The 70,392-nt window shown below is 41.8% G+C and overlaps 6 protein-coding genes and 1 pseudogene across 6 annotated transcripts; 1 reads left to right on the forward strand and 6 right to left on the reverse strand.

Moving 5' to 3' along the window:
- Nucleotides 1–6,494: 6,494 nt before the first annotated feature.
- On the reverse strand, nt 6,495–9,915 carry LOC127776491 (eukaryotic initiation factor 4A-1). Its single transcript, XM_052302881.1, has 5 exons — nt 9,778–9,915; nt 8,569–8,641; nt 8,353–8,459; nt 7,838–8,268; nt 6,495–7,425 (listed from the first exon to the last, which is right to left on the reverse strand). The coding sequence occupies exons 2-5, from the start codon at nt 8,637–8,639 to the stop codon at nt 6,790–6,792; spliced, it is 1,245 nt and encodes a 414-aa protein (XP_052158841.1). The 5' UTR covers nt 8,640–8,641; nt 9,778–9,915; the 3' UTR covers nt 6,495–6,789.
- Nucleotides 9,916–11,466: 1,551 nt separating this feature from the next.
- LOC127777429 (UDP-sugar pyrophosphorylase) lies at nt 11,467–17,979 on the reverse strand. Its single transcript, XM_052304021.1, has 17 exons — nt 17,541–17,979; nt 17,010–17,114; nt 16,619–16,735; nt 16,260–16,400; nt 15,540–15,639; nt 15,118–15,245; nt 14,935–15,006; nt 14,760–14,824; nt 14,550–14,610; nt 14,312–14,429; nt 13,978–14,102; nt 13,673–13,749; nt 13,026–13,131; nt 12,873–12,932; nt 12,384–12,464; nt 12,062–12,301; nt 11,467–11,945 (listed from the first exon to the last, which is right to left on the reverse strand). The coding sequence occupies exons 1-17, from the start codon at nt 17,655–17,657 to the stop codon at nt 11,808–11,810; spliced, it is 1,851 nt and encodes a 616-aa protein (XP_052159981.1). The 5' UTR covers nt 17,658–17,979; the 3' UTR covers nt 11,467–11,807.
- A 696-nt stretch (nt 17,980–18,675) lies between these two features.
- LOC127776724 (uncharacterized) lies at nt 18,676–26,331 on the reverse strand. The gene is made up of 19 exons (XM_052303251.1): nt 26,118–26,331; nt 25,249–25,414; nt 24,923–25,150; nt 24,736–24,822; nt 24,503–24,592; nt 24,302–24,428; nt 24,049–24,149; nt 23,787–23,955; nt 23,553–23,674; nt 22,899–23,027; nt 22,711–22,809; nt 22,569–22,626; nt 22,419–22,494; nt 22,206–22,332; nt 21,968–22,125; nt 20,860–20,932; nt 20,582–20,776; nt 20,205–20,298; nt 18,676–19,747 (listed from the first exon to the last, which is right to left on the reverse strand). Exons 2-19 carry the CDS (start codon nt 25,321–25,323, stop codon nt 18,906–18,908), a joined length of 2,850 nt encoding a protein of 949 aa, XP_052159211.1. The 5' UTR covers nt 25,324–25,414; nt 26,118–26,331; the 3' UTR covers nt 18,676–18,905.
- A 3,973-nt stretch (nt 26,332–30,304) lies between these two features.
- On the reverse strand, nt 30,305–31,746 carry LOC127775616 (60S acidic ribosomal protein P3). The gene is made up of 2 exons (XM_052301882.1): nt 31,483–31,746; nt 30,305–30,601 (listed from the first exon to the last, which is right to left on the reverse strand). The coding sequence occupies exons 1-2, from the start codon at nt 31,678–31,680 to the stop codon at nt 30,440–30,442; spliced, it is 360 nt and encodes a 119-aa protein (XP_052157842.1). The 5' UTR covers nt 31,681–31,746; the 3' UTR covers nt 30,305–30,439.
- A 3,615-nt stretch (nt 31,747–35,361) lies between these two features.
- On the forward strand, nt 35,362–36,831 carry LOC127777642 (uncharacterized; annotated as a pseudogene).
- Nucleotides 36,832–44,559: 7,728 nt separating this feature from the next.
- Nucleotides 44,560–47,496, reverse strand: LOC127776022 (cation transporter HKT2;4). Its single transcript, XM_052302343.1, has 3 exons — nt 46,329–47,496; nt 46,015–46,245; nt 44,560–45,642 (listed from the first exon to the last, which is right to left on the reverse strand). Exons 1-3 carry the CDS (start codon nt 47,429–47,431, stop codon nt 45,447–45,449), a joined length of 1,530 nt encoding a protein of 509 aa, XP_052158303.1. The 5' UTR covers nt 47,432–47,496; the 3' UTR covers nt 44,560–45,446.
- Nucleotides 47,497–48,821: 1,325 nt separating this feature from the next.
- LOC127775794 (cation transporter HKT2;1) lies at nt 48,822–51,387 on the reverse strand. Its single transcript, XM_052302088.1, has 3 exons — nt 50,168–51,387; nt 49,835–50,056; nt 48,822–49,529 (listed from the first exon to the last, which is right to left on the reverse strand). Exons 1-3 carry the CDS (start codon nt 51,331–51,333, stop codon nt 49,325–49,327), a joined length of 1,593 nt encoding a protein of 530 aa, XP_052158048.1. The 5' UTR covers nt 51,334–51,387; the 3' UTR covers nt 48,822–49,324.
- Between the last annotated feature and the right edge of the window lie 19,005 nt (nt 51,388–70,392).

A 70,392-nucleotide genomic window follows, 5' to 3' on the forward strand; every position in this document is an offset into this window, starting at 1 on the left:
CACGCGTTGTACTTGCCTATTCGGCCTTTGCATGCATGCATGACATGTATTCCGTCCCTCCCTCCCATAAAAAACCAAACTAACCATAATACTGGATATAATATATTCTTATATTCGTTTTTTTCGAAGGGAGTAATTCCTCTGTCCCAAATAAACTTAACAAAGGATCGAATTTCTTTTTAGTATAATAAATTTGAACTGTCTATTATTCAGATTTATTATTTTAGAAGAAAATATAGAATTAATGGGTCACGTCTCTTCGTAGGTTGAACTTTTTAGGATGTAGGGAGTAAGACTAGGAGTATATTCTACATAGTATATATAAAAGTATCAGTTTAATCACCCAGATAATTTGACTAATAAAGTATTCTTCTCTCGATAGTGTCCACACCGTATTCATGCATCTGGAGGAGTCGATCGATCGGACCTGACGTGATATTGTGCCACAAGGATGGATGGAAGCATGCATCACCCAAGCCAGGCCACATAGTTCTTAGAAAAAAAAAAAGCTAGGCCACCTAGCAACAAAAATATTAAGAAGAGCTACCCCACTTCTTTAAAAACAAAATCGCAGTTAAAATGTACGCACACACGCGTGCAGACGAATATGCTCCCTAGCATATATTTAAAGAAATAAAAATTAACGGCAGACATATATTACTGACATCACTATTTTTTTATCGAAAGTTATTTACGTATACATTAATATATTCATAAGCACTAAAATTTAAACCCTAATGGATGAAGTTATGGATACTGCAATATCGGTTCTTCACTCCCTTAAGTTAGTTCCTTGCATTTCTTGCTTTATTGAATTTAATTTTTCTTGAGACCATTGAGAGTATATTACTACTTTTATGTTTCAATACTTGACATTCAACATTTCATGAATGAGAGCAAAATGTTTCATGCACGAGAATAAAATATTTCAAGTGTTTCCTATTAAGCAGTTTTTGATTTTTAAGAAAAAATTATTTTTTAAGAAAATTTTTTAAGAAAAATTATTTGATGTTCCAACTGTTAAAATTCAATGTTTCATATGTGGGTTAAAGTGTTTTATTTTATATTCGACCATATTTCACCTTTTTATTTATTTTTTATGTTGTACTTCACTTCTCAAAGATGTTTCACCATATATTTATTTTTCCAGCGTTTCAGTAACCGATTTCCTTTTTCATGCATATAACCAATTGAAACATTTGACTTAATTTATTTAATTATAACAAATAACTTATGTTATAAGGTGAGAGTAGTTAAATTAGTTAGATTTTTGTTGTGAATTCAGCTCATCTGAATTCAAGTTCTAAACTTGACATGAATGCTTATATTTATGACTAATTATTCTTTCAGTGGTAGATGACATACTCATGGGAGTAAGGCGTCCGTAATGATTTCATCAATTTCAAGATATATCAATCCGGTCTTCCGGAGATGTTCATAGTTATAAGGTGTACATGTGTGTATTTGTAATGGTGAGTGTGCGCGCAGTGTAAGCGTCCGCGTATATATTTTTTTAAAAAATCCTTATGCATTCGGTCTCCGTATTTAATTAATTAAGATACACACCAACAATGCGTGTATATATCGACCAGTGGGAAATTAAGTATTTTTCATGCATCCCTTGTCCCTTGATCTGTCCTAGGAATAAAGCGTCGAGCTGTAGATGATTCTGCCAGGACCAGCAACAACTAATCAAAGCGACTTGATCGTACATCACCTAGAGTAGTATATATACTGTGCTAATTAATTAATTAATTAAACTGCGGGCTGGACAATAATTAATTAATCTCCAAAGCTCTAGGTAGCTCCAATAATAATCAACTATAAAAGTGCATCATAAATAATCGTGTGCACGTGGACAATCATCTGCAAGCTAAGACACTATAGTTTGTGACTTTGTTCTAGGCAAGCATGTTCAGAGAGTAGTTGGAAGATATATACTCTCCATGATCTGTGCATATACGCATCACATTTTTAATTCATATAACTTTTTCCTAAATAAGACCAAATTAAGGAAATCCAAGTCCAGCAGGAAATAGGCAAATGAATGCACTCCTGACTAATTACTCCTCTATTTCAGAATGTAAGAGGTTGGTTTTGTAAGTCAAACGTATTAGAGTTTAATCAAGTTTAAAGAAACACAGCAACACAGCATTTTCACCAAACAAATATATTATAAAAATAATTTGATGTTATATATATGTTGTTATATCTTTATGTATGCTTATTAAACTTTAAAAAGTTTAACTTCAGACAAAAACCAAAACATACATAGTTATATTCCGAAATGGAAGGAGTATGTCGTATATATATAGATTAATTGACATTATTTTTCGTTCAAGGTTCGTTGATCAGAGATCCACCGGCCCAATTATTAATTGATTAGGTTAACTATCAATTAACTTGATCAACCATTCCACTACACTTAGTTGGCCTCGATATAAACAGAAAGAAAAACGAGTTAGTGCAGGATGATTTGAGCTGCATTCGATCATGCAGACATGGACTCGATCGATCAAAACGCCTTTCGGTCAATTAAAAATATAACAATTAATCATAGCCAGATGAGATATAATGAAGTAAAGGGGATGATGATCAAAGGTTACCATATAGCAGAATTAATGGCCAATCAGTGTTACAGCTTGAGCTGTAAAAAGGGACTCCAATATTCAGACATGGGTATCATGCATGGTGGAAGTCTGACAGAGTGACAAGAATATCTAAATGACAAGGATAATCGATCTGCACGTACAAATTAAGTGGAGTGTGTGTTGGACTAGTACTAGCTAGCTTTTTATTAAGCTGGATTTAATTTGATTGGAGCACCATCTCCATCTAATATATTCGTGTATGCAGTTAATTTGCAACCGACCGGCCGGCCGGCAAATCCACTGTCAGGTAGCCTGAAGGGACCCAAACCATGCACATGGTTGGGGCCTAATTATCATCTGTAAATGTGTTAGAAATTAAAGCTGCCAATAATACAACTTGTGTTGTTGCTAAAAGCATGGAACGAGATTAATTTGCACTATGTTTAACCAGACATGACAATGTGCATGCACGAATATATACAGTACATGTTTCAATTCCAAGGAAATATTTTGTTTTCAGAGAAATTCCATTGTCCACCCCTGCAAGCTTCAGAAAGAATGGTTTTTGACTAGGGGATCACTGTGATTTTGGTGTCAATGATGTAAAGCTAACGGCATTGAAGTTTTGAGGGTTAATTGATTCTTGCCCAGAATCGATGCTTGGTTGAAATGATCAAACTTTTGGAAGAGTTAAGTGGATCCTATGAACTTTTTTCCTTTTATCTTACTATATGTTATGTGACATGATGGGAGCCTAATATCCTATATATGTTCAGGTAATGGACTAATTAGGTCTAAGCATTGAAGGCATGAATCATGCATAATGCATTTTGGGAAATATTGCATTGACCGATTAATCCCTATGATGTGACATCAGAGATGAGTTGATCTCATTGAAATCAACTTAAAGATGATATCATTGGATTGGTGCTAGTACATTACTAGTACTAACTATATGCCTATATATATATGATATATCTACTCTAATGAGCTAATGCTAACAAGCCAAAAAGATTATCAGCTAAGGGTAAGCACTTTCAGAGTAGTGCTAGCTGCAAGATCAAAAGTGATCTGATAATTAGCCCACTAGCAACAATATGCAATATATTACTAAAATGAATCTTTCTATCAACTGCCTTAAAAGTTCATGCTTCCACCACCATATTTCTTCCTCATTTTTCCCATCTTCCCAAAAGGAGGATACACATTGGTTCAAGTTGCTTTCATATGCTCGGTAGCCTGCTACTTTGTGAGATCAGGCAAACCAAAAAAAAGCTAATATATATAGTAATTAATTCAGATTGTTGACTGTGATGTGAAAGGTATATTGTCTTATCGAAATATATAACATAGTTGAGAATCAATTAGGTGTACATATATATATAAGAAAGTAAAATAAAAGCTAGGAAAAGAGGACGATGAATCATGCAGCATATCAAAATCAAATAACACATCGCACTAGCTAATTGCCTTGCGTATACGTAGGTGCCTACAAGCATGTAATTTCAAAAGTTCTGAAAAAAGAATAACGTTTAAAACGGGTAGCAAAAAATGAACTGGTAGCAAAACATTGGGTTTCCTAGCTTCTCTAGCTGGATACTCACCAGCAGCTTCTCAATCTCCAGCTTCCCTAAACAGAGCCAACTCACATAGAAGGACAATTAGATTAATCACAGGAAAACTATGGTAAATCAATTATTACCATTTTCCAGCTGATGAATTGAACAATCAAATTTATGAAGATATATATAGAAAGATGATCCACTCCATGCATCAATCCAACCAACCAAGAGATGTTGGGATTAAAGTTCTTTTTTTCCTTTTCAAAAGAGATAATGAAACTAAAGTTGAGACTTTGATCATCAATTTGTAGTAGAGGGACAAGAATGAAACAGCTCTACTGTTGGGACTGTTCATTATGAAAGCAGTGTTGAGATTTGGATGTGATTTAGGGTGGGTCATCTCTAAGCTATAGCCTCCTTGATCCCCATCTGCAGTGGGGCTAACTCTGCAACTAATTCTGGTACTAATAAATTCAGCTTTTCTCTCCTTCTGAAGAGCATACATGTGATTGGTCATTTTCATCTATTGATGCTCACATTTTTCATTAACTTTCAGCAGAAAATCTTAGAAGATGATATTATTTGCCTTTTTGCAGCTTGTGGTCGGTTGGGAATCTGACCTATTCGATGTGAAGAGCATATATATAAAAAGTTTTGAGTGTTTGACAAATTTCCAGCATTGCCGGGTTTTTGTTGTCATGGAAGTTACACATCAACATTGATGCATACATTATTACTACATTCTTCAGCAAAAAATAAAAGAAAATGGGTGACATGTTATTTGTCTACACATCCAAGGCAGCTATCGGCTAGTGATCTAGTCTGTTCATCAAGAGAATATATAACAAGTTAAAAAGTTAATCACACGCAAAATATAGCAAGAGAATGGTCAAATGGTTTGTACCAGACGTTTGCACAAGATTACGTGTGATGGTGACTGCATATGTGGATTAATTGGTGGAGTAGAGAGAGCTTTATGCATCCCAAAGAAAAAGAGGAAAGAAAAAAAGAGAGCTCTATATCTACTGTACAAAGAACGTGGATGGATGAATGAATTAAAGAAAGCTAGTTGGGCAAAGGAGAAAATCAAAAGATGAACTAGGATAAAGAAGTTAAAAAAGCGAAAACGACGAGGATGCTGAGGAGGAAGAGGAGGTTACGGATCATCGTCGGCATTGACAAGGAAGGTAATAGTCAACATATGGATCAATCTGCCATGATCTAGAGCATGAAACATCTGGAAATCAATCAATCAGTTCAGTCAGTCAGATCATGCAGACACACTACACATGCACTTGTGGATCATGTGTACATATAGTGGTGCATTAGCATTATGAACCAGCCCACATGTTTGCATGGTTTTGAGGAATGAGACATTGTAGTAGCATCAACTGCTGCAAAGCAGTGGCTCACTGACTCACAGGCTCTCATATGTGATCAGAACCCAACATTAGGATAATACATTAGAAATTCTGGTGGTGTTTTTTTGTCGGGATGACCGAAGGAGGTCATCCAAATGTTGTTAAGTTGGAAGGGAAAAATTCTGGTGGTGTAGAAAAGCTAAGATGAATCCAAACTAGCTAAGATTCAGAAATTCAGGGAGAAAAACTGCTGAAATTCTGGATGCCTTTCATGGTTAGCTTGCTCCATTTGGCAGGGTATGCTGAATGAATGTTCTACGAGTGCAGAAAAGTTAAGGTGAATTTTCCAACAAGCTAAATGTTTGGATGTTTTCATGGTTAGCATCTCTCCATTTAGCAGTGATGATAGGTAGGTGCAGAAAAACTAAAGGTCAATTTTCCCATCTAGCTAAGATTGAGAAATGTTCAGAAAACTAACTAAAATTCCGGATACTTTCGTCAGTTCATTTGGCAGCGATGATGAGTAAAAAAGAGTCAGTTACTATTATTTCCGTTTCTCAGCTATTACTGGGACCTCAACTCATGCAACCATTTATTTACAGAGTAGAATGTAGAGATGGCGCTGATCTAACAGGATACAGATTACCTGTACCTTGACATCTATGCTTCCAATAATTTACAATGCTTCAGATTACAGCAAGCGATTGACGGTGTACCATTTGAGTCGAAATATGGACAGAAATCCTGTTTCCAAGAGAACTGGCCAATGTTTTCACTCACCAAAAAGAAGCCAACATCTCAAAAAATTATTACAATCGTCCAGGCAAGTATCCAACCAAACATGCATATCAACAGATAAAACATCACTAGACATCAACGGCATTCCGGTAGGTGACATGTTATCTGGCTTATTGCACCGAGGAGCAAACAGTTTTCACTCGAGATACCAGTGGCAGTAGCAGGACCGGTGGAAGAATACATATGGCAAATAGTCAACCATGACACAAATAAATAACATCATTCGGTCATACATAGTTTTAACAATAGATATAATAAAAGTAAAAGACTCCTCCCTCCTCACCAGCACATAGCACAGCCTAGCAACTACAAAAATTCCCATAACATGGCATAAAAATTTGGAAATTGTCTACGACCACAGTGACTTTTAAAACAGAACCCCCACCTTTTATCACTCCTCCCCCCCAGATAAGACAGTGATACTTCAGACAAAAACAATCCTTATCAGGCCCCTTAACATAACTCTTCTGAACTTGATCACAGAAGGTCAGCGACGTTGGCCGGCAGCTCCTCAATCACCACATTGTAGAACCTCTGGATGTCAAACAGCATCCTCTCATCGTCACGGGTCACAAAGTTAATGGCAACACCTTTCCTACCAAAACGACCACTACGACCAATGCGATGCAGGTAGTTCTCAGGTTGGGTCGGCAGATCATAGTTGATGACAAGGGACACCTGCTGGACATCAATACCACGGGCAAGAAGGTCCGTGGTAATGAGCACACGGGAAGAACCAGATCGGAACTCCCTCATGATGATGTCCCTAGTGTTCTGGTCCATGTCACCATGGGTAGCAGAAACTGTGTGATCCCTGCCCCTCATCTTATCAGTGAGCCAGTCCACCTTGCGGCGGGTGTTCACAAAGATGACACTCTGCGTGATGGCCAGTGTCTCATACAGGTCACAGAGTGTGTCAAGCTTCCATTCTTCCTTCTCCACATTGACATAAAACTGTTTGATACCCTCAAGAGTGAGCTCATCCCTCTTCACAAGGATCCGCACAGGCTTGTTCATGAATTTACGGGTGATCTCAAGGGCCTCAGGGGGCATTGTAGCAGAGAACACACCAACTTGGATCTTTGACGGGAGGAGCTGGAAGATATCATAAATCTGCAAATAACAAAAGGGAAATCAATATTACTATAGATATGAAGCACGTAATAGAAGGAATAACAGAAACATGTCAAACAGATTTTCAGAATAGTCCAATAACATAACATAAAGAGATGAAACGTATACAGCTGGCTTAACTACTTTCAATTTCCTGCTGCTTAGTATTCTAAGAGAATTAGTTACTTAAATAACACAAAAAGGATAGCTAAGTTGAGATCAAATTGAGATCTTTGGTGACACATCAACCTTAGTAGACTTTGTATAACATCAATGAAACATGCTCCCAGGAAATCTAACTCTAATCATATTAAGAATTGTACAATCATTAATGAATCATGCTCTCAGAAAGTCTAAATAGTGTTAAACCGCAAACCAAATGCAAAATACAAACAACTAAGATAATGCTAACCTGATCCTTGAAACCACGAGAAAGCATTTCATCAGCTTCATCAAGGACAAACATCTTGATGTAATCAGGACGGAGGGACTGCCTACGCAGCATGTCAAACACACGACCAGGTGTTCCAACAACAACATGCACTCCACTTGCAAGAATCCTTTGGTCCTCACGAACAGAAGTACCTCCAACACAAGCATGAACCTTCACACCCAGATAGTCACCAAGTGCGCGCATGACTTTCTCAATTTGCTGTGCAAGCTCACGAGTAGGAGCAAGGACCAAGGCCTGGCACTCAACCACAGCATAGTCAAGTTGCTGCAAAATTCCAGAACAGAAGGTGGCAGTCTTTCCTGTTCCTGACTGAGCTTGCTGAATCACATCAAGACCCTTGCAGAAAGGGACAATACCCCTTTGCTGAATGGCTGAAGGCTTCTCGAAACCTATAAAACAAAAAAAAAGGTCTGATGAATAACAGTTCAAATGGCAAACACACAAAAAAAAAGCACGAAAGATTATAAACCTACCATAGGCATAGATGCCTCTGAGAAGGTTCTCTTGGAGACCCATGTCATCAAAACTCTCATGAACTTCATCATAAGATGTGAAGAACTCCTCGGTTTCACCTTGGTTCCTGCATTAAAAGACTACCCAGTAAGCGGTAGATCCTGTACAGGAAATAGACAGACATTGCCGTACACAATGATGGCTGAGATAAAACGTATCAGTATAAGATTCCTTACAGAAGCTCCTGCATTTTAGAATCATAGTGCTTAGCATCAAACTGGGATCCCTCTGGTGCCATTCCCGCCATGACTGTGGTAATAAGATAATATGTTAGCCAAAAGAACAGAAAGTAGGACAGGAGAACATGCGTGATGGAGATATCTGCTAGTTCCAGTTAGCAACAAGATAAGCGCATAACAGAAAAGTAAATTAACTAGGCACATGAACTGGGAAAACAAAGCAATATATGAAGAAGATACATCACAAACGGTATGGGTGATGTTTCACAGAGCTACATATTACACATTTGTTCTACATATTAAATAACATCACTTGCTTGAAAAATACATTACAGCTGAACATCGACTATAACCATGCACATTCTAAAGACTTAGATTATGCCACTACATGAAACTAGGAGCATAACATCAGTTCCCTAGCCATACAACCGACTATATTAACAATAATTACTATTTGACACTTAACGTAAAAACAGAAGCAAGAGGTTATCCGCAGGCAACAACACATTCAATTAAAGCATTCAATCCCATGCTTTTAGATTGCTACCTAGAACAAATACGTCTACTCAAGCATTCATTGCAAGTAGCATAACATCATTAATAAGCTGGACATGGCGTCCTAAGATTCTGCCACGTAACAAATGTATAATCGCAGCAAGGTGACAATATACAATACACCTCACACTAACCCTTATAGCTTCAACACCAAAAACCGGCACGAGCCACAGCACCAATAGATAGAACTCGACTCTGCGAGCTTGCTACCTTCACAATAATATTTTAATAAACATAAACAGTGACAAAAAAAAACATCTAGGATAGCATCACTAAGCACAGAACTGAGCATGACGAATCCCCCACAATCATCTCAGACAAAAATACAAACACTGAGCATCCTACAAACCCAAGAATCTACCAAACTAAGACCACTACAGCATCAAACATAATAGTAATAGAAAAAAAATCCACCCAACTTTTCCTCCAGGAAACAAAAACCTAAACCTAAACCTAGAGTTCGCCTCCACCGCGCACAAGCTACGGCTAGACCTGTTTATCACTACCACAGATCCAGCCCAAGCGCGAGAGCCAGATCCACGCGACATCTCACGAGCAACCCAAAAAAAAAAAAGCGCACAGATCGGGACGAGCCGGAGCGGAAAAGAGCAACAGAATCATCGGGGGGTGGGGGGGGTGGGGGATCTCGACCTGACGCGCGTGGGGAGACGGTGACGGAGGCCGGAGGCGGGAGAGGTGAATCCGAGATGGGGGTCTCGGATTCGGCGGCGGCGGCGGCGGTGGCGGCGGCGTTGGGGGGGAGCAGGAGAGAGAAACAAGAGGGTTTCGGCGACGGCGGCGAGAGGCGCCTTTTAAGGGAGGGAGAGGACGCGGTAGGGTTTCTCCGACTGTGGGCCTCGATGGGCCGTGGGCCGTCTCAAACAAGGATTCCTCCTAGCCTGCCTCTTGTTATTTTATTTTTCTTTTTTGGGTGTCTCTCCACTCTATATGGTTCTCTATATGAGAATTATATATTGCTATTACTTTTTCTTAAGAGAAAATACAATAGCAGAGTATAAGAGCAGGTATAATAATATAGTGTAGTATATGTTTATAGATAACTATTGTATGAATTGGCTATTAAATCAATTATAGATGATTTGGAGCTAGTAGTTAGCTATACTATTAAACTTACTCTAAGTCAGCTATAAACACGTGGAGGAGATAGGAGAGGAGAGGGAATAAAAGTGGGCTACATATTTATAGCCAGCTAACTCCAAGATGTTATGTGTTTATGAGAGGTGGGACTAGATATTAATGGTGTAGTAGTATCTATTTATATGTAACTATTGTATAAATAGGCTATAAATGATTTGGAGCTAATAGTTGACTATACTATTAAACTTGTTCTAAGCTGTGTTATTTTTAGAGAGTTTGAAACCCTTTCTTCTCAGCATTTAAAATGGAGCAGATTGGAAACCCTTTCTCTTCGGCACGTAAAATGGAGTGGCAGATTGGCACATAATTAGTTAATTATTAGCAACAGTTTTAAAAATGGATTATTTTAAAAGCATTTTTTCTATATAACTTTTTTGAAAAAAATATACCATTTAGTAGTTCCGAAAATTCACATGCGGAAAATGAGGGATAGAAGTTGTGAAAGGGAAGAAAAGAACACACCCTTAAGATGCATTGTTTCCTTTACACCAAAACAAATACTCAAAGAAAAGTCATAGCTAAAATTATTTGTTGAAAAATATACGCTTATTATATGTTTGGTTTATCATGTGGGCAACTATTTTGGTATATATAGAATAGTTTTGCAATTAATATAGGTAAATTTGAGTTGTAATCCAACTGGTAAGGGCATATTTTTGTTTGTGCTTCTGCCACATTTTCAATTCCACTATTCCATAGCTGTGTAAATACAAATTCTTGAATAAAAAAGTTGTAGCTGTACAGCTTTCTTCGTGTTTGCTGCTTTTATGTTCCACTCTTTGGGTTTCGGATATTTTACAACAATTTGTGTATGATACGGGAGCAAATCCGAGTTAAAATCCAACTTTTCAACAAGGAGAAATCTGATTCGCTTATAGAAAGCTGTGTTGCAATCTAGATAGTACTACAATTTAATGGTATTATATGAGAGTAAGCATGATTCTATAATTTACAATTTTTGCACTTTTTTAAATGAACAGTTTTAGAACTTTTTGTGTAGACAAGGTGGGTCTAAGATTTGGAGACAAGTTTATTGGTATTATATGAGAGTGAGTATAATTCCAGCTTGCAACTTGTAGCCTTCTCTTTTTCTTGAATAAACAGTTTTAGAACTTTGTGTAGACAGGATGGGTCTAGATTTGGAGATAATATAAAGTCCATAGCTTTATAGAAAAGAAAAGGTTCAGTTTTGTTCTTGTCATCTGACGTCAAGTGACAAGGACATTTCAAGGCATCTTGGTTGCTTCAATACTAAGTGTTCAGTACAAGCATCCTACATAACTTCAGTTATTTTACATTAAAATGACTTGGCTGTAAATAACGGCTACTGTAAAAATTTACACTTAGGATTGATAATTGCTTAATTGGTGAAGCAGTTAGCTCCTTATTTATCACTTGGGAGACCAACGAATAGTATCAGCTTATCACATATATGGCCACCTAATGTGGATTATTTTCAACTGAACATTTTGGTTGCAGATGATGTAAACCAGGGATGATTTGTTCATGCAATGCTTCCCTGGCTAGTAGTTCAACTCTAGCTGTTCAACCTTGTTGAACTTGAACCCGCGGATTCTGATCTCTTCCTTCTCCGAGGTGTCCTTGTGATCGACGTGCTGGATAGTCCAGCCTTTATTCTCTATATGACCTGTAACATTGAACTGAAAACGGGTGTCGTATGAATAATCCATCAGTCAAATATGACTAAATTGTTTGCGTTTTCGGTATTCATGTCATTTACGAGTTGGTAATTCGAATGCGTTTGTATTTTTATTACCTTGGCTTCATCTTTGGCGTTTACGATAAGAGTGCCATCCAAGGAGAGGCCTTGAATGGTGATGTTCTTGCCATTGATGACCAAGGCTGACCTCTGAGAAACTGAAGAGTTGCTATGGACTTTGGCTTTGACATCCTTGAATATAAGACCCCACCTTGGGATCCAGGTTATGCGTGGCCAAACCTCTACCTCTTGGCAATTGAAAGTATCAATTACAGGGTCAGCTACCTGTGCACCAGCCTGGAAAAGGTGTAAGAGAGCTTGCGTTAAGCTGGAGCACAAACAATTTCCTATCCAAAAAGAATATTTCTAAAGTGATCACCTTTCTTAAAATAAGGCTGTTTGCCCTGTAAATTGCCATCTCTCCTGAAGTAGCACTATGGTAAGGATTACCTTTTGGAACCTGCAGAAGGCATATTAGAAGATAGAAGACCACATGCGCAGTACAGTATTAGACTGGAAACGAAAAGGGAAGCTGATGTAAAGCAACTGAACCAAAGCAGTTGGTATAAAACTACAAACTGATGCATAACCTCTTAACGTCATCAAAACACAGATCAGGTATGTAGCTAGTATCTTCAGAAGTATGGATGAAATGTAGTTTTCAATGAATCACAAAGAAGGGCAAGTTGAATCTGACAACAGGCCTATTGATTTATAGGAACAACTTTTAACCTGAATCATAATTCATTGACACCGGCATAAAATTCAGAGCAAGGCCAGTTCTCACGATGCATAACTTCATATGCGAGCATAAATATTTAATGATTATAATATAAATTTTCAGTCTCGAAAGGCAGTGAAATCATACTTTAGCAGCATCTTCAGGATTATTCTTTACAGGAGCATAAGCAAGCCACGCATCCATCACCTAGCATTCAAGGAAAAAAGAAGAGCAAAGTGAGAACAGATAGATTAATTATCGGAAAAATTCTCGCTCAATATGAACTTTGCATTCCCATACCGTAAATCCAACTTTTGCAGAGGGAGGTAGTGTTTTTGGATAGTCCTGCATCATGCACTCAAGACGAGTGGACGATTTAAATGCTGTCTTGGTAGAATCAGTATACCTAAATTGAAAAAATGATAACAGATTGGGGTTAAACATTTGAAAACAAAAGTATTTTAGGAACTTATTCACAAAATCTTGAAGTGCCCTGACTTGTATCTAACAAAATTCAAAACAAGACTTATCTACTCCGTTGACTATACGAAATATTTGCAGGTTTGCTGCAAACTTGTTCTGAAGTTTACTTTGTCAGTGCACTAGCTCAGAGTACCTTAATGGTACTATAGGAATACCTTGTCGCATAGTAACTAAGAACAACTTCCATGATCAATAGTACAAGAATTGGTGATACCACTGGGAAGATAAGATGATTATCAGCACATCGATTGGAACTGACTAGCTGACATTAGTGAGGGGAAATATTTTCACAACAAATGTAGCAGTAGTATGAAGTGAAAATGGAAAAGAAGTGTGCACAAAGAAATCAGAGGCATACAAACAAGAGAGAAGTTTTGCTTCCTTAAAAACCCACTATTGGAATAAAATGGGAGTCAGAAGCAGTGTGCAATAGTTTCACTGGAGTAAGTAGGCAGAAAAATTACTTAGGGTTTACAAATTCCGAAATGGCACCGTGTGTTTTCTGGAGCTCCTCCATATATGGTCCAATCTCCAGTATCAACTGCAGAAGTGTAACGCACAGAGTCAGTAGAACAAAAATCAGTGGTCCCAACAAAACATGCATGGCTAACAGAAGAGTGTTGTTTATTTCTAATCAATATGCACATCGACAAGTAAATAGATTTATCAGAAAATCATATTTGATCAACATCTCATGTTAAGCACCATGTTTTTAAAATGTCTTGAAACTTTCAAGTCGGGGTTTGGATGGTCAGTTGGCAGAAAGTACCTGGTTTATATTTCCAGGGTATGGAGAGTACCCTGTTTCACAATTTGCATCTCCATCAGGATGTCCGGTTGCACGAAGGAGTGGATCAAGCTGATTGTACTCGACATTGATGACCATTGTTCTACCTATGCATAAGAATGGTTCTATATCAATTTTTGACAAATGCAAAACAGCAATATAAGTGGAAAAAGAAAGTGAAAAAAAAAACATTGTTAAATTTGATGTGATTAGATGCCACTATGGATCGATCAATTATATTTTTTCTATTTACAATGTTGATCCCAGAACGATGAATCCACTGCTTAATCCATGAGTAGGTGGTAGTAAAATTTACCATCGACATGAGTAAGTTTTGTTATTCCTCCAATGGCTTCTTTTGCCTTCCGTGGAACTGCAAGAGAATTAACATTATAACCTTTGGTGGCGCTGACACCTAATGCTGATGGTATTGCCTGTAAATACAGTGGGAAGATCTATATCAATTTAACAGATACCATATGTCAACTCATTCCAGCATTTGTCTAAAAAACAAGCTCTCAATTGTAAGACAGTAGGGAAGCAAGAGTACAAACATTGAAGAGCAATCCATTTGTGTCCTGGAAAAAGAGAACCCATTTCCGCCCTGTGCTCTTCCTACAAAAAAGTAGTATAAAACACACAAGATCGACATGCATTGATTTGAACTTAGCATAATTATTTTAGCAATTTAATTCATGTACATTACTTCTAATCTTCTTCAAAGTGGCAAAAAGCGACTAACTACGAATGTTGAATTAATTTACCATTGCTCAAGCAAGCCGCTTGAATAAAGAAGAGCGTGGACATCTCCATGCCCATGTGGCTTTGTCTGTCAAATCACAAAAATGAAATTAAGAAACCTCCAGGAAAAGAAAAGGTAACAATAGGTGACATATATTTAAATCTTAATTATAGAGATCTCGTATCAAAATTAGCAACCTGGATTTTGTACTTGTCATTTGGGTCTAATGCAAGCCTTGCATCATTATCAGCTAAACATGCCACTTTTTCCTGAAAAAATAATAAGCATTAGCATTAAATAGCGAAACTAACTTTTGTGCCTACTGAAGAATATATTTTAACTAAGAAATACATGGAAGAGATAGCAAGATAGAAGACTACCTGCTTAAGAATGTGCACTTGTGATGGTTCCATTCCAAAATAGGAGTTTGACTCCAAAAGTTTGACGGTTAGTGCATTTGTGTCATCAGAAGTCATAATAACAAATGGGATCTTTGTATTGCATTCACCTGCAAGCTCAAGGAACAAAATCAATCAGAACCAAATCAACATCTGAATCGTCTTTGAGTCTTTCCATCCAAAGAACGTCTAAATAGTGGGAAACACATATCGAGCAACCATTCACAACAACCAACAGCAGTTCAAAGGGAAATAACTAAAGGCTAACACAGGCAATACCTACCAGAAATACCACAGCGATATTAGAAAGAAAAATACTTTGATAAGATTAGTTTATCAAAACAAGAAGTATCATCCCTGCTGTTAGTCACGAGTTCATTGCACATATAATGTAGTCCACATACCCTCTACCAATTTGCAGCTCGCCTCTTGCAAAGCTAGAATAGATTCTATGTAATGTTGAAGAAAGCATTTTCCAGTAGTTGTTTCCCTGGGAAGTGCAACCTGCGCAATGATATTACCCATGAATGCTTGATATCAAGGTGAATTTAGCACAACAATATAATGTCCAGAGGGAAATTACATGATCCCATTTCTGGATTTGCTAACAATCATATCAAAATAAATGCCTGATGGACAGTCTAGTTTGTAAGCACACAAGATCAACTTGACTACCTGTACACTTTGACTTGCTAAAACATTTGCTATCCTATCCAATTTCCAAACTCACTGAAATTTGCTGGAACTGTGGAGATGTAATCACTTTCTTCCTTTTTTTCATTAACATCTTAGTTTTCATATACGAATTGTGGTGCATGATGTTGTGATTGGACGATTCAGCAATTAATGTGAATATATCTTAGCAAAATAAGAGGCATGGAGGTGAAATGTTTCAACCAAACAGCACAATCATACTACATCCTCATGACTGCAAAACACTAGTTCTACTACCACAGCATCTACTTTGGAATTGTAATAAATATATGCCCTTTTGTTTGCTAGAACTTGGGTCGGATATAACAACATGTCATAACTGGGAATCTTTAACTGGAGTTACCAGTCAAGAAGCTAGCTATTTTCATGCTTTGTTGCAAGAATGGTATTTCCAACTGGGGTCACATTACCTTAATTCCTTTGTAACCAAGTCTTTCACCAAGCCCACCAGCTACAAGAACAAATGCTGCATGGCGGGCTTCTTTTACCCCAGCTTCTTCAAGCAAAACAAAGTTGTCATCACCAAAGGTCAATACTTCCCCTGAAGGAACCTGTAATTATGGTACCTCTGTGAACACCATGTAGTCATTTCAGATTGTAGAAAAATGCACATGCAAGTGCACACGGATTCAGACTAGAAAAGGGAAGAATTAACATCATTCAGATTTGACAATAGTGAGCTATACACCATATATTAGAAAGATTATGCAGTAGGAGTTATGACACCACGAATCCAATTCATGGAAAAACAGCACACATCAAGACTTACAGAAGGTGAGAAGCCATCATATGGATTTTTTCCTGCCTTTGAATCTGCTAAAAGCTTTCTTGCATTCTGGATGTACGATGCCAGCCCACCAGGATAGCTTGAATTAAGGCAGCAGACCTGAACAATGACAATTTTAGCAGAAATTCAAAATAATAATAACAATTTGGTTATTTAAGCGCCTCTTCAGCTTTCTTGGCCTATAGATGATATCAACAATTGTAAGAGGACATGATGCTTCTTAGAGTAAGCCGACAAAAAAAAAAAGAAGGTTTATAGGTGCCTCATATGAGGCAATCCCAACAAGAAAGCAAGAAGAAAGTATTTTAGCCTTTGTGTTAGTATCAGTAAAATTCTATAAAAAATATTGTTGTTTTGTGAATAAGGGACAAACCTGGTCAAAGAAGTTCCTTTTCTTGTCATCATCAACACCTGGTTCCGGCCAGTGTTCAAACAAATGTGACTGTCCTTCACTCAGCAGCAATTTTGCAAGCTCAACCTACAATCACCACCAGGCAGGAAGCATTATGGAAAACACAACTCAAATATGGTAAGTAAACAATACATTACCCATTCCGAGTAAACAGTTGTAAGCACAAATTTCAGGAATTTTTTTTCCAATACTTTGTACTGTGTTCCCGTAGAACTTACTAGTAGGGTGGGGACTGAATTGATATGAAAATTGCAGGAGTAGAAGCAAAGTAGTTAAGACTACGTTGTCGAACAAAATCCCAACGAAACAGAGGTAGTTATTCGTTCTAGCGTCAAATCATCTGGTACTGGACCTAAACTTACGACTCGTAATCACCCAAAAAAAATCAAATTTGCAGCCGCAAGGTCACGCAACGCGATTCTAGCAGAAAACTGCAATCTATCCATCCGACATCTAACGCAGGACGTCGCAGGTTGCAAGCCAAAAAATCACCTCGTGGGGCGCGAGCAGCGGGAGATTCCGCCGCAGCGGCGGCGCCCAGTCGTCGCCCCCGCCGCCGGAGATCCCCAGCGCCGCCACCGCCGCGGCGCCGTCGCCGTCGGAAGCCATCGCGCGTGCGTGGCGTGGCGTGTGGAGTCAGAAGTGGGGGAGCAACAAAACCGTCTCCCAAATCGCTCACAAAGTCGCGGTTTTTATATTTTTTTTTGCGGAGGAATCGGTGGATAAACTGAATCCCAAATCAATTAGGAGTAGTAACTGCAACTCATCCCGATCGATCCGTGAAGATGATGGTGGTGGTGGGCGCGGCGCGGGGCCCACATCCACCACCTCGGCGACGAGACGAGCATCCGAACAACGGGTGATGCGGTGGCAATGGCATTCCCCGGCTTTCACGTGAGCGCTCGCGGCGGCGGGTGGGCCCGCCCCCACGTCGCCCGGCGCCGTGTCGGTGGTGGCCGCCGCCGATAAGCCCCGTCAAGACTTCAAACTTCCAAAAATTATTCGGTCGGATCAAATGCTTGGGCGCACTAAAATCAATTATAAATTATACAGATTGCATGTAAATTACAAGACGAATCTTTTAAGTCTAATTTCTTCATGATTTGACAATGTGATGCTACGGTAAACATTTACTAATGATGAATTAATTATGCTTAATAAATTCGTCTCGCCGTTTACATACGAAATCTGTAATTTATTTTGTTATTGGTCTACGTTTAATATTTCAAATATGTGTCGGTATACTTTAAAAAAAATTGGCCTCACTAACTAAACACGGCCGTACTAGATTTTATCTAGCATGTTTTACCGTATTTTGGTGAGCTAGTAGATTTTAGAGCACTTTTTTAAACTGTTAAACAATATTATGTCTTTTGGAAAAACAATATGTAAAAGTTCTTTTAAGATATAAATAAATACATTTTTTTAGGATTATTGTAATTAAAACTTAACTGATCATTATCTTTCACGTTTTGCAAGCGCTGAGTTCATCCTCATCTAGATTCAGACATCTGTCGCAGACTCACGGGTTCTAATCTGGAATCTCAAATCATTTACAAGAGCATATTCGAATTTTCCAACATGGCATCACTTGGCACCTCACAGTTGCAAATGTTAACAGGAAAAATGAAACAAAAATCTTGTATACATGTATAATTTGGAGTATATATGATGAAGCCACATCCAAATGGCATAAATTTGTACTACTATATTGTACTAATACGTATACCCGGAAAGAACATTAATTTTTCCCCTCATTTTGTTATATCATCATGAGTTTACTCTTACCTAGCTACATGTGTATATGTATCAAAGTGTATAATGAAATGTCAGTAGTAGTGGCCTGGCAGGTTGGTGCTACTCCGGCGGCGCGAGGTTGAGCACCATGTCGGGGCCCTTGTCGCCGGCGACGGAGAACTCGTCGGGCACCGGCACGCCCAGCTCCTCGCACACCAGCCGGACCACGCGCCGCGTCACGCCGCCCAGCGACATCTTGTTCACCGTCACGGCCATGGCCAGCCCGTGCTCCACGTCGCAGAACCCCGTCGACCCGCCCATCCCGGAGTGCCCAAACGTCGTCGTCGCCACCTTCTCGCCGGCGCCGGCGCCATAGCCGTACCTCCTGAACCCGAGCCCGAACTTGCCGTTCGGGTGGATCATGCCGGAGAAGTCGCCGACGCCCATGAACGCGTCGACCATCTTGGCGCCGCCGTCGACGAACATGCTGCTGCTGCTGCCACTGCCGTTCCCGGCCACCACCGCTGACGCCGTCGACCCCTCGTCGCTGCCGTCGCTGGTGCGGAGCTGGGTGTACCCGTCCTTGTCAGCGACGCCGACATCATTCTTCGAACCTCCCTTCTTCTTCTTCTTCTTGGACGGCATGGTGGGGAACTTGGGGGTGTGGACATGGCTGCCGAGTGGCGGCTCGGAGCCACCACCGGAGTGCGGCGGAGGAATGGTGCCGCCTGCCCCCAGCGCGGCGTAGTATCGAGCCACAGCGCGCGCCGAGCAGTGGCCATTGGCAGCGGGGAGGATGGCGCGGCGGATGTTGAGCGTGTTGAAGAGGACAGGTAGGCCGGTGGCCATCTGGGCGACATTGCTGAGCAGCTCCTGTGGGACGTCTGGTCCTGCTCTGAATCCTGACAGCTTCTCGAGCTCCTCCATGTCGACTGTCAGTGCCGCAAGGCGAGATTCGACACCTGACAAGGGCGGAAAATCGATGAACATTACATATTCACATGTAGGATATTATCTACAACGGTAAGAATATAGCAGCAATTTCACTCATCAAACTTATGGAACACATCTCCAAAAGCGTGGGTGAGTATGTTTATGGAACATGTCAAAACAAGCCAGAGACAGAGAAAATGCGTTCTTTGGACAAGCATCGAACTCATGACTGTACTTCACATATGCATTGTAGTCTCTTTTCAAATAATCTTTGGAACAGTAATAATAGCAAGAATATAGCACCCCGCAAAAAAAAGGTAAGTATCTAGCGCAGCAATTTTTTCACTCATCAAACTTATATGACATGAACACGTCTCGAAAAGGTTAATATGTTTATGGATTTGTAGAAAAAAAAATATCCATCATTATATCAATGAGTACACCTATTTTGTTGAAAGCTAAACTGGGAAGTTTTGTTAGTTATACCTGGAGGAATGCCAATATATAGCTCCCCCTCAATGTGAAGAGGATGAACAATGGCCTCTTCTAGGACCTCTTGAAGCTTCTTTCCGGACGCATGCTATTATCACCAAATATCAGCTTTAGGATTCATGAAATTAAGTTCACACAGAACAGTGACATACAAACACGTGTTGTTTCAGTTATTTACTTCTACTTTGCCAATAGCCCATAACCAAAAAAATATAACTTGGTGGGCTGTGCATTTAATTAAGCCCATAACCAGATTAAAAATTAGTATAACTATGTGAAGCCATAAAGATCCACTGATCCAGTTAAAAAGGTTCAGTACTCCCATTGAAAATAAATGAACTCGGTGTATGTGATGCTCGGGAGAGACATACCTCTATGATTCCACCACACAGCCAACCAAAGGATAAGTAGTGATACATTTGTTCAGAACCCGGTTCTGTTTCCGGCGTACACTTGGTAATCTGGTGCAGCATCTCTTCCCAGTCACATACCAACAACGGATCACTCTTCATCACATCTCCCAATGCATTATGTAAACCAGATGTATGATTCAGAAGATGATGAACCTTTAGTAGAAAATTGCAAATCAGAGTCTGTTAATCCCAAGAAACAGTGTTTCAACAAACAACAAAAAAAGAAGTTCTAGTACCTTTATTAGCTCTTTTTTGTTAGTTCCGAATTTTGGCCATATATTGGCAACAGTCTCCTCATACTTCAACTTCCTGAAAGATAACAGTATGCTGTCAGCCTGTCACTAATAATAAAAAAACACTGGATATGAGAGGAAAGACTCTCATGTCAAAATTTATCAAGAGGGGTGAGGCTTGAACCTGGGTCGGCTAGCCCACATCTTGTGGTGCTAGCCAGAAGACCCCAGGCCTTTCTCAGCCTGTCACTAATGGATTGCAATGCACATAAAAGCCTAAGGTAGCAGGGAAAAGATGCTCAATGTTCTCTGTAGTACCATCACTGTTAGAGATTTAGAGGAGTTGCTTGCTTTATACAAGAATCTGATGCTTTATACTTTTTAAGCACTAGAATGTAGATAATATCAAGAAATATTGTGACCTGGATAACGTGGATGCAACTGCAGGAAACTACACTGCACCAATCTAAATTTTATGTTTCAACAGTGACTCACATGTCATAATTGTGAAGGATTGCCACCTGCACTAACATGGTTCAGCCTAATCATGGGAACACTGGCACCCATTCTCCATGTCCATTTTTATTGTTCAACATAGACTCACAGAAATACAGTACAACAATTTGATGCTTCAGATAAAAGTTGTTTGCGCATGTGAGTGACTTTGCCATGTATATAAAGATGGAATATCCTTATTTTGTTAGAATGTTAGTAGATCAAGAGGAGGCCTACTTAAACAGGGTGGCATACTACCATGCTCGTTACTGTTAGGCCAAATATTATTTTTGATACACTAGTAAGCTACTAAGATGAGGTATTCTAAATATAAGTCGTTTTGGAACTTCTAGCCACTTCTTCATCTTCTCTTCCATGCTTGACCTTGGCAAATAAATGCTAGCTCTCTCAACAAATAAATGATTCATATCTTTCATGTAGTATAAGTGTAGGGTAAAATAGTCAGTTCTGTTGTTTTCTTAATTCTTGTGCATAAGTCTAAACGACTTATTTGGAATCTGAGGTAGTATAATGTACTGTAATACGACGGCCTGCAAACATATTTACACTAGCATGTTAAGAAAAAAAAAACTTGGCATTGTGATTAAGCACTCACCCTTTGTCAACAAGCCAATGCACCATGCCAGCAGTGATACCCTTTGTCACTGAAAAAACTGGAAAGAGAGAATCAGGTTGAACAGGACGTGGATCATACTTCCCTAACGTACCAGCAGCGGTATCTATTATGACCTTTCCATCTTTATAAGCACAAACCTGGTAAAAGGAAGATTTGTAAGGCACCAATGAAGCAAAGTCATAGCATGTAAATGAATCGCATGAGATTATCAACCTACTTGTATTCCTAAAATTTTGTTGCTTCCCAACTCAAGCAGAAGGTTCCGCAGTTTAGACTCCACCTCTGAGTTAACAGGTGAGTCATAAATCCACTGACTGTTAGCTGTGGGCCCACGTGTCATACTCCTACCATCAACGAAGGCATAAATAGGCAATAAAAAAGATGCTTTACTCTAAGGCTCCTGCAAACAGTAGATAAACAGGCATCTCACCCTAGCAAAGTTGATTCAGCAAATGGCCTCATGATGTCTAGATAAACTATCCTAACATTTAGTGATGCTGATAGCCCTGCATAAGTGCAGATAATAGAGAGCATGTTACCATGATACTGGATATTTCAAAGGAAAGAATGAAAAACATACCTCTAAGAAGATTCAACACCCTCATGAATATAATTGCATCACCAGGGAAAGCATCAACCTGAAGGCGAGAAAATGTTCATGTAACACCTATTTCTTGGTTGACAAACTAAACACATATGAAGTAAAAGGCATGCCTACTCACTGGATTGAAACGTTGAACCTCCTTTTTATTCATTTTCATCTTTTCTTGAAGTGCCTTGACATTTCGTTCTCTTTGGTCATTCAATGTCTTTATGTTCTCCTAAAGAAAAGTCATAACCAAACAGTTAATCCAAACTTCAAATTAATACAAGAGGAGGGATACAGATTACAGTAGTGGTAGCCTCCTACCTTTGCTTCATTTGCTGTAGTGGACTGCCGAAAAAATACTGTAGCGATCTCCATAGCCTGCTCAGGCATGTCAACCCGCAGCTTAAGCCCCATCTCCGCAAAGGCTGACAGCAGTGCCACATGGTCTCCCTACCCATTGACATGTTAAATATCAGAAATGTAGTTTAAGAAATTTAATCATAGCATGAGCAACTGGTTCACAAACAGCAAAAGGTAGAATAAACCGAAGAACCCTATCTCACAAAATTTTAATTATCAAATTTTGACACGTCAAAATACTAGTGCATGTGGTCACTTAACGTTCCAGTGCACTTTCTAAGTCTCAAAGTTGATTCAAGGAACACCAAAGCATAGTAGAGAAGAAAATAAAGATTAGTTCCAGATTCTGTCTTTGTTTTCTTATAGCTTGTTAAATGTGATATTCATCTGCCACTTTGCAATACCACTTATGAGTAAAGACTGAAAGATAGGACTAAACTAGGATACAAAAAGATCGGAAAGTAAACAAAAATCCATTCTTGTTATAATAAAAGATCGCATCTACTCCAATGGAAATGGCTGCAGCTTGTAGATGCCAACAAGACAACCATGTTTGATTAACTCCATTATTTGTTTCCTTGTGTATGTATTATTTAGAAGATCAAAGTGTCAAACCTCAGCGCATGACAAAAACATCTTTGCTAGTGCCTGCCTCATTGATTGAGATATGCGTTTAGTAAGCCCAAAATCAAGGAGAATCGGCTTGTGTGGAGGTTCCTTGCTAACAAGAAAATTGCCTACAGAAAAATAATGCATTGTCAGCACAAATGAATTTGCAAGAATTACAGATGGAGAATAAAAAAGTTGAGGTGACAGAAGATCTCTTCAAGGCACATAAAATTGAAATACCAGGGTGAGGATCGCCGTTAAAGAAGCCATCAACGTATATTTGATGAGCATATGCACGGGTTATCTCCTCCACAAGTCTTTGCTTATCAACACCATATGCTTCTAACGAATCATTGTCATTCAAACGAATTCCATCCATATATTGCAAAATTAGAACCTTATCAGTTGACTGGTACACAAAGAAGAATGGATTAGATGATCTGTCAACTGAACCGGAAAAACTGACACAATGACAAACAGGATGAAGTAAAAGAACTCAGACCTGAATAACTTCTGGAATCAGTACGTCAACAGCACTAGAGACAGCACCACTCTCGCAATTGGTTTTTCGACTAAGATTACTGGAGACAGCCTTTGTGTTCTCTAAAATTAAGGATTTTATAGCATACATTATCAGGATGATATGTTCATTAGTGACTAGACCTTTACTTTTCAAAAAAATATGGATGAGTCACAAGAGCATGCATGTTCTTTTATATGGAGAGAGGAGTATGAGAACTGAAAGGGGTAATTACCTGCCTCATGGTTGAAATCAAGTTCCTTTGGTGCCTCCTTGCACCATTCATCTATCATCGGGTTAAAATTATATTGAGGCTCTGCCCATGCAATCCATTCAACTAATGATTTTGCATTCTTCAAATCCTGACAACATTAAGAAAATGATATAGCAATCCTGCACATTTTACATAAGTCCGTTTTTCAGAATAGAGGCAAACCTCTAATATGATATCTTTGATACCATCATGTTGGATTTTCACAACTACTTCTCTGCCATCTACAAGAGTTGCACGATGAACCTGTGCTATCTGACAAAAGTACATGAAGACTCGTATGAACATACTACCATGACAAAAAAAATTAGCAAGTTGCTCGAGGATTTCGTCAAAAAAAAACATACTATGAATTTCCATCAGATGAAAGAATTTCATTCCAATATAACAGAACTTACTGATGCAGTTGCTAGAGGATCCAGCACAAAATTAGCAAACAGATCATTCATGGGTTTCCCAAGTTCTTTCTCTATGGTTCCACGAACCTGAACATGAGAGACAAGAATTGAGTTAACGACTACGATTAACTACATGTTAATATTTGGATTGACTACAGATGAAGCAAAATTAGTTATAAGGATGAACCTCTTCAAGAGGGCGAGGAGGAAGCGAGTCCTGCAACTGCTTGAGGACATTTATGTAGGGTTCAGGAAGCACATCTGCTCTTGTGGATAAATATTGTCCCATTTTCACCCATAAACCTTCTAACTCTATCATCAGGTTGAGAACACGACGAGCATTTCGCTCGTGTGTTTTTGTCCATATAGCATCCTTTTTACCAGCGCCAACCCATTTAACTCTCTTCTGAACTGCCTGCTTGTACCTCAAGAAGATGTTAATCTGCTTCTACTAGTAGAATGGATTGAGACTTTTTATTGAAAGAACAGCATGAAGAAGTGATACAACCACACCTTATAGTCGAAGTATATAAACAAGGCCATGGAAAAGACTTTGAGGCGCCTGGTTAAGGTGTTTCCCCATCCCATTAGAAGTCAGCACAACAGCAGAAGAGATAACAAAAAAACTCTGAAACACCGTAGTTAACAACTCTAGGCTCCCGGCCAGACGGTTGATCTTCTGCAATGTCACAAGTACAAGAAGGTAAATCCAAATCAGCATTCCTTAGTCACTACCAATCACATGCAATAGGCTCAAAACTTCTTCATAGAAAGGACTGTTCTTCTGTTCTTGACAAGTCATGACAAGATAACGAATTCGCGCGACAGCTTGTATTTACATTAAATCAGGCAAAGACAGAGTTTAAGGAAAGCAAATAAAGCGTATAACTACAAAGAATACAGGTTTCTTCCTCACACCACATTCTTATCATGACAAAGGGATAAGCAAGCAGTTTCCAAGGAGCTACAACATCAGATGGTAGGTACTGGAAAGCCACCAAGGCATGCAAACAAGGAGTACTTACTTTTGCAGTAGAGCAGAAGAAAACAAACTACTACTAGCTTGTGTAGTATTAAGGCCTTTAAACATAAAAAGAAACGATTTTTTTGCTTGATCACATCAAATTGAGCGGATAAAACCCTCGGATATCCTCCGGGCATCCACAATTCCGCAACTTTATTACCTCAGAATCGAATCTAAATCAGGGGCAAACGACCTAACAACGAGTTCAGCTGAACTCCAAAAGAACATATTTTTTTCTTGGCCTCTCCAAACAATCTTCTACCCTACATCAGAGAAACCCTGAAGAAACCTGATTCCATAATGGGAGGGGCACGAAATCAACTCGATCCGAACAACAACAACAAGAAGAAGAACACACCGAGGACGACCAAGAACGAAGCGGCCGCGGGGTTGGGACGGGGAGGGTAGGAAGACGTCCACACCGCCGCGCACTCCGGAGACCTTCCCGCCGGTGGTGCCGCGCGCAGGGAGGGGAGGCGAGGTGGGGGACTCCGCCGGGAAGAGGAGGAGAGAGAGAGAGAGAGAGAGAGTTCAGAGTTCAGACAGGGTGAGGCGAGGGAAGAAAGGGAGATAGATGGAGAGGAGCAGGGGCAATTCTGGCAAATTTTCATCGTTTTTCTCATCCTTTTATAATTTTTTTTGAAAGTTAAATTCTTGACACTGTCAACTTGAAACCTGTTTCCTTCCAAACCGGTGGCAAGTACAGTAACAACAATCATATATACGAGTAGTCCCTATGTCATTAGAGAAGTGTATGGATGGTCTCTAAAATTATGTGGGTATATTACCTGTGTGTCTGAACTTTAAAAATACATTTCTGGCTCCAAAGTTATCATGAGTGTGTTCAAACAAGTTTCAATCCACTTTATGTGCTGACATGGCAATATCACGGTGGCACTTATATGTTAGTGTGACCCACATGTCAACCATATAGAAATAAGTTTTTACTATTTTTATTTTCTATGTGACTAACGTGTAGGCACCACTGTGATGCCATTTCAGTGTATGGAGCGGTTTGAATACTATTTGGACCTATATGACTTCAAAGACAAGTTCAGAAACCCGAAAATCCATTTTGAAAGTTTATGGATGTTGATGATACACCTGTACAAATTTAGGTACCATCCACGTACTTCACTCTTTTTTACAGTGAAAAATGGTTTTATGTTTTCGGCTTATGTAAATAGACACATAACCAATAAGCTTTAGAGTCAAAAATGAGAAAAATCGAGTGATGGGAAAAGTCTCCATCTCCTCTGACAAAATGACTACCTGAATTAAAAGCTAAAACAAGTAAAAAAATTAGCAAATGGTTACACAGGTGCTACGCCATCTAAAATGTTACAAAACATAACGACTACCAAAACCAATAATATAGCATCATTATGCATAATATCTATTTGTTCTTTTATCCTTGTCACCAAACAATATTCATATTTAGAATTCGACTACTTTTTGTAAAAAAATAATAAATACTTAAATAGATGTCACTTTTATCGAAGTGTATTATATATTAAACATAATTATTAACTTTGTTCATAATAATCTAGTCATTTAAAAATACATTAAAGTTTGCCACAATACTGATCAATGGTGATAATTATATAGGAATTGAGGGAGTATCATTTTTAGTGGTTTTGAGAATTAATATAAAATTTTTGGGGAGGAGGATTATAAGCTCTTTTTTCAGGGTGAAATTGTAGGCATCTAATGTCATGTTTGTATAAAAGAAGCATAGTTTATCCATTTTTTGTGCTGTTTGGCTGTAAAGAGGTGGATTATTTTTTCTTGAGTGGGATTGGAGAATCGAATATATCTTTTTTGTTTCATTTGGATATGACATGTGAGCATCCAATGAATTTGTAATCTTTTGAGAGAAAAAAAAAATCATGCAACACCTTAAACAGCACTAAAGTAAGTCAGTCGTTGATATAGATAGTAGAGCAAGATGACATTGAACTCAATGTGAATACACAAGGCGCAATAAAATCGCCAGCATTACTACTTGCTATGGCCAGATAGCTGCAAATTAATCACTGTAGCACGACACTATTTATGCAAAAAACATCATGTATTTGGAAGGCCTTAACAGCAGTTAACTGATGGCAGGAGAGAAAGAAAGAAATAAGAAGAGGGGGCAACAAAAGTAATAAAAATTCAGATGGACAATCCATAGATTATTTTTTTTAAAAAAAAAACAGACCAGTCCATGAAATTAACCTGCATATATTTCAATGAGCAAGTAGACTTCAGACAGCTTGGAAACTTCTTGGCCAATTTCTTGACATACTACGTTGCTGTCGGCTTGTCGCTGTCTCTTTTATGGTGCACCTATATTGTTTTTTTCCCCCCAAGTTTTCATTTACCCTTTCGCAAGTCTCAAATTGATTCGATCCTAGAAGAAGAGGAGATGGAGACGCACCGAAGGTCTCTGAACATGCAAGAACCTGTCATTTTTTCCAATGGGAGATGATCAAGGTCAGACTGAGAATGTGGGTTCATGAAAAGTCTTCAAAGGCGGCCAATGACTTCTCTCATACACACTGCCAATTCCAACAGCAAAGTTCATGAAAAAACTACGGCGACCACTCGAGGAGAAAGTCTTTCTGCCCATCGAGAGAGAATGTACACTCGTTTTGTACATGTCACCACTCACCAAAAAGTCATTAATATATTTTTTTCCTATATATAAGATGGATCAATATGTGAAAGGGCATGTAGTTTAATGGTTGCAGTGACCTGAGTAGCATCCCAAAGTTCTAAGTTCAAATCTTCATATGAGCGAATTTTAGATTGGGTTGTTTATAAGGATAAGTTTTTAGATGGGTTTGTTTGCGGGGCTAAATTCCCAATTTTAATGAATACACATATTCGGTTAGATATACAGGCCGGGTAAAAAAAATACCCTTCTCAAAAAAAATACATGCAGAGGAACATAGATATCAATATGCCGAGGGCTGTAGAGACCGATGTGCAGTAAGCGTATATCATGACTCATGACATAGTTCAGAATTTCAGATATCACATATTGTTTGAGTCGAGTGATAGCATGCAGCGAATATCTGATGAAATATAGATAAACAGGGACTTAAGGGGGCATTAATAAAATACTTCTCCGTTTAACAATGTAAAACTTTTAGCATTACCCATATTCATATAGATATTAATGAATCTAGACATATGTGTGTGTCTAGATTTAATATAGCTAGAAAGTCTTACATTATAAAACGGAGGGAGTAGTAGTAATAACCGAGTACTTGAAATTGCATAATACTACTGCAAATTAAAGGAACTGATTCATTTTTAATGTCACCATTAAGAACTTGTTCCTTTTGAAAGTCATTATATAAAGCATTATATTCTGAACTTGGGAGGAAAGAATAAGACCTTATGAATAAAGTTTATGAAACACATGGTACCATTTCAAAGTCGAGAAGAGAGATCATTGGTGTCAAGTTCAGTACTCACTGGGGTAGTTGACCCACTTGACTCATGCAGTTCCTGTTGATCTGTCTTTTTCATCAGGCATTGATGCCCAATTGCCCATATTACCATCACTCAAACTCAATTATCATGTGATATTTTAGCATCCTTCTGTTTTCATAGACAGAAGTCTGCAGAGAAGAAGAACCACACCTACCAAGCAAAGTTGGGCCGGAATGGGATTCTGACGTACATGCTGGGCCAATATAAGTTGGGCCGCAACGGGATTCACACATTGGGTGCAGAGTTTACATGCTTATGGAAATCTTCAGTAATATTCACACATTGGTTTTCGGTTTTTTAAATGTGTATGTATTTACGCGTACATAAAGTTTGTATACACGTATATAAAGTTTGTATATGTGGTGTTTTTTTGCTTTTTCTTGGTTTTCGGTTTTTTAAATATGTATATATTTACGTATACAAAGTTTTTGTACGACATAAAGTTTGTATACAACAATGTATTAGTACTAGTAGTATAGTACAGTAGTACTCCCTCCGTCCCATAATATTATAAACTAGTACTAGATGGGACGTTTCAAGGTACATACATATGTCCAAATTCGTTGTACCATGAAACGTCCCATCCACATCCAGTCCTAGATTTTAATATTATGGGACGGAGGGAGTAGCAACTAGTAACAATGTTGTACCATGAAACGTCCCATCCAGTCCTAGATTTTAATATTATGGGACGGAGGGAGTAGCAACTAGTAACAATGTAGTAGCACTAGTCCTAGATTTTAATATTATGGGACGGAGGGAGTAGCAACTAGTAACAATGTAGTAGCACTACTAGTAGCAACAATGTAGTACATAAGACTGAGTTTACATTCCTATTACAGAGTTCGGACAACACAATTGCTAGATGCTTTCTCGCAGTGTCTGCTTATGAAGAGCAGATGTTTTCTATGTTTCAAAAGAGTCTCTGATTAAATATCTGGTATTTAGTACTTATAACCCAATCAAGAATAGATTTTGCATGTAACTTGATTATAACATTCTGTTGATGCAAAACACAACATAACAGAAATATGAAGTAGAACGGAAGTAACACAGATATAGCCAGCATTCCAGAACACAATTTCTCTTAAGAAAGATTTCACAGGTTCACAAGCCTCTGGTTCATATGCATAGAACAACAAAACTACTGCAAGAACGCCATGACAAATTTGTGGGATACAAGCAAAGTGATATCTAATCAAAGAGGGAGAATCCAAGGTCGTCCTCGCTTTCCTCCTTCTCTTCTTCCTTCTTCTCCTCGGCCTTGGGGGCTTCGGCAGCAGCCCCACCCGAAGCGGCACCAGCAGCAGCACCTCCACCAATCGCGGCACCACCACCAACGGCACCAATGATCACCTGTATGAGAATTGTGGTCAGCACTACATAAAATGGTATGACTTATGAATGCCGAGTATAGCTTTGGTTGACACACTAGTCATCAACAATACACAGACAATGGCATGCTAGGCTACCAACAAGCTAGAATTGACTTCACATATACATTGGTTACTTTGTGACATAAATTACCGATAAACAGCAGGAGAACTGATAAGAATCCGATATAAGATCACAGAGACACATGCAGTCATGCTAAGAATTATACTGAAATCTACAGCTGCCAATTTCAATTATCTGGCTAGACAATTTAGTCGCTTCAGCTTATTCATATTAGTCAAACAATTCTCTCTCTCTTACTAAGGTGAGCTTTGTGTCAAAGCCCACAAATATTTTCTGGGATCTAACTAAGAACCATGTCCACCTGTATAAACAGCAAAACAACTAGACGCAGCTACAAGGCACAATCTTGCCCAAATAAAAATACACACGAACAAATGATGCTGATGGCAATGCTGACCAAATGATCAGAAGATGAACCTCTGGATTAAACTAGCATTGTAATTGCACTACAAAGCAACAAAGACTCAAAAATTATGTGTATCATCCCTCTGTTGACTGCAAACTGCAACGAGATGCATTTGAACCGCCACATAACAAGGACAGAATATCACCAAACATACATTGAACATGAAACATCAACTTACTATCAATCAATTCAAAATATCGCATATGTGAAACAAATGAGCTATTCAGATCCAGCTAGAACACTAAAGGGCTAGCACGTGAATCGCAAGAAGCCAAGAACTAGACAAGCGCAAGCATACAGTTAGATCGGAAGCAGAGATGATTGGGGGAACAGAGAGCAGGGCACGATGGGAAGGGAGGGGGAGCAGGCAGACCTGGAAGACGGCGGAGCTGGGCGAGACCATGGAGAAGGAGGACTGGACCCCGGCGGCCGAGTCGGCGGCGGACGCGGCGGCGACGAGGCGGCGCTGCAGCTCGTAGGGGGTGGCGGCGGAGGCCTCCAGCTCGCCCTTGAGCTGCTTGCCCGTCCACTCGTCGCCGGCGCTCCGGCACACGAAGGTGTACACGCCCATGTCGGCTTGCGCTTCGCGGCGGCGGCGGCGGCGGAGTTGGAGGATTCGGGAGGTCGGAGAGGCGGAGATCGAAACCCTAGCTGGGTTTCCTGAGCTTATGTAGTGGTGTTCTGGGCTGGCCCATGAAAGGCCCATGTAGAAACTCTTCCAAATTTTGGCCCAGCCCAATTGCAAGAACATACCAAACCACCTGTAATCTATATTTTTCGTTCCTCTACTTTCGGCCAGTCCAATACATCGTAGAAAGCTTCTGCAAGTTCAATTCATGGTTGTAGGGATAACATTACGAAATTAAGTAATCTATCTTGTTAACAAGCTTGTAGACAACCATGTCTTTTTCACTGGGCAAAATTTGCCGCAGGACACGTAAAAAACGTGTAATTGATTGAGAGACACCGCGAAAACGTGTCACGACTGATGGACACTAAAAAAAATGTGTAATTGGCCGTAGGACACCGGTCGCATTATTTTATTATTTATGGTTAAAAGAGGTGAGATATTTTTCTAAGTACCCGGATTCCCCCCTCTCTTTCCTTCTTTAAACACCGGTGGGTCCCACGTGTCATGGACAGTGATGCTTAATCTAATTTTTAACCACCTGGCCCACGCGTCATGGACTAATTTGTTCCTAATTAATAGGGTGATTACTATTTGCTAATCATAAGTGGGGCCCACATCTCTCTCCTATCCTTCTTCTTCCTCACGCATGCGGCGGAGCGGAGGAACGGCGTGTGGCCGGCGCGACAGCTTGAGCCGGGACGGCTCGGCGCGCGGTGGAAAAAGCGGCGATGCTCCGCCAGGGTCTCACCGCCGGCGAGGGCGAGGCGCGGCAGCCACCATACGCACGGCGCGCGCGTCGGGGCGAAGGAACGGCACCGACTGCAAATCTGCAGCAACAGCAGCCACGAGATCCACAACGTGAAGAGGTAGTTCATCGCGACGTAGTGCTTGACTCGGCGCGCACGACGAGGAATCGGAGGAGGCGTAGCGCTGCGTAGAGCGCGCACAGTGCCACCGGCTTGAGCAGCGCCATCGACCAGAGCAGCACGATCGTCGCCGACGACAGCGACCACACCACCGAGCCCAGCGCCTTCGCGTCCGTCGACGAGTCGCTCAGCGTTCGCCACATCAGCTTCTGCCCCGACAGCGCAAGGACGCCGGAACATGGTGCTCTACCATGCGGCGTTGCCGGCGCACATACCAACGCTCCATTATCACACTAAGCAAGCAACAGGAATAAAGAAGAAGACCATGAAAAAAGAAAAGGGCAAAATTGACATTTCGCACAGCTTTTCTCTCCTCAGCTAGGTGTATATATTATTTTATTGCTCATAGTGTCCACCAGCAAATTACATATTTTTTGGAGTGTATTTCAGCCGTTTCACGATCTTGTGATGTTCCTTAGCTAATTACACGTTTTTTAAATGTCTTGTAACAAATTTTACCTTTTCACAATGTCATTATAATTGCAATTTAAAAAAAAAATTGCAACTTCTGCAAAATCATTTCTTTCATGGTTGTACGATATCTCTATGAACTTAAGTTAATATGTGCCGCAAATCAGCGTGTAGGCAGCCAAAACATCTGCTTTGATTTCAAGTGCACATATTCACATGTAAACTTTTGGGCAAACCCAAGAGTTGGAAGCGCACTTAAGTTTTTTTTTTGAGTTCATTAATGTTGATGATGATCAATCCTTTTAGGTCCTGTTTGGCACAGCTCTAGCTCCCAACTCCAACTTACCTGGAGCCGGAACTGTGCCAAACGGTCCAAATCCTCTGTTTTTGGAGCGGAGTTAGCAGAGCTACTCCATAATTTTGTACTACGGGGGTGGAGCTAGGTTTTTGCTGCTCCACAGCTCCACTCCACTCTAAAAGACCCACTACCCTTTAATTTTTTAGCATATTTACAAAAAATACCACTCAACTACCCCTCCACACCTCCTCTCCCCCATTCTCTCTCCTCCTCACATCCTCCTCCCGATCTGCATCGGTGGGCGGCGGCGGCCGTGTCGGCGGCGTTGGCAGGCGACGGCGAGCGGCGGCGGCGAGCGGCGGCGGTGGCGGCCACGGCCGCGTCGGCGGGCAGCGGCGGGCGACGGCAGCGTCTGCGGCGGCGGCCGGGACAACGACGAGCGGCGCATGGCCGGCGGCGCGGAGACGACGCGGGGCCGGCGGCCGGCGGTCGGCGGCGCGCTTGGGATGGCCAGCGGCTGGGTTTTCTTTTTTTTACATTTTTTTTTCAAATCTAGAGCTACAAGCTAGCCAAACACTTTTCAACAGTCTCTAACTCTAACCGGAGCTACCTCTCACTAGAGTTGGAGTTTACTGTACCGTGTCATTGTATGTTTGATATATGATTGCATCATTTTCTCAAATAAAATGTGTAATTGAATTTTTTTATTTTGATGCTAACTTTGTTTCTTTTTGCCTGCCTTTTTTTTTAAGAAGAAGATCGTTGTTGCTATTGTGAGCATGAAGGGACCAGGGTTACGTATCTGCGCATTCAGTGATCTGTTCAATGCAAGAATCATTAAGTGGTGGGATGATAAGTTTTACTGGAAGCTTCTTCTTACTTTATTGCCTTTTCAGCCATACATATACAAAGAGGCAAAATATAACAATTTTAGGTATGAATCTGGACATACAGTTGTCTAGATTCATAGCTAAAAATGTTTATATTTTAGAACGGAGGGAGTAGATTTTTTTTTTTGCCTACAAAACAAAACACACACACTCTACTCAACACTCCCTCTCAAAATAGTTGATAAATTAGTATCTATCATGCCAATCTTGCTACATGACGATATACATTCTTTTAACACCTAAAGCCTTCGCTAATGTTGATGATGCTCAATCCCACGCTGGCCTTGATCTCTGCTATGCCATCCATGCCTCTAGGTTGCCACCGCCCGAGCTGAGCACACGACTCCCCCCCCCCCGGACGGCCATCACCATGCTGTGGACATGGCACAGCCTCCCACCGTCAGTCACCACCCCTCTCCATGTTGAGGATCTAAGAGAAGATGGAAGAGGGAGATGAGAGTGAAGAGTTGGCCATTGATATGTGAGGCCCCATATAGATCCCACTCGCCACGTCAGTCAAAACCGGTTACTATACTGCCGAGTTGACACTCTATCGAGGGTTGAGAGATGGGCTATACCTGATATTCAGGCTCTGTTTAGGGCCCACACAAAAATTTTACGCCCCACCACATTGAATATTTGAACAACTGAATGAACCATAGGCTAAAAAAATAACTAATTGCACAGATTACGACTAATTTACGAGACGAATCTTTTGAGCCTAATTGCTCCATGATTTGGCAATGTGGTGCTACATTAAACATTGCTAATGACAGATTAATTAGGCTTAATAAATTCGTCTCGTGGTTTACTGACCGATCCTGTAATTATATTTTTTTTTATGAATGCCCGAGCACCTCATACGACAACCTATATAATATCCGATGTGACACGCCAAAAGTTTACACCCCGTTTAGACTTAGCGGCAAATGGAGGGGCCTAAAAGTGAACGAACCTTTTCGTTCAGCCAACTCCTATTCATCGAACCTGGCCCAGTTTAGGCCCACTTCCCTGAGAACCTTGTCTGTCGAAGTGGGCCGGAGGGGCCCAAAAAAAAGATCAAATCAAACCCTAATCGCCGGCCGGCGAGGCGGCGATGGATGGCCGACGGCGGCGTGGCGGGAGCCCGGATTTTTCCGACGGCAATTCGGACGGAATCGCCCACAGCCGATCCGTGATCCTGGCCACCATCCACGCCTACGACAAGGAGGTGCTCGCCGCGCTGCCGCTCGATGACTTGCCGGAGCTCGCCCCGCTCCTCGTCGTCGCCGGCGTCTGCTTCGGCTTCGCTGACCCTACCACCAATATCATCGCCAACACCCTCTTCTTCCTCCCTCCCGATCACGGTGCCAAGAAGCGCAAGACGAAGGCGGCGCCATCGGCAGTGGCAGCGAGGTCATCGTCGGAGACACGAGCCATCGCCGGGCGATCGCTGGAGGGCCTCGTCACCTTCCTCACATCCTACTTCCGCTACCTCCCCACCTGGGACGCGCTCCGCTACCTGCGCCTCGCGAACGCCGACCTCCTCGTTGACGTGCGCCTCATCGAGCTCGATCGCTGCTACAACACCAAGGATGAACGATTCCAGATCTCCTCCTACGCTGTCAGGGCTGCCCTTACACACCCAACCTCATCCGCGAGGCAACCGAACGTCGACGGCTTCATTGCCGCTTCGTTTTCGGTGGCGTCTCATCTTGAATTCGTCACTCCGAGTGGATGACAAATGGGCCCATCTATGTCTATGAAATGTGGGTCCAGTGTCATTATAGCAAAGGTTAATGTTTGCTGTGTCATAATTGCAAATCCCCCACCTAGACCGTGCTATCAGATCGCGGCAGCTGTGTGTTGTCTGTTGAGAAGATCTTGTTGCTGTCTGGAATTCTGAAGAAGAAGAAGAAGCCGCTCATGCTTGACAAGTCTGACGATCCAATGGTTTTTGCTGATGAACGGCTGCTTCGTAACTGTCATACTGGTGATGTTAATGGTGAGAAGGTGCCAGGTGGTTTGACAATATCACTTCGGGCTGTTCTACTTGACAAGATTCATGCCAAGTACCTCAAGGCAATCTCTCGATTGCCTATGCAAGATGTTCGGGCTCGTTACCACCGTGCCCTTGTCAATGGTGGTTACTGCTATGGCCCATTCAGTTGTGTGACCAACATCATCCTCAACACCCTCTGGTATGACTCTGCTTTCCCTGCTGTGGAGAAACTTGAGGTGGACATGATCTGCACCTCCACCTTTGTTCGTGTGGAGTCCCGGTCCCTTCGTGGCCTTATCAAGCAATTGCTTACTTGCATTCCTGAGATTTCTGAGCATGATGCCATGATATATCTATTAAAGAATAATCTGAAAGTTCGCAAAGCAATTGAAATGACAGGAGTGGAAGGGTGGGAATCCAGCTGGGATGTCAGTGCCTACAAGGCTGCTGCGGATGCATCGTTTCATCCTGAGCTCGAAGCTTATGTACAGTTTTCCACTCAATCTCTACCTAAGGTGCAGGCTGCCGTTAAATCACTATTGCGTGCTTCTACCCCACTTTCCTTGAATGATGTTCTTCAGCTAGCTACATTGTTGCCATCTTCAAACTGCATCTCTGCTAAATCTTTGGAGACAATTGTTGATCTGTCTACAGATGCATTGGATATGTTTATAGCGTTCAAGGAAAAATTTGTCACTCAACAGGGTTTTTTTCGTAGAAAGATTGAAGCTGCACTAAGGAAAAAGGTTAGTACCTTCCATGTTAGAATTTCAATGGTTACTCTCATTGAGAAGAGGATGGCACTCGAGATGGGGCAATTTTCTGGTTTTCTTCATTCACAAAACACAAAAGCCATACCTACCCGAGGGAGGTTGGATACATATATATAGCCATAGCTGGCTGCTAGCCTATTGCTGCACCCTCCTAGTCTAAAATTCGAAATTTGAATGGGATGCTGTCCTAGAGGGCATCCAAACTGAATAAAGCATAAAGGAGGCATAAAGGAGATGCTAACTGCTGCTGTCCTACTAACCGCAGCTGTCCTAGCAACTAAAAAATATGCTAAAGGGTAGATGCTGTCCTGAAAAGGTGAAACTACCCAAAAGCAAAAAGAAGAATCACGACCAAGGACCACAAAGACTTATCCAACATTCTCCCCCTAAGTCTTGTGCGTCGTCTTGTGGGGAAGTTGGGCCATCCCGATCCTGGAGCAGAGCTCGAGGAACTTGATCCTCCCAAGAGGCTTGGTGAGCAAGTCCGCAAGCTGGTCCTTGGTGTTGATGTAGCTCGCCTTGATGCTCCCTTCCTCCAAGTAGCTTCGGATGAAGTGGTACCTCACCCAGATGTGCTTGCTCCGTTCGTGAAAAACGGGGTTCTTTGCCAGGGCCAGAGCGGACTTGCTATCCACCCTGAGCTCCACCGTTCCAGTGTCTCTGCCGAGGAGATCACTAAGCAGTCGAGCAAGCCAGAGCGCCTGGGTCGAAGCGGCGGAGGCCGCCATGTACTCGGTCTCGCAGCTGGACAGGGCCACCACCTGCTGCTTGACCGACTGCCAGCTAACGAGGCACTTGCCGAGGAAGAAGAGAATCCCGCTCGTGCTCTTGCTGGTGTCGATGTCGCCGGAGTGGTCGCTGTCGCTGTACCCGACGAAGTGTGCCTTGCCAGGACACCTCGGATAGTAGAGACCGTGGTCGAGAGTCCCCGCAACGTAGCGGATGATCCTCTTCACAGCCTGCTGGTGCTCCGTCGTCGGTCGCTGCATGAACCGACTGACGTAGCCGACGGAGAAGGCCAAGTCCGGCCGTGTGTGGGTGAGGTAGCGAAGGCTCCCCACAAGACGCCGGTACTGTGTAGCATCCACCTCCTCCGCCGTGCTGTCGCGGCTCAGCTTCAGTCTCTCCTCCATCGGAGTGAGAGCTGGGTTGCAATCGGTGAGCCTAGCCAGCTCAACGACGCGCTTGGCGTAGGCGGTCTGTCGAAGCGTGATCCCGGAGTCGTCCTGGTACACTTCGATCCCCAGGTAGAAGGAGAGAGGCCCCAGATCACTCATCTGGAAGGTGGCCTTCATCTCCTCCTTGAACGCCGTGACCTCCGCATCCTTGGTGCCGGTGATCACCAAGTCGTTGACGTAGACACCCACCAGCAAGGCATTTCCTCCATTGCCCTGCCGGTAGATGGCCGCCTCGTGCGGGCTTTGCTCGAAGCCCATCCCCTTGAGCGTGGAATCCAACTTGGCATTCCACGCCCTCGGTGCCTGCCGCAAGCCGTAGAGGGCCTTGTGCAGGCGTAGCACCTTGCCCTCCTTGCCGGGGATCACAAATCCCGGCGGCTGGTGCACGTAGACCTCCTCCTTCAAGTCGCCGTTCAGAAACGCCGACTTGACGTCCATGTGATGGACGCCCCAGCCTTCCTGAGCAACCAGCGCAAGAAGGAGTCGCACGGACTCCATCCGTGCCACGGGAGCGAAGGCATCGTCGTAGTCGATCCCCTCCTGCTGCACGAAACCACGTGCCACCAAGCGAGCCTTGTGCTTGACGATGGCTCCGGCTTCATCCCTCTTCAGCTTGAACACCCACTTAAGGGTGATCGCGCGGTGACCACGAGGGAGGTCAGCAAGCTCCCAGGTGCGGTTCTCCTGAACCGCGTCCATCTCCGACTACATCGCGGCACGCCATGCCGCGTGTTTCTCGGCCTCTGCAAAAGACCGAGGCTCACCGTCGTCGCACGCAAGGTGCAACTGCGCCTCTAGGTCGCGAGGCACCAGTCCCGGCACCGGCTGGTCGCCAAGAAGATCCTCCATCGTACGGTACCGTAGCTGCTCGCCGTCGTGGTACGCGTCGATGCGCTCCCCGTTGTGGGAGAGCGGAGTAGCGAACTCCACCGGGCTGTGCTCAACACGAGCTGGCGTCGGAGTAGACGTGCTTGGAGGAGTGGCTGTTGGTGCTGGAGCATGTGGAGTCACTGGCTGGGGTGGTGTCGACGAAGAGCTCGTCGTAGTCGAAGTCGTGGCCCGAGGGTGTGTTGGTGTCGGAGTCGGTGGAGATTCAGGGGCTGGGGTAGACACGCTCGGTGAAGAAGAGCTGCCTACTTCCCCAGCTCCCTCGAAGTGGATGTACTCGACGGTGAAGTCGTCGTACGTCGGAGTCGAACTATCGTCCACCGCCTTGTCCCATACCCACCCTCGCCCTTCGTCGAACACAACGTCGCGCGCAGTGCGCACACGCTGTGTCTCCGGGTCGAGGATGCGGTAGGCCTTCGAGCCCTCCGCGTAGCCGATGAACACCCCTAGGGTGCTCCTGTCGTCGAGCTTGCCGATGTGGCCAAGCTCCTTGGCGAACGCGAGGCAGCCGAAGACCCGCAGGTGAGAGGCCGCCGGCTTGCGCCCATGCCAAGCGTCGTACGGTGTCCTACCATCGAGGGCCTTGGTAGGCGAGCGGTTGAGGATGTAGGCGGCCGTCACCACCGCCTGCCCCCAGAAGATGGCCGGCATCCCCCTCTGCTTGAGGAGGGCCCGAGCCATCCCCACAACCGTCTGGTTGCGCCGCTCGACGACGCCGTTCTGCTGCGGGCTGTACGGCGTGGTGTAGTGGCGCTGAATGCCCTCATTAGCGTAGTACGACGCGAATTCAGCCGCTGTGAATTCGCCGCCGTTGTCGGTGCGCAGCACGCGCAACTTGTGGCCGCACTCCGCCTCTGCAGCAGCCTGCGCATGCCTGATGGCGTCCGCAGCCTCTCCCTTGCTGCCGAGGACCATCACCCACATGTAGCGGGAAAGGTCGTCGACGAGCAGCAGGAAGTAACGTCGTCCTCCTGGTGTGGCCGGTGTCACTGGGTCACACAAGTCCCCGTGCACGAGCTCGAGCTGCTCCTTGGCTCGGAAGCTCGTCTGCTGGGGAAAGGGGTGCCGCCGCTGCTTCGTCACCGCGCAGACTCGCAGAGCTGCTCCACGTGGTCAAGGCACGGCATGCCTCGCACCATCTCCTTAGCACTGAGCTGCTTCAGGGCCTCGAAGTGGAGGTGCCCGAAGCGCTCGTGCCACTGCCACGCCTCGTCGTCCCGACGAGCGGTGAGGCAAACTGGTTGTGCGACCTGCGCGCTGAGGATGTAGAGTCGATTAGTGCCTCTGGTTACCTTGGCAAGAAGGCGACGACGGCGATCCCAAACCCTCATGAGTCCGTCCTCGACCAACACGCGTGAGCCGTTCTCATCCAGCTGTCCCACGCTGATGATAGAATTCCTCAACGCGGGGATGTAGTAGACTCCGGTGAGCAGCCTGTGCTCACCGGACTTGGCGGTGAAGGTGATGGAGCCAACACCCTTGATCTCCACGCCGGAGGCGTCCCCGAACTTGACGGAGCCTCGGACGCTGGAGTCGAACTCGGTGAAGAACTCCCGTCGGCCGGTCATGTGATGGGTGGCGCCGGTGTCGAGGTATCACCCATCAGCCTTGTCGTTGCTGGAGCCGTTACAGAGGGAGACGAGTACGTTCGGCTCATCAAGGTGGAGGAAAGCCACTGCGGCCGGTGCCGCTGGAGGTAGCTCGATGCTTGCGTGAGCCAGGAGTAGAGCCGGCTCTTCCTCCTCCACCCGTGCGACGTGGGCCTGGCCGCGTCGTGGCTGTCGACAATCTTTGGCCCAATGGCCAAGCTTGCCATAGTCGTGGCAGGCGTCGTCTCGTGCCGGCTTGTGGTTGCCGGTGGCAACGCCCTGGGCGCCTCTGTGGGCGCCACCCTCGGCACGTCTTCGCGCCCACCGTAGCTGGACACCTCCCCGTGCCTTGCACGGCTTACGGCCGCCTGTCGGGGAAGATGACTCCCCCTTCCTCCCGTCACCCTGAGAGGCCTCCTACTGCTCCCGAGTGAGATGGAGCTTCCCGCCAATGGTGATGGGCCCCGAGAGAGGCTGTGGTTCATCACCATCGACGACCTTGAGGCGACCTAATGCCTCCTCGATCGACATCGTGGAAAGGTCCAGCAGAGATTCGATTGAGCGAGCGATCTGCCTGTACTTCTCAGGGACACAGCGGAAGAGCTTCTCGACAGCTCTCTCCTCGTCGTAGGTGTCGTCGCTGTACTGCACCATTTTCTGCAAGAGAGTGTTGAGACGGAGAGCAAAGTCATCAACATCCTCACCTGGCTTGAAGGCCAGGTTCTCCCACTCCTTGCGGAGTGCCTGCAGCGTGGACTTGCGGGCGCGGTCGCTGCCGATGCGTGCCGTAGCGATGGCGTCCCAGGCCTCCTTGGCAGTCCGCTTCTGGGAAAGCGAGAACTGCATCTCGGGCGGGACTGCAGCGATGAGGGCATCCAGTGCCCGCCGATCCTCGTCGTAGTCGACGTCGCCGTACCGGACTGCCTCCCACATGTGCCGCACCTGGAGCCTCACCCTTATCACCGCGGCCCACTCGATGTAGTTGGTTTTGGTGAGGGTAGGCCACCCACCGCCGGGACCAAAGTCCCTGACCACCGTCTGGACGCCGTGGTGACCATGGCGCCGGTCAGGGGAGAGAGAGCCACGCTGCCTGCGAGGGCCGCGTGCGGGCTCCGGGCTGCCGCCGGCACGCCCGCGCCCGTCTGGGTTCCCGTCGGCGGGCGCGCGGTCCCTTGGGCCGCCGCCGCCGCCGTGGAGGTGGGCTGCTGCCCACCGCTCTGCCCGCTCCCGTGCCCTTCCTCTTGCCAGCTCCTCAAGCTCCCTGTCGGCGGTGATGTCGCCGGCGATGGAGCCGTTGATGCTGCTGCGCAAGGTCTCAACCTCTACCTCCGCCGCACGTGCCGCATCTTCCGCCGCCTCCGCCTCCGCCTCCGCCCTGGCTGCTGCCAACTCCGCTGCCGCCAGTCTGGCCGCCCTCGCTGCTGCTGCAGCGGTTTGAGCCGTTGCTCGCCTGCGCTCTTCTGCTGCGGCGAGCTCGGCGTCCTACTGACGCCGAGTGCTCGAGGCGACCGAACGCCGAGACCGAGCGTCGGACATGGCGCACCTCCAGGGGGCTGCTGCGTGGAGAGGGGGAAGGGAAAGGGGAAGGAGGAGCAACCGGTGCTGCTGCTGCTGCTGACTGAGAGCTCAACCGAGCTTGGGAAGGGGTGGAACAAGAGATGTTTAGCCTACAGGAAAGTGTGGCTCTGATACCAGATGTTAGAATTTCAATGGTTACTCTCATTGAGAAGAGGATGGCACTCGAGATGGGGCAATTTTCTGGTTTTTCTTCATTCACAAAACACAAAAGCCATACCTACCCGAGGGAGGTTGGATACATATATATAGCCATAGCTGGCTGCTAGCCTATTGCTGCACCCTCCTAGTCTAAAATTCGAAATTTGAATGGGATGCTGTCCTAGAGGGCATCCAAATTGAATAAAGCATAGGAGGCATAAAGGAGATGCTAACTGCTGCTGTCCTACTAACCGCAGTTGTCCTAGCAACTGAAAAATATGCTAAAGGGTAGATGCTGTCCTGAAAAGGTGAAACTACCCAAAAGCAAAAAGAAGAATCACGACCAAGGACCACAAAGACTTATCCAACATTCCATTCCATGTTATGTGCTACTTTCAAAGTATTGCTCTCTAGTTAGACTACTGATTTGGATAATGAAAATATATGTTTAGTGTAGAATTATCTATTTCATATTGTCATTATAATTGCTCTTCTCTGCAAATTCAATTCTTACCTGATGATTGAGATAATTAAAGGATCTGTTTATCGCGGAATTATCATTTCATAATGTCATTATAAATTAATAATTGCAGTTTTTTATGCAAGTTCACTTCTTTCCTGGTTTTAGTATCTATTTAGCGTGGAATTATCCATTTCATGATGTCATTATGGTTGCACTTTTCTGCAAGTTCAGTTATTCCCTAATGATTTGATTAGGATAATGATGAAATGATCTGTTCAGTGTGGAATTACCCATTTCATAATGTCATTGTAGTTTATTTTTTTGCAAGTTCACTTCTTCCCTATTGATTAGGATAACAAGAGTATCTGTTTAGTGTGTAATTGTCCTTTTCATAATGTCATTATAATTGCCATTTTTCTACAACTTCACTTCTTTCATGGTTGTAGGGATATCTATATGATCTTCAAGTAATCTGTGTTGCAAATGAGCGTGTGGGCAACCAGATGAACTTCTTGGACTTCAAGTGTCCATATTCACATGTAAACTTTTTGGCAAGCCCAAGAGTTGGAAGTGGACTTAAGTTATTCTTTGCTGAATTCAGTAATGATGATAATGATGTATCCTTTTGCTGTACCGTCTCAAGAAAATCAAAACACGGTATGCTTGATATATGATTGTGTCCTTTTCTTAAATATAATTTATAGATTGATTATTTCTTGTATTTTGATGCTAACCTTTTTTTTGGTATGTCTTTTTTGGAGAAGCTCGTTGTTGTTATTGTGAATATGAAGGGACCAGGATTATGCATCCTGCGCATCCGATTGAAAATTATTGTGGTGGCGACATGGACTTCACAGAAATGGCGCATGGCACGCATGAGCTGACCAATGCAAGAATCATTAGTGGTGGGAAGTGGGCAAGCAATAGAGTAGGCATGTGTGGGGACGATTATATCTATTTCGATCCTACCCGAGATTCTAAGTTCGCCCAATGCATGAACCGAACTGCTTCAAGGGCGAATATAAGCTGGAGTGACATTTTAAGGGTGAATAAAAGTAGAGTGACATTGAGAGGCATGAACCAGAACTGCTTTATGGGTGAATGCAAGCTAGAGTGATATTGAGAGTATAGGTTATGTGTATTCCGATGTCTTATTTTAATTAAGATATCTTTTTTTATATAGTTTTATGTGGACTGGATGGTTATTTATAATATACTGCCGTGATATGGCTTAAAATGAGTTTCAGGATGTGTACCGATGCCCTTTGATGCTTTCCATGCTTGTAGTTTTGCATGAGTTGTGGTGTTCATATAGTTTTGGTACAGTGGGGGCTTGCTTTCACAAAGTTAGTTTCTTCCCTTTTGCTTGCAGTCCGTGGATACTTTGGCTGTTGTTTTTTAGGGATTGGTTGCTATTTTTAGGATACCACAATGATCTTATCAGAGTTTGTTAGGTTCTATTTCTTTATTATTTTATTTCTTGCTGTAAATAGTGATATAATAGCTGATTATGATTCATCTTTATTATAGTATACTCCTTATATTCAGTGCTAGTTCCTTGAGGGGAATGGTTTATGAGATTTCTAGGATCTTTTCAAACATATGCAGATAGATATATACAATCACATATTGCTTGTTTTTTTTTTCCATTTTGATGCGACACTGGTTTCTGGACGAATAAACAGATTCATCTTGGCTGAAGCAATATATATCATGTGACCATCACCATGACATTATGATTTCTGTCAAAGTTCATATGTAATCATGCAGCAGCAATTATAGTACACCAATTCATATTCATATGCACTAAACTTCACTACTCTACAAGTCACGTGTGTCCATTCTTTTTTATGTATTTAAGAGCATGACGCCCATTGTATCAGGATGTTGCAAGAGATTTGAGATCATTTTCTCTCTTGGTGTTCATCAGCATAATTCCAGCATGATGACCACTATTTGTTTTTCTTAATACAAAAATAGATGCTTTAAAGCCAGAGCTGCCTTGCCCACATGTAAAAAGCGCCAACAAGCGACTGATCTTGGCAAGAAGCAGCTCAACTTGGTTTGCAGAAGATGACTAGCATTTACCATGAATGCATTCGTAGCAAGTTTCAGAACTTGAGAAGCATTGGTACATATGTTGTTCATTCACTTGTTCTCATCTATCAATTCATTTGAGAACATGTTCCCCCCTGTTCATCGTCTAGATACTTGCATTCAACATGATCCTGGCTGTGATTGATCAATTAGTAAATTAATGTAATCTACTAATTGATATAATAAAGGTTAAAGGGGGAGAAATGTTCTTCTTAAATCCATTAATTTTTAAGAAGAGGAGGGGCGTTTTTTTTTTACTGTCTGCATTTGTGAAAAATTGCAGGAATCGCAACGGCGCCGTCTGTTCGCCGGCGGCGAGGCACTCCCGCGAAGGGCATCACCCTCCGCCGCCGCTGCCGCCGCCGCCGGTAAGTGCGCCGTCGCCGATCATTGAAATTTGAACATAGGGGCAGATCATAGTTCAGTGCATCCATTTTTCTTTTCTTTTTTTTTTGATGGGATGGTACACTACATTCTTGATTCTTGCAGAACATCATCACCTAGTTCGTGCGCTTGTGGAATCCTTTGAGTTGAGCCTCCCATAGAGCATCGCAATAACAAGAATCAGCTTCCCTGGTTCACTCCACCACCCCGAGAAGCTGTACGGCTTGTCATGGCAAGCAACTCCCTCCTGGTGCTGCAGTTGCCTCGAGCAGCTGTAGCCAGTGGACAGCCCAATGTTCCCATAGGCACTGTGTGCAGAAACAATGGGTGATGAATAAATTAGCTGAATCAATCATGGAGGGAGCAAGAACAGTATCAGAAGAAGAATTTGGTGAGTAGATGTGCAACTTGATTATTACTCCCCCGTTTCAGGTTATAAGACGTTTTGACTTTGGTTAAAGTCAAACTGTTTTAAATTTGACTAAGTTTGTAGAAAAAAGTAGTAACATTTTCAACCCAAGACAAATTTATTATGAAAATATATTCAATTATTGATTTGATGAAACTAATTTAATATTATAAATATTACTATATTTGTCTATAAACTTAGTCAAACTTGAAACAGTTTGACTTTAACCAAAGTCAAAATATTTTATAACCTGAAATGGAGGGACTATTACCTTATCACCTCAAAGATGATGTTAAATGTGGAGAAATTGAGAGGGTCAGTGGAGATCGATCTCCTTTCAGTGATGCAGACCAGCATTATCACTGTGGTGTTGAAGGCTAGTGGTGAAAATGCCATGGTCTTCAGGAATGGTTTCCCCCTGCTTGTTCTATCGTCTCTTTCCGGGCCGATTCGTTTGTGATCTTGACATGCTGAGAACAACTTTGTCAAGGACGGAGTGTACCTGAGAAATGTAAGCAACCATGTTATGTTATCTCTTCTGATTGTTGCCTGAGATTGTGAAGAGCTTGAAAGAGAGGAACTCACATCATGACCATGAACAGTACTAAAGCCGCTGGCGCAACAAGGGAACAATCAATGGAATTTTCTCCTGCCTGCGTTGCATTCACTGCCATGAACAATGCATTGGTTATCTTCTGGAGGGAGGTGAGACCTGCAAACACTGCGGAATCCCAGTTCAAGCAGCAGAAGAGGATGACTGTCATGGCTACAAAAGCAACCTCCACAGCTGCAAGGAATGTTGTCTGCAAGTTAGGCAGCAGGTGGCTGAAACCCACTGAGCTGCTGTTGTTCATCATGAAGTCTGGCTCTTCAGCTTTTGCTAATCTTAGTCCTCTCAATGCCCATATCACCAACCTCAGAAACACAGGGAACAGTGTGCTGCCTGCAAGAATCTGGCCGATGAGTAGCAACAGGAGGCCATTGTTTGAGGAGAATACAGCCATACTCTCATTTGTCGGCAATAACCCTCCATTTGTGAATGAGGAGACTGTGACCGATACTGAGAAGAGAGCTTTGTTGATGCTTTTCCTTGTTAGCACATCTCTAGCACTTGAAACATGAGCTATGTACATGAACACCAATAGAGAACCAGTGACAAGAATAATGATCATGTATGCCAACACTACAAATACTAAGTATTTGAGGCATCTCATCTTGATATCAGTGGAGTTCATGGATGGAGTTTGGGGAATCGCCTCTTCTAGCTGTGACTGCTCGCACACGGTAACTGAACTGATTCTACGGTTTTCAGGATCATGCTTGTTTTGCTTGCTCGACTCAAGGACAAGGCCAAGAAAGGAAATGAACATCTCACTTCCTAAGAACATCAAGATAGTCAGGACAGCTATCTGAGAGCTGGAGAGATCCTCCATTTGTATGGTGGCTAATCCTGTGACTGTAACTGCAGATGTCGATAGGAAAAACATATCAACATAGCGAGGATTGTACTTGTGGTTGCTTGGCCTGAGCACCACCAATGCAACAAAACCAAGTACATCAATGATAAGAAAATAGGATAAGTGAATCAAAAGTGGGCTAAGATGGTATGCGATGAACCGACAAATGAATGCCGATGAGTTGATGGCATGCCTTGCAGAACTGACAAAGATATGCAAACGAATAGGCATTGGAGATAGAGGGCAGAGCCTCTAGCTCCGTATTTGTGTATGTCTTGATTCAGAATGGAACTACAACTGGGTTGAAATCTTAAAGGTGACAACCCATCTCAGTGATAGTATATATATGCAAGGCACTGTAATAATGTATCTGTCCATTGGTTAATATTAGTGGAGAGGAGGAAGACATGTGTAACATGGTTGAGGTGCCTTTCAGAACATGATGTTTAAGTTGCAGAGCATGCAGGTAGATACACGAATGCTTGCAAAAGCATAGAAAGAAGTGCTCGATGGCTCGCACGCGTGCTGAATTTTTGTTCTGCTATTTTGCCATACTGGTAAGGCAATTGTGACTGGATAAGCAAGTGTAAAGGGTGAGAACAGCAACTGTTTGAGCTAGATGACATGTTATTGAAAGAGCAGGCAGGCATGCTCGCTCCTCAACCAATTGACTGAAATTCTTGGCAATTGGTATGACATTGCCGACATCCGAAGGTTAATACAATTGATATCATCTCTGAATTTTTATGGAGAATAATTAGAGTACCTGTGAAATGATATGGAGAACTTTTATGGATGTCGAAGCATCTCTGCATTTTGCATTTTGAACAAGAAGGTTAATAGAATTATTACAGTACTTCCACTTAATATTATTTAGGTAAGTCTATCCACCTCACTCTCTTTTCAAGTTATTTTGAATTTGGTTATTGCCTTGAGTATGTCCTGCACTGATGATCCAGAAAGAGATTGCAGCTACTACCGATCGATAGCACTGGAGCATGTTTAGCTGTTACCAAATTCATGGCTAGGAAGCATTCTGATGCCATGCTTCAAAGGACATGTACAGAAACCAATGGACAGAAATCATTCCTCTAGCAGCCACTGCTCTATTCAGTTCCTTGCTGACCATGGTACACCATAAATGCAAGCATGCTGTTACAATCCGACCCATCCAGACAAAGGACGATTGTTCGAGTGGACAAGCATTTCTGGACTGAAACTGGAGGTAAGCCCATGAACATTATTAATCTTAAGATGTCCCTGAATTCACCAAATTTTGGAAAAGACACGGGATAAGGTTTATTAAGACCACTCACTGGGAATTAGCACCTACTAGGTACATACATCACGTGGACTGATGACTCCATGTGTTAGTTGCATTGATAATTTGATGGCGTGCTGTGAGCATGGGTCAATGTGGATTTCCCTCTGCCAGGACAAGCGGGAGAGGGGCTGATAGGCTGGTGGATGGTGGCACGATGCCATTTTCGAAGCAGCTACAGGAGCAATTTTGACAGCGTTTTCGCCTTGACCTGTTGGCTGATTTGGAAGGAGCGCAATGCCAGAATTTTTCAGCACAAGCAGCAGACCGTGGAGCAGTTACTGGAAGACATCAAAGAAGAAGTTTGGATGTGGAAGTCTGGAGGCTATTTTCAGATTATGTAATAGAGACATCATACTTTCTTTGTAGCCTTCGGGCTTTTGTGTATGGCTTTGATTGGGGGGGACCTGTCCCCAGCCTAATCTCGACATCCTATTGTCGATATAAAGCCCATTTGTAATTTGTTCCCCTTTTCCTTAATGAAATTTGGTCGACCGAACCTTTCGGCCGACCCGGCAAAAAAAAAAAAGATAATTTGATAGCGACTGGCTCAATACAAGTAAAAAAAAAGACTTGGTTGGGGAACAACAATTTTATATTGCAATTGCAACATATTGGGTGTTTTTTTTGGGGAATACGCAAAAGGATTGCGCACCTCTATATTAAGAGGAATTATATTGGGTGTATTTTTATACACTATGGCCCAATTAGAAACCTGAACTTTCAGGCAGAACTCTAAATAGTTACATATACTGCACTGGATGCACTTGCCTTTGCAAGTGCTTTTATTCAGGCTTCAGCTTTTACCATAGCCTCCAATATTCACCTGTACCTTTTGTGAAGGCCTTGAGCCTTCCATAGAGCATCACAAAGATTAGCAGCAACTTTCCTTCATCACTCCACCATCCGGACAAGCTGTACGGCTTGTCCTGGCAGATGCTCCCTGGGTGCAGTTTTTGCAATCTCGAACAGCTGTAACCAGTGGTTAGTCCTACATTCCCATATGCACTGCAAAAAAAAGGAAAGAACAGGCATATTCTTTTAGAAAGACAGAATAGTACAAAATAGTTATCTTGTTGAGCACAATCTATGTTTGGGTTAGTTTTCTAGTCTTCTGAAAGATTCTAAGGTGTCAGATGTGGATCTTACTACTTGGCTTGCTTTGCTAATGAAGTTTATTATTTTATCGTGTTTCATTGTTTTTATTTTGCCTACACTATCATTGGCTTGATGCCCTTTTCTAAATCTTTTCAGTGTAACTTAGCAGATTGATACGAGAATTTTGATTGCATAATCAAGAGAGAGGAACACACCTGATGATTTCAAATATCATGTTCAGAGCAGAGAAGTTGAGTGGATCATTTCTGAGACGACTCCTCTCAGTGATGAATGCAACTATCACAAAGACTGAGATGCAGGCAAGCTGTGGAAATGCCAGGTTCTGCACCACTAAACCTAATTTTCTTTTCGCTTTCTTATTTGCAGCTTTTTCATCTCCATTGGACAGTGCAAATGTTGTCGATGGTGGTAAGTACCTGAAAACCAAGAAAGTAAAGTTTCAGACAAATATGTCATGTCATCACCTGAAGCTAACAGTATTAGTTGGATGACATGAAACATAAATAGATGCGGTGTCATGAACTAACATCAAGATGATGAACAGTACTAGAACAGCAGGGGCGATGAGTGAGCAGTCGATGGAATTCTCCCCCGAGTGCCTCGCGTTCACTGCCATGAACAATGCATTGATAATCTTCTGGTAAGAGCTGAGCCCATCAAAGACTGAAGAATTCCAGTCGACAGCACCGAACAGTGTGACCAAGGAAGCCATAAGGCCAATGACAGTTGATGCCAGAAACGCCGTTGGCAACTTAGGAAGCAAATAATCATACTGTAGCTCCTCAGGGTTCTTGATCATGAGCTTCAGTTCTCTCAACTTGGTCACCTTCCCCAGGAACCATATCAATATCCTTAGGAAGAGAGGGTAAAGTGTGTTGCCTGCAAGAATCTGGCCGATGAACAGGAGGAGGAGGCCCGGGTTCTTGGAGAAGATTGCCATGTTCTCATTCGTCGGCACGAGCCCCACATTCGCAAACGAGGAGACCGTGACCGAGAATGAGAAGAGTGCAATGTTGATCCCTTTCTTCTTCAGTGGAGCTTTTGCAGATGAGACACGACTTATGTACCAGAGAACCAGCAGAAAGCCAGCGACATGGATCACAACAAAATAGCTGAAGACTACAAATCCTAAGAACCACCTCAGGCGCTTGCTCCTCTTCAAATCCTTGATGGTGGAAGATGGAACTTCAGGAATTGCTGCTTCCAGCTGCAGCTCTTCACAACTTATCACAGTGCCTGCCGAGTCGATTGTATCAAGCTCGATAGGAACTGAACTGACCTTGTCCCCTGAAAAATCTGGGTTGTGCTGATGGTTTAGTCTAAGCATGAGGCCTAGGAAAGAAACAAAGACTTCACCCCCGAGAAGCATCAGCAGTGTAATGACCACAATTTGTGAGCTTGAGAGAACCTCCATTTCGATGGTGACGAGGCTGGAAAGTGTCAGAGCAGAGGTTGACAAGAACAGCATGTCAATGTAACCTGGTCTAAATTCTGGGTTGCTTGGCTTCAGGAACATCAATAGAACTGAACCTAGGATGCTAATGAGAAGGAAGTAGGACAACTGAATCCAGAATGGGTGAATATGCAAGGCAATGAATCTATAGGCTAGAACAACAAAATTAACAAGATATCTACCGATCCTTCCGAAGCTCTGCAGCTTGTTATGAATGAAATCATGGTAAATGCTCGTCATTTGATGCAAAGGAGCAACGAGCCAACGAGTATGACACAGCAAAGTGAGTGTCCTTTGCCAAGACCGGTCTGCTCTTGTGTTATTTATATGCAGGTAATGGAGGAGTATTGGCTTTGGTGGTATATGTGAGACTATGATTCCATTAAAAAAATCAATTATTGGACAATAAGACCGGTATAACTAATCTGTAGCTCAATAGACTTTCTTTTCCTTTGCTGAAAAGGAAACATTTGGCCTTCCTGGTGATAGATGCAATGCTTCCTAATCAGATGAATAGCTCGAGAAACACCCACACTCAGAGAAGAATTACTATACGGATTCTCAGAAGCACTGATGCTACCCATGGATGACTTCTGCATAAGTAAGTTCTGGCTGCTTGGAACCTGGCCGGATGAGATTATTCTTCGTGGAATATTTTCAGCAGCATTATTTGTCTTTTTTAAAGTTCTAAGAGTAAATTTCATAAAACTACATATACTTTGATCAAATTATCACAAAACTACAGATTTAAGAAGATGTATCACAAAACTATAGATTTAGCACTAAATTTCCCAGAGAACTACAGATTTAAGATAGGGTATCGCAAAACTACAGATTTAATAACAAAATTATCACAAAATTATAGGTTTAGTGTTAATTCAATCACAAAACTTAGACGTTTATAACTCAAATATAACACTAGTGCTAAGGATTTAAACTCTAATATCTATAGTTTTATGATAATTTTGTTACTAAATCTGTAGTTTTGCGATACTCAACCTTAAATATGTAGGTATCTGGGAACTTTAGTGTTAAATATGTAGTTTTGTGAAACATCTCCTTAAATCTGTAGTTTTGTGATAATTTGACGAAAGTATTTGTAGTTTTGTGAAATTTACTCAAGTTCTAACTGTTCTAATGATGACCTGCTCAGCGTCCAAAAAAAAATGATGACCTGCTTCTTGTTGTTTTTTATTAAGGGGGTATTTAGATCCAGGATATAAAGTTTTGGCGTGTCACATCGGATATGTCGTTACACATTTAAAGTATTAAATGTAGACTAATAACAAAACAAATTATAGATTCCGCTTGTAAACTGTGAGATGAATTTATTAAGTTTAATTAATCTGTCATTAGCAAATATTTACTGTAGCACAACATTGTCAAATCATGGACTAATTAGGCTTAAAAAAATTCGTCTCGTAATTTACATGCAATATGTGTAATTAGCTCTTTTTTTTCTATATTTAATACTCCATGCATGTGTCTAAACATTCGATGTGATAGGGTGTAAAGTTTTAGGGGGCCCTAAATAAGAGTTTCTCGAGACTATTTCTGCCTTTGCAACTAGTACATTAGCGTTCTAATATCACATCTTCATTGTACGTACACAAGATCAGACCTGCCAAAAAAAATCGAGGAAATTAATCTCCGCCGGTACTTAAAGTTGGGAAAAAAAATTAAAAATATACCTATTTTTCTACCGATTTTAAATAAATATACATATTTAGAAGGATTTATAGAAGTATACTATGGTCAAATTAAAACTATACCTATTTTTTCACTGAATTTAAATAAATATACATATTTAGAAGGATTTACAAAAGTATACCATTGTGGCAGCATGAAATTGCGAGTACGTGTGTTACCGCGCCACTTCGCGCGGCGAATGCGCGACGCCGAGCGATGTCACGCGACGAGGGCGCGAGACTACGACTTCGCATCCCTTAACTGGCTAACTCGGTGATTAATAGATTAATTAGTGTCATTAGCAATTAACTAATTATTGCTATTTCTTTAATTAGCATCATTAGCAATTAATTAATCGCTAATCTGGTTGATTAATACTAATCATTATACCATTTTGCTAGTTGGTTAAGCGAGACCGTGTACTAACTATTGTTATTTCTTTAATCAGCATCATTAGCAATTAATTAATCACTAATCATTGTATCGTCTCGCTTGTTGGTGACCGTGCGGTCTCGCACACTCGCCCAATGACACCGTGCTGGGTCCCGTGCCCTCATGGCACCGTCCTGCGAGACCGCGGCATGGCCACCGGCATCGTCATTTTCGTGCAACGGTTCAGCGATATATAATATATTATTTTACATTTCTACTTAGCGACGGTGGTATATTTGTGTCAAAAAAAAAAAGATTACATCCGGTATGTTTTTGAGGAAAAGATAAATGAACAGTGTATTTCAAATTTAATTCCTTAAAGTTGGACTTGGAAAAAATGGAACAAAATCTTCGTCGTAAACAAAACTTTTCTTGGAAAAATAGAAGAACATGGTACGTTGATTGGCATCTATTGCTAGGTGCATGTGCAACTACTAACGGTAGCAATGAAGGCATACAAAATGGACCAATCATACTGCTAATTAAAGAAGGCAATAAACAAGCAGAATGATTGAAGGCATTGAGGCCATGTTCTATCTTTAATTTGAGTGCAGAGTACATCAAGTACAGGTACGTTCAAGACGAACACTTTGTCCGGCCTGCTGGCATCTCAGTAGTAGTGTATGAGCTCATGCGAATGCGAATGCAAATGCAAGAATCCATCACCGGCCAAACAGCAGCATGTATCCTTTCTCTCTCTTTCTGATCTCTTGCATTTGCATATGCAGCTAATTATATAACTGAAGGTCAAAGGGACAATGATGGAGCATTTGCATGTGTAGCTTCTTCTGCTAGCTCATCTGCTTGGCTCTAGCTTCGACAGTAACGCTTGCTTGGGCATTGGAAGGGACAATCCGACAATGGACAAGAGACATGGCCACTTGGGACAATTGATCGATCATTGCTGAGTTTGTTCTTGTTCGTAGTACAGGCTGATTGATGCAGTAAGAAGCAAAACACCTGCAGGTTCCTCAGGTTGATTGGTAATCTCTGACAGAAATCCCTCAATCTTATCTGGGATCGATCGACGTTATAATTATTGCGTCGCATTTACTCCGGTCGTTCCTAAATACTAGAAAGATCATGGTTTTACACGGTTTATATCAAACATTTAATTATCCATTTTATTTGAAGTTTTTTTATGATTAGTATTTTTGTTGTTATTAGATGATAAAATATAAATAGCACTTTATGTGTGACTACTTTTTTTTTATTTTTTTTCATAACCTTTCAAATAAGACGGACGGTTAAACGTTAACCTATAATTATAGTAAAACAGGACAAAGGTAGTATGCACATTTCTATATAAACAGAGATGATACATCACTTGCATACCTGCAATGAACTTCTGAAAGCGTGAAACATGGCTATATATATAGAGAGAGAGATATATACTATACTACAGATGTGGTGTGTTGTATTAAAACGCAACCCACCCACACCCCCCTAAGATTATACACCTAAGGTCCAATCGGGGCCTAGTCAGACCTGCCATACACCTAAGGTTAGACTTGTCTCATACGGGAAGTTCGGGTCTGTTTTTAAATTTAGCTAAACTTTGCTATAATTGGATCATAATACAAATTTGGCTATCAACAATACTGTTAAGAGAAAACTACTCTCCAATTATAAATATTAAATATTTAATTTTTAGGATAACACACTAAGATCTATTGATGGATTTTAGATCGATCGATCGATCGAATCTTGACTTGTTAAGTATCCATGACCGAAAGAGGTAATTAACCTCGCATGCATGCACACAGCTAGCATACAAATTGTCATGCGGTTAGCTAGCAGTTTGAGAAGAAAAGTTCATGGAAGACACGCTAGAAATTAATGTAAACCAGCTGGTTGCTGGACGTTTGTTTCTTAGTACTACGTTCTACTCATCCTAAGTTGCAGTTTGTTAGTTGGCCACAAGCTACAATAAAATAAAGTGCATTATTCAGTGAAGAAAAAAAATAATACCATTATTGGAGGCTGCGACGTACGTGTGCGTGTAGACATCGTACAGGTAAAAAAAAACCTAGAATATTAGGGAAAGACTTAATATCAAATAATTAAAAGGGGTGAGGCTTTGAACCCAGGTCGTTTAGCCCACCATTTTGTGAAGCTAGCCGGAAGACCCCTGGTTATTTCTCTAGACATCGTACAGGTCGCTAGCTCGATCTCTATCTTTTTTTTTTCAGCTCAATTTGTTGAAGAAGCTAGTTAATTAGATGCTGATTGGCTGCATCGTAATCATATAGACTTGAATTGGCAGCCCATGATGAATGATTTCTGCTACTGTTCAGCTATCACCTACTGGCGCCGTACCAATGTTATCTTCATTATCCAATATGTATTATTGACAAATCGATTGGCCATTGTATTATGTGGATGTCGGAGAGTGGATCTCCCACAACAGGAAAGAGAGGAGCCCCCTTGAAGATACGTAATATGTGAAAAAAAGAGACTTGGATTTTATATTGCAATTGCAACATATTGAATTGGATTTTTTTTAATACGCAAAAGTATTACGTATCTTTGTAGTAAGAGGAATGATATTGGGTGTTTTTTATCCACTATGGCCCAATTAGAAACTTGAACATTCAAGCAAAACTCTAACTACAAGAAATTTTATGATAGGTAACGTTTCACTTACATCACAAAAACAAACAATTATGTCATGTTTCGAAATATGTGATGCTCACGTGACAAAAATTCATTCGTCATCTATCATGCGTCTCTAATCATGTTCTTTGATGAAGACTTATTTTTTTGTCATTAATCTAGTGACGTTTCTTCTTTTGTCATTCACTTTATGACACTTATTTTCATCATTATCTATCTCAGAAAACATCACAAAATGTCTTGGGGCCTATCAAGGTCCATATAGTAAGTAGCCTGTTTTTGGGCTAACCCAATTGCAAACCCAATTAGATTTAGGCCCGGCCCATTTAAGATGTAGCACTTTACTCACAGTTTTCAGCCCAATATTATATCCATTTGCATTAGTATTGTCGAGGAGTGATCCTCTCTAGCGGGAGGTCGTGAGACCTCCTTTTGTGAGTTCGGCCGGGGGAAAGGGCGCGAAGATCAAGAGCGTGCTTCCGCTTCGAGTCTAGCTAATTTGTGCGAGAGGCGGGAAATTATACAGGTTTGGGCCGCTATGGAGCATAATACCCTACTCCTGTGCGTGGGATTATGGTGAAGTTCTTACAAGGGGTTCCGAGCTCCTGAGAAACCCTGGCTATGCTTCCTCTAGGGCTCGAGTTGTCGAGAGTCGTCCCCTTCTTCGGTGGGCAAGGTCCTCCTTTTATAGTTTAAGGGGATACCACATGCGCCGTTCATACCTACTCCTCCACGGGAGGGAGGCCCACACAACCCGAGTTAGTCCACCATCGGTGCCTTCAACCAGAAGCAAGGCGGTTATCTACTCCAGGGTGGGGCCCAGCGCCGTCCTCTGCCTGACACGGGAGACACCCCTATCATTCCCTCATAAATGCATGGAGACTTTGGTGCGGCTCATCCTGTTCAGGCAGCACGCTCGGCGGTGTATCGATGGGACGAGGCTTACCTGCCCCCATTCCGCCTATGACAGGGCAGGACGTGGGGGCGCTGCTACCCGTCCCATCCGTCTGTGACCGGTCACAGACCGATCAGGACCGATTGACGCACGTCAATCGGGCGGTGCCCCTTATCCGCCCAGGCCGCATTAAACGCGGCGAGGGACGGTTGGGGCTCCGCCTATTTAAAGCGCTGGGCGAAGCCTCTTGCTCCGTCCGCTCGATCGCCACGCGGCGGCTGGATAGGGGCCTCGGGGTGACGCGGTCAAGAACCCCGAGGGGCGAGACCGGACACCCCGAGGCCTCGTGGGCACTCCGTGACCACCCACCCCCTCCCCTGAGGGGATGGTGGGGCAGACCATGCTGCCACGTGGCAAGGTGAGAAGGCTCTTCCCCCTTTGCTGTGGATACCCCCGGGCCCATATCACCGATAGTAGCCCCCGGCACTACGCCCGACCGGGAACCCTTTAGGGTGGTCTGGCGCGGTGCCTTACAACCCTTGTCTTGCGGTAGTAGGCCCCGTGGGGAGTCCAAACAGCCGTCATCGGTTTGCCTGGCTTAAGTATCGGTCACGGTGATGATTTGACCGCTAGTGACCGCGCCACACACGGGGGCGCGCAGGGCGAAAAAACGGGGGTCTGCCAGACCACACCCGGAATCATTACTTGCCGTCGCCTCGACTACCCAACTGTCAGGCGCGCGAGGGGACGGGACACACGGTGGGCCCGCACGGCCACAACCACAATCATTCGCACGTCCCGCGTGGATTACGCCGCTGACGGGCGCATTAACTACGGGACGTGGATTTGGCAGGGCGAGTAGGACGAGTGGGCGCGGGGAACGAGGAGGCGTCCGCGGTTACGGGAAACGAGGAAGGCGGGCGCTAGCGAGGCGAGAATATAAAAGGGGGGAGAGAAAAGAGCTCGTCTCCTTCCTCTCGCCAATCTTACTCCCGCACACACGCTCCTTAGCCCCCAGCGTTCTTCCTCCTACCTGGCGCGCCAGCTATCGAGGAGTGATCCTCTCTAGCAGGAAGTCATGAGACCCCCCTTCGTGAGTTTGGCCGGGGGAAAGGGTGCGAAGATCAAGAGCGTGCTTCCGCTTCGAGTCTAGCTAATTTGTGCGAGAGGCGGGAAATTATACAGGTTCGGGCCGCTATGGAGCGTAATACCCTACTCCTGTGCGTGGGATTATGGTGAAGTTCTTACAAGGGGTTCCGAGCTCCTGAGAAACCCTGGCTATGCTTCCTCTAGGGCTCGAGTTGTCAAGAGTCGTCCCCTTCTTCAGTGGGCAAGGTCCTCCTTTTATAGTTCAAGGGGATACCACATGCGCCGTTCATACCTACTCCTCCACAGGAGGAGGGCCCACACAACCCGAGTTAGTCCACCATCGGTGCCTTCAACTGGAAGCAAGGCGGTTATCCACTCTAGGGTGGAGCCCAACGCCGTCCTTTGCCTGACACGGGAGATACCCCTGTCATTCCCTGATAAATGCATGGAGACTTTGGTGCGGCTCATCCTGTTCAGGCAGCACGCTCGGCAGTATATCGATGGGACGAGGCTTACCTGCCCCCATTCCGCCTGTGACAGGGCGGGACGTGGGGGCGCTGCTACCCGTCCCATCCGTTTATGACCGGTCACAGACCGGTCAGGACCGATTGACGCACGTCAATCGGGCGGTGCCCCTTGTCCGCCCAGGCCGCATTAAACGCGGCGAGGGACGGTTGGGGCTCCGCCTATTTAAAGCGCTAGGCGAAGCCTCTTGCTCCGTCCGCTCGATCGCCACGCGGCGGCTGGATAGGGGCCTCGGGGTGACGTGGTCAAGAACCCCGAGGGGCGAGACCGGACACCCCGAGGCCTCCTGGGCACTCCGTGACCGCTCACCCCCCCTCGCCCCGAGGGGATGGTGGGGCAGACCATGCTGCCACGTGGCAAGGTGGGAAGGTTCTTCCCCCTTTGCCGTGGATACCCCCGGGCCCATATCACCGACAAGTATCTATTAATAAGCGAGCTAAGCCAATTTCAAAAGCCCATATAAGCCCAAGCATTACACCCAACAACAGCCCGTATAGATCTAAGCAATATACCAAATAATAGCCCATATATCAAATAGGTTATATAAGCCCAATTAACATCCAATATTGCATAAGCGCAATTAAAATCCAATATTTCACAAGCCCAATTAACAACCAATATAACACACACAAGCCCAATAATATACATACAGGTTCACTGTCAAAAACTCAGTGATCACAACCATATCACGTCGAGAGAGAAGGGGAGAAGAGAAGAGAGGGGAGGGTGGTGAAGATGGGACTGACATGTAGGTCCCACATGACAGAGTTGACAAATTTCGTGACAGGGTGGCATGTTATAATTTTGAAAAATTATAGTGGCATCCACCCGATTTCATAAATAGTAATGATATATTTTCAATTGGGTAAATTTGCAATGGCATGGATCCACTTAACCCTTGAATCAAAGGATTTATGAAGGAATTTCATAGAATTGAAATCCTATAGGAAAGTTTCCAATTTGGCCCTTTGATTAGAAGGATTGAATTTTTGAAATCCTATAAAATCCATATGGAATGGCTTATTGCATGTAGGTTTAGGACGAAATTTAGCAAGAGATTTAACCTCTTGGAAAAATTTCTTTGATTCTATCTCTCTCATCCGATTCCTGTGTTTTTCGTGCGGTCCAAATGTCCAATCAAACGATCATTCCTATATTTTGCAATCCTCTATTTTGCTCTTGTAATTACTGTTTGAATCCTGTGTTTTTCTATTTATCCATTTTTCTTATTTCTACATACACTGCACTTGATTCACCTGCCTTTGCAAGTGATTCTGTTCAGGCTTCAGCTTTTACCATAGCCTCCAATATTCACCTGTACTTTTGGTGAAGGCCTTGAGCCTTCCATAGAGCATCACAAAGACTAGCAGCAACTTTCCTTCATCGCTCCACCATCCGGACAAGCTATACGGCTTGTCCTGGCAGATGCTCCCTGGGTGCAGTTTTTGCAACCTCGAACAGCTGTAACCAGTGGATAGTCCTACATTCCCATATGCACTACAAAAAAACAAAGAAGAAATATGAGAAATATTCCCATAGAAAGGTAGAATAGTACATTTTTTTATCTTGTTGAGCACAACCTCGTTAAGGGTATAGATGTGAAGGGTATTTTGGTCATTTTCTCTAGCCTTGCAATCTACTACCTCCGTCCTAGAATATAACAATTTTTGGCTATGAATCTGGACACATAGTTATCCAAATTCATAGCTAAAAATGTTTATATTTTAGAACGGAGGGAGTAGTATATTGTCTATTGGGCTAACTTCTGTGGTAATATAATACGAAATTGCTAAAAACTATCGTAAGTTTTTTGGAAAAAAATATATTCAAATTTAACTGTAGTATAGTTTTATTTTAACTACAATGTAAATATACTATATTGTAAGTACATTGTAATTTTTATATAAGTTAGATATAAAGTTACATATATTATTTTAATACTTATATACAAGCTATATTATAGGTATAGTTATAGTGAAATTATATACTTAGTTAGATTAGATTAGTAAGTTTTTTTTAAAAAAAATTGCGACAGTTTTTTTAAAATAGTCCCAATATAATAATAGTAAATAATCCCCTAGCCCCAGCCGACACTCCGGCGAGCCGTCGGTCGGCGCTCCGGCAAGCCACCGGTGGCTCGATGTCCAACAACCCCAGCAAATCATTACCTCAGTTCAGATCAACTCCAATTGTCGTCAGTCGTCATCTTGGTCAACTAGGTGCAGCAGTAGACGTCGTCTTTGTTCAGATCGAGCAGCTCGATCCGGCGGTGACGTTATCGAGAAAATTTCATATCCACCGCTCATAAAAATGGCTTCGATATAATGCCACTTTTAAAATGGGATTCGCCCAAACGCCACTATTAACCCGTGGGTATTCACTGAATGCCACTTTCGGGCTTTCTTTCATCAAAAAAATAATTTTCATCAATTTCAATTTTTCTCGGACTATTATGCCCCTGAGTCCATGGTTGAGTCGGACTCGTTTCTTCTCGTTGGTTCAATCGAGTGAGCGAGAGAAGGCATATACCCATGAGTTAAGAGTGACGTTTGGACGAATCCCATCTTAAGAGTGACATTATAGCGAAGCCACTCTTTACTCTTTATGAGTGGTAGATATGCAATTTTCTCGAGGTCATCAGATCCGATCGACTCAGCACCAAATTGAGCCGCGGCGTCGTCCTCCTCGCTGTCCCCTGCCGCGCTCCGTCGTCAGCAAACAAGCAGCAGCCAGCAGTCAGTATGCATCGTCGTCCATCTTCAACAGGCAACCAATAGCAGCACCAAAGAAAGGTCTCTGATATGCATATTTAATTTGTCTTCTTTCTCTTCGGATCGGTTGGGTTTTGGGCTGTCCATCTTTAGTAGCAGCAGTGGCAACCTGTGGTTCTCTTCTTCATCAGGTTGATTTCCTGATCATTTCTTCCCAGCTACTTTCTACTAACACAAGGTGCTTGAAAAAATGCTTCAAAGAGTTGCTCACAGCTCCAGGTTATGCTTTTGCTGTCCAAACTTGTGTTTTACTGAAAGTTTTCGGTGTCTTTCATCACCGGGAGTTGTCCATCTTCATCAGCTGCTGCTCTCTGCTACCAAATTGGATAGAATCAGCTTGTCTGCAGTTTCTTGGCAGCCACCATTTTGTCTTATGCTAGCATATCAATGTACTCTACAAATCGATTTCTTTTGTTTCCTATCTAGTCTATCCATTCAAGTCCAGCTGCATATCTACTGGTATCATTGTGTCATTTACTAGTTGCCATCGAGTACATCAAACTCATTGCACATCCTTCAATTCGTCCAAGTCATGCCAATCTATCTCCAACTTCATCAGCTCCACATCAGAGCTGATCATTGTCATTTCACCACCATCATCATCATTCAGTGAAGAGCTGAAGAACATATGTGAAGGTCCTTTACCATTGTCATCAACGTCTCCGATTTAGTGAATAACAATTTATGAAGGCTTCAAGGTATCGAGAGCCGAAGAACCGAGGTCCACTTCATTGAGGAGGGGATGAATTCTTCTTCTTTGTCATCATTTTTCAAGAATTGCACGCTTCAACAATATTTTCAAGCATGGCTTTGATTTTAGTTTCAAAATAAAATATATGGATCAACATCCTCATTGACCCATTGTCTAGTTTCAAATGCAATGTGACATTGCATTTGATAGGGGGTGTTAAGGGTATAGATGTGAAGGGTATTTTGGTCATTTCATCTAGTCATGTAATCTATATTGTGCCTATCGGGCCAACTTATATGGTAACAGTAAATCCTCCAATTGTGACAAATCTATGGGTTAGTCTTGTCTTCTAAAATATTCTGAGGGGTCAGATGTGGATCTTACAACTTGGCCTGTTTAGCTAACGAAGTTTATTATTCTACTGTGTTTCATTGTTTTTATTTGGCCTACACTATAGATGAGAACTGAACCTAGGATGCTAATGAGAAGGAAGTAGGACAGTTGGATCCAGAATGGGTGAACATGCAAGGAAACGAATCTATAGATGAGAACAATTGAATCAAGAACATATCTACCAATGCTTCTGAAGCTCTGAAACTTGCTATGAAGGAATTCATGGTAAATGCTCGTCATTTTGATGCAAAGGAGCTATGAGTATAACAAAGCAAATGGAGTGTCTTTTTGCGAAGACCGGTCTGCGGCTGGTGTTATATATAGGGCAATGAAGCATTGGCTTTGAAGCATCTGGCTGTTTTAAAATCAATCATTGGAGAAGACTATTATAAGAGTTATTCTGAGTACCAACAGAGTTTCTTTCCTCTTCTGAAGTAAGAAACATTTTGTCTCTTTTCTGTAGGTACAATACCTCCTCACCAGCAATTGGTGAGGATAAAAGAAAAGAGAACTCCAGAAATGCTCTCACTTAGAGAAAAACTCTATGTGAGCCATGAAGAAGTTGGTGTAATTTTTTTTTTTTTGTAAACGAGAGCAGTGCAATCATGAACCTATTATACTCCCTCCGTACTAGTAAAGGAAGTCGTTTAGAATAATGTTTAAGTCAAACATTAGGAATATAAATCATAAATAACTTTCAAGTTATTCAGTTTGAAAATGTAAAAATTATATGAATAGATTTGTTTTGAAAAATACTTTTATAAAAGTATACATATATCACTTTTCAATAAATATTTTTATAGAAACAAGAAGTCAAAGTTGTATTTTAGAGACCGTGCCGCTGTCCAAAACGACTTCCTTTACGAGTTCGGAGAGAGTATGTTATAATCTACTAATGAAGTGTTCTGTGGATTAACAGAAGTGTAATCAGTAACCGTGGGCCATGGATGACCTCTGCATAAGCCCGGACTGATTAGCACCTGTCGGGGTGAGATTTTCTAAGTGGATTTCTTTCTCAGTTATTTGTCTTTTTTAATTAAGTTTAGACTAGCAAATTTGAACCTGATCTTTGAAATTCACCTGCTGAAGAATGGACGACCTCTGCTTCTGGTCATTTTGATCAATTAAAAATTCTGTGTTTTCAAGACTAAGTTATTCCTTTTCAACATAGGACAATTCCTCGTGCTAGATATCGCGTCTTTCATAGAAAAAAAATTTAGGAAAACACCACCATAAAGCTATGCAATTTGCAAATTAAAAACCACAATAGACACCTGGTCCACTACTAGAAAAATGATTTATCGTCACGAAAAAAATCGTGGCATCAATGCTAAAATCGTGACAATAGATATATGTTACCATCATTTTAAAATCATTGCTAGCCGTGGTAATAAATATAGTGGTAATAGGTTATTGCAAAGATTTTTATTTGATGGTAACAAATTTTGATAATGCCACAAAATGGATGTGGCAAAAAAAAATCATATTGCAATAATTATTGCCACCACTTCATGCGAGGCACTAGTTCTATATATATCAAATTAAAAGTTTAAATATTAAACTATCATCCTAACTATTTCTTTTTTATATCTTGTCATACCTAGGATTTGAACCCAAGATCTCTCCCTCACGAACACTCTCCTTTACCAACTCACTTACACATCAATTTTGTTAGATATTACATATCTTTTCATTTGAGCCTACCTAAGTGAGATTGAATCATGGATTTGAGTATCTAAAAGATTTCAAATGAAAAAGATATCACCTATAAAATTATAGATCTCGTTTAGACCTATAAGTTTCATATAAAGTTTGTCCCAATCCGTGTCCATATGAAAAAATTAAGTTAAATTATGAGATGACAAATTTTTTATTGTAACAAATTTGTTGATTGTGCAATAGAAAATAGTGAAAAGTAACTTACCATAGCCATGGACTATGCAAATTGCCAGAAAAATAAAACCGTGGCGATAGAACATGTTTTTTGCAGCAATAATTTTTTTGGAGTAAATTTCAGAAAACTGCAACTTTAGTTACAAAATTATCAGTTTGCTGGTGGGAAATTATCACAAAATTACAACTTTTACGTTATATGCTGCTACAGTACATATAGGTGACAACTGTAGCAGCATATAACGTAAAAGTTGTAGTTTTGTGATAATTTCCCACACTATTGTTGCAGCAAACTAAAACTTGTCGCTAATGTTACAGCAAACTGATAGTTTTGTCACTAAAGTTGCAGTTTTCTGAAATTTACTCTTTTTTGTGGCAATAGCTCATTTCCTTTTTGCAACAAAAATATTGAACAAAACAACGATTGTAAATCGTTGCAATAAAATATGGTTATTTGCCGCAAAAAATTTTATAATTGCAATAGTTAAAAATATATTGCCATGAATTATTTTTCGTCGTAATAATTTGGTGGTGATAGCTCAATTATCTTGTAGTAGTCCTAGGCCTAAGCCTACGTGTCAATGACCGATTCGCTTATATGGTGACAAGCAAATTGACCCTGGCATTGGAAAAATCAAAGAAATCTACAATTACGTTACACACAAAGTTGGACTTAGGGGAAAAAAAGAAATCTCCATTGTACACAAAGTATTAAAGTTGGACTTGGATCGAGGAAATCTCTATCGTACATAAAGTTGAACTTGATGGAAACCATGGGTTGATAGTTGATACTTGGTACTTGATTGTCAACTACTAGCTAGGTGCATGCAACCACTAACGGCAGCAATTAAGTCATACATACAAAATTGACAATCATACTGCTGAAAATGGCATAAACAAGCAGAATTATTGGAGGCAAATTAAGCAGCTGACTGCATTCAGGCCATGTTCTATCTTTGAGTTCAGAGTACATCAAGTACATGTACGTTTATATGAACACTAGTCCGGCATCCAAGTGCATGAGCCCATGCATTGCAATATGGCTTCACCGGCCAACCAGCAGCATATGATCCTCTCTTGCATTTGAATGCAGCTGCAGGTCAAAGCGACAATGATGGATGAAGATAATGCAGAGGAGGATAAAAATGGATAAGTGGAATATATTTCTGCATAATTGAGCTTGATCTTCATTAATTTGGGTTCAAGTCAGCCATATTGCAAGCTAAAGTGATCAGGTCATCAGCCCACAGGGGACACGTAGTGATCAGAGCTTCTGCTAGCTTTGTTCTTTGGCTCTTGCCTCGACAGTTACGCCCATTTGTGCATTGGAAGGGACACAAACACACAATCAGACGATGGCCAAGGGACAAATGGACAAGACAACTGATCTGATCATTACTGAGTTTATTCCTGTAGATTGATCGATGTTAAGAAACAAATACCTGCATCTTGAGGTTGGTTATTTATCTGACAAAAAACCATCTAGCTTGCATCAATTGATGTCATATGTAAGCTGAGTTCGGGAGTGAAGGTTGGAAACCCTCATTCCCAGCATGCAAAACGGAGTGGCGGTTAGTGCATGATTTATTAAGTACTCTCTTCATCCTATAAAAAACGAATCTAGAACTAAATGTGATATATTCTAGTACGATGAATCTAGATATATGTATGTTCAGATTCGTAGTACTAAGATGTGCCACATCCAGTACTAGGCTGGTTTTTTAGGGACGGAGGGAGTATTAGCTAAAATAAACTTGAAAAATAGAGTAATATGATTTTTAAGCAACTTTCTTATATAATTTTTTTACAAAATACACAATGTTTAGTAATTTGAGAAGCGTGCATGCGGAAAACGAGAGAGAGGTGAGTTGGGAAAGGTGGAGACACATCCCTGCGAAAGAGAGATATAATCTAATGGTTGCAGCGACCTACTCCTTCCGTCCCATAAAAACGAATCTAGTATCGGATATGACATATTCTACGATGAATCTGGACATATATATATTCAGATTCGTAGTACTATGATGTGTCACATCCGATACTAGGTTGGTTTTTTATGAGACGGAGGGAGTAACATCCTAAGATTGATTTTGAGTTCAAACTTCACCTTATAATATAATGACGGGACGAATATAACATGCACATGTTTTTCGAACTTAACGGTATGATATTTTCAAAAAAAAATTATATATGAGAAAACTGTTTTAAATTCATATTCAACTTTATAATAGTTTATTCATTTATTTATATCCCTCGAATAATTATCACAAACCATTTATCTATTCAATAATCATTCCATACTCAGCACAAAAGAACAAATAAAGTCGCATTTAGCACTGCGTACAAGTATAAATTGCCTGCGGTTAGCTAGTTGTTTGAGAAATTCATTGCAGACACGCAACAAGAACTGTTTACACATGGATCAGATCGAGTTGAAGTCTATCTATCGATGAGACCTAGGCTAGATGGGTTGTTTCTGTCAGGTCGATCACCAATTAGCTGCTCTCCCGATACCTAAAATAACAAACTGGTACTAAATAAAACATATCATATAACTATAAATTTGGACAGAAAATATGTTTGGATTTATAGTATTAGAATATATCTCATTTAGTATTAGATTTTTTATTTTGAGGTGAAGGTAGTAGCTCTCGACTTTTGTTTCCTACTAGGTTACGTTGTTATTAGTCGCAAACAAGCTGCAATAAAAAAAATAGTGCATTATTTGCTGCCTAGGAAGAATTAAGAATGCCATTATTGGTGGGCAGCTAGCGACGCGTGCGTGTAGGCATCGTACAGGTTGATCGCTGGCTAGGTTTCGATCAAAGTGAAGAAAATCTGGTTAATCTGACGTTTTCTTTTTTTTATATTTGGATGATGAAGCTATAGTTAAGTTGGACCTTGATTGGTTGCGTCGTAATCGATCGAAGACTACTTCGCAGCCATGACTATCTGCCATTGAGGCCGGACGCGTGATGAACGCGTAGCTATGTACTGTTCATGTCACCTACCGGCAAAACCATTTGCTATCTTAATTATGCACGGCATATATATGTCTAACAGGATCATCTCATGGTCAAATATTATATATATATATATATATATATATATATATATATATAGACACACACACATTTTAAAAAGGAAACATTATGAAAGCATCGATACTACGGCGATGAAATTCTGCGGTGCATGACTCTACCTATCAGGACTGATCAAAATAATCAAGTGGAGTAACGTTAATTCTACGCAGTGACAGAGCTAGAAAGATTTTGAGCCCAACCGACATAAACTATATATAATATATAGCTATAGAAATTATATCCTCAATTCATTCAACAACTAAAATTTCAACGGAGAATTCGAGACTGGTAGTGGCTCTGCCCCTAGCTCTATCTCCGCTCTCAGATACACCTCTATCTCAAAATAAATTTATTTTTAAGTTTCTGTGTTCAATATTTAACCGTTCATAAAAATTTATGAAAAAATAAAAAAATTAGTCACAAATAAAATACTATTCATGTTTTATCATCTAATAACAATAAAAAACTATTCTAAAAAACTTAAATAAGACGAAAAGTAAAACGTTGTATCAAGAACTGGAAAATGAACTTTTTATGGTACGAAGGTAGTAAATGCTACCCTAAGTGAGTTGCTGAGTGCTGTAGACTGCCACAGTGCCATCTACTAGGCAGGAACTACTAGTATGATTTGAATGATTTGAAGAATTTAGAAAAAGATCTCATACATACACTGAGGTGATATTTATATAGTTTACAACCTTGTAAAGAACAAAAGAACTTGTGGTGGAGATTGCCACCTACTAGGTAGGAACCACCACGATTTTAAAAAATAAAAAAAGTTTCATTCATACATGCATACATACGAGGAGCGATTTCATTTGTGAGTTGTCATTGTCACTGACTCAATTATAATTTTGGTGTTTTGTTTCTCTCCTCTCTTGGCATCAGTCCGTCGGACTGTTTACGTTGTGTAACAAATATTATTTTCTTATAATATATTGACGTGCAATTTTTTTTGCGCTTTCGAAAAAATTTTGATCTTTCACCCAAAAAAAACCCCTCAAGTTCAACCTTAAAATTATAAAATCATGTGTGGAGAAACACTAGCTAAGCTCTACCTCCGCTCTTAGATACAGCTATTACAATATGTCTGTGTGTACTGGCCAACTGGTGTGGAACTTTAGAAACTTGGATAGTAAAAACATGTGGTGAAGATTACCACCTAGGCAGGAACTAGCATGCTTAAAAATATCAGAAAAGATAGATCTACACAGAGGAGGTGATATAGTTTACAACCTTGTAAGGAAAATAAAAACTTGTGGTAGGGCAGCGACCAACTCAAGTTTTTAAAAAATCACCATGTTTTTATAAAATAATCAAAGTTTTGTAGTGAGGAGCGCTTTCATTTGTCAGTGTCAATAACTCAAGGTTTGATCTTTCCACGCAAAAGAAAATAATAATCAAATTTGATCTTAAAATCTTACATATCTGGTTATATATATATTATCACCTCTCCGCAGGTGTGTTTTTTAAAAAAAGTTTATTTTGGAGGTCTCGGACTAGTAGGTGGTTTAAATTGGATGTATTATTTGTGCATATAATCGGGTAGGCTACTTATAATGACTTTAAAGATAAGAAAATACTTTTTTTCTCAAACTTTGACCAATAATATTTATTTATTTACTTATAGTTAAGTAAAATTTAAAAATACGACAATATCTATCATTAAAAAGTACTACTTCAAGTATAAGTAAGTGGTACATCTAGTATATTTGTCTTGCATAAATATTTTTTTTAAAAAAAAACATAAATAAACAAACGAATTAAAGAATTTAACTGTATCGTACATTAGAAAACAGGTAGTATAAATATAAATTTTTCGTCTGCTAGGATTACCTTGAGATTAACTGATTACTCTCTCTTTCTTATACGTTGCCTTTGCATAGTACATGGATAAGTGATACTCCCTCGTTATTTAGCCCCATCCCAAAATCTAGACATGGAGGAAGTGTTACATCCTTCCAAAATCTCTTACTCCCTCCGTTTCACAATGTAAGTCATTCTAACATTTTCCATATTCATATTGATACTAATAAATTTAGAATGTGGAAAATGCTAAAATGACTTACATTGTGAAACAGAGGAAATATATTCAGGATGGAGGGAGCACATTTTAGCTTGATTAGTTGATGGTAGCTTCCTTAGTAGGACAAACATTTTGATAATATAAGTGAGAAAATTTTGACAAGCTGCTTGTGTGCAGAAGCAGAGATGCTAACATTTCTAGTTTCTTTTTTTTTTTTTGACAAGTAGTCAGCCACCTGCTCCTTGCCTTCTTTGCATCAAGGAACATTTTTCATGTGCCACTCTTGTCGCTCTCCACTCTCACTCAGCCTCGCCGTCACGTCTGCCTACTCCCACCAACACCATTCGTTGTTGTTGAGAAAACGACCAGAATAATCGACTAGCAACCGAAGCAGACCGATCAGAATAAATTGAATTCGAACTTAAAATTTGAAATTGAGTTTCCATTAATTTCTTGATTGATACTGTAGTTTTTAGGTCTACTAACCTGTGTGTATCTTTGCGGCACGCTGCTAGCTTGCTGCCGTTTCTCTCCCGCTGTCCATAAGTACAAAGCAGTTTCATCATTTCTATGTCTACAGTTTATTATAAATGAACGTTTATTAGTGAAAAGAGTTATAGATAAAAATTTTTATATATATATTTTTAGCGATTTAAAAGCTAATACTGGAAAAATAAACGATTGTGAAAAAAACATCAAAATAAACTTTAAAATTTAAATTTTGGTTGAGGGTGATAACTAAAGAACAAACTATGGAGCCGCGATTTTAGCCCTCTCAATTTGTCCATACACGTAAGGTAATTTGTTTACTACTTATCCAGTTAATCATCTTTGCCAAAATTTCTCATTAAAAAAATTACGTAATTATCATTTATTTTATTGGGAGTTATTTTATCAATAAATATACTTTAAGTATGATTTATATCTTATTTATTTTTATAAAACTTTTAAATAAAATGAATAGTCAAACGTGTATAAAAAATCAACGGGTAATCTACTAATAGACGAATGGAGTAAAAAATAAGGATGCTAGCAGTAGAATGCCACCATCACCATGATGTGTTTAAGTGTTAAAGGAATAAGTTCACCGGCCGTCCCTCAACTTTACACTAAGTTTGTTTGAGATCCCCTAACCGCAATATCAGAAATGTATGCCCCTAAACTATGTAAAATCGTCCAAAAAAGGTCCCGAGGCA

This window comes from Oryza glaberrima, chromosome 6, assembly GCF_000147395.1.
Source record: "Oryza glaberrima chromosome 6, OglaRS2, whole genome shotgun sequence".
NCBI lineage: Eukaryota > Viridiplantae > Streptophyta > Magnoliopsida > Poales > Poaceae > Oryza > Oryza glaberrima.

What these genes read in the sequence shown, in the direction of transcription:
- LOC127776491 (XM_052302881.1), bottom strand. Translation starts at nt 8,639, where the DNA reads ATGGCGGGAATGGCACCAGAGGGATCCCAGTTTGATGCTAAGCACTAT. An exon ending in TCTAAAATGCAGGAGCTTCT is followed by an intron (nt 8,460 to 8,568) that starts GTAAGGAATCTT and finishes CTTTTAATGCAG; the next exon opens with GAACCAAGGTGAAACCGAGG. An exon ending in CTCGTGGTTTCAAGGATCAG is followed by an intron (nt 7,426 to 7,837) that starts GTTAGCATTATC and finishes TGTTATTTGCAG; the next exon opens with ATTTATGATATCTTCCAGCT.
- LOC127777429 (XM_052304021.1), bottom strand. Translation starts at nt 17,657, where the DNA reads ATGGCTTCCGACGGCGACGGCGCCGCGGCGGTGGCGGCGCTGGGGATC. An exon ending in AGCGGCTTGCTTGAGCAATG is followed by an intron (nt 14,611 to 14,759) that starts GTAAATTAATTC and finishes ACTTTTTTGTAG; the next exon opens with GAAGAGCACAGGGCGGAAAT. An exon ending in ATCCTGAAGATGCTGCTAAA is followed by an intron (nt 12,465 to 12,872) that starts GTATGATTTCAC and finishes TGCCTTCTGCAG; the next exon opens with GTTCCAAAAGGTAATCCTTA.
- LOC127776724 (XM_052303251.1), bottom strand. Translation starts at nt 25,323, where the DNA reads ATGGGATGGGGAAACACCTTAACCAGGCGCCTCAAAGTCTTTTCCATG. An exon ending in CTCCTCGCCCTCTTGAAGAG is followed by an intron (nt 24,823 to 24,922) that starts GTTCATCCTTAT and finishes TCTCATGTTCAG; the next exon opens with GTTCGTGGAACCATAGAGAA. An exon ending in ATCCTCTAGCAACTGCATCA is followed by an intron (nt 24,593 to 24,735) that starts GTAAGTTCTGTT and finishes TACTTTTGTCAG; the next exon opens with ATAGCACAGGTTCATCGTGC.
- LOC127775616 (XM_052301882.1), bottom strand. Translation starts at nt 31,680, where the DNA reads ATGGGCGTGTACACCTTCGTGTGCCGGAGCGCCGGCGACGAGTGGACG. An exon ending in CCAGCTCCGCCGTCTTCCAG is followed by an intron (nt 30,602 to 31,482) that starts GTCTGCCTGCTC and finishes ATTCTCATACAG; the next exon opens with GTGATCATTGGTGCCGTTGG.
- LOC127776022 (XM_052302343.1), bottom strand. Translation starts at nt 47,431, where the DNA reads ATGCCTATTCGTTTGCATATCTTTGTCAGTTCTGCAAGGCATGCCATC. An exon ending in GTACTGTTCATGGTCATGAT is followed by an intron (nt 46,246 to 46,328) that starts GTGAGTTCCTCT and finishes TACATTTCTCAG; the next exon opens with GTACACTCCGTCCTTGACAA. An exon ending in ATCATCTTTGAGGTGATAAG is followed by an intron (nt 45,643 to 46,014) that starts GTAATAGTCCCT and finishes TTCTGCACACAG; the next exon opens with TGCCTATGGGAACATTGGGC.
- LOC127775794 (XM_052302088.1), bottom strand. Translation starts at nt 51,333, where the DNA reads ATGACGAGCATTTACCATGATTTCATTCATAACAAGCTGCAGAGCTTC. An exon ending in GTACTGTTCATCATCTTGAT is followed by an intron (nt 50,057 to 50,167) that starts GTTAGTTCATGA and finishes CTTGGTTTTCAG; the next exon opens with GTACTTACCACCATCGACAA. An exon ending in ATGATATTTGAAATCATCAG is followed by an intron (nt 49,530 to 49,834) that starts GTGTGTTCCTCT and finishes TTTTTTTTGCAG; the next exon opens with TGCATATGGGAATGTAGGAC.